The sequence below is a fragment of the Papaver somniferum genome, unplaced genomic scaffold (genome assembly GCF_003573695.1).
Source record: "Papaver somniferum cultivar HN1 unplaced genomic scaffold, ASM357369v1 unplaced-scaffold_133, whole genome shotgun sequence".
Taxonomy (NCBI): domain Eukaryota; kingdom Viridiplantae; phylum Streptophyta; class Magnoliopsida; order Ranunculales; family Papaveraceae; genus Papaver; species Papaver somniferum.
Genome location: NW_020622492.1, coordinates 8,834,574 through 8,906,662, shown reverse-complemented (window position 1 = coordinate 8,906,662; position 72,089 = coordinate 8,834,574).

Below are 72,089 nucleotides of genomic sequence, written 5' to 3'. Positions count from 1 at the left end.
TTGGATGAAGATTCTACAACATTTTTACTAAGAGGCTGAATTCTGGATTTTCTGGTGGCGTATTTCGGCGAAAATTTCTCATGTATTCATAAGGATTCTCATCCGTTCATTCACAAATCAAAAATTTCATACTTCTATGAAGATATTACAGGAATAACACTTACTTGAAGGGTTTCTAATCCATTCGAAGGATTGATGTTATCGAAACCACCATTAGTAGCATTATTATCTCCATTCAGTTCCGGGTATTGAAGGTTCTCCATCTCCTCATTCCCCAAGGAAGAATGTGCATCATCAAATATGTTGTTTATCCACGATAATCTCCTCCTGGATACATCAAAATAATAATTATTATTTCATTCAAGGAGTTTCCATGATCGCTTGCACGAAAGAGATACTTACATCGACTTCTTCATCGGTGTTGGATTCCTGAATTGTTTGCCCGGGAGCAAGTTGAAGACCGGCAATGATCGATGGAGCAAAATTATGAAATAAATTAACAAATATTTGTTTTGTGATCCTAATTACGCGGATAAGGAAAGCCGTGATAAAGGAAGCACAAACAACTCACCAAAGAAGCGGTTGGGGACTGCACACTCTTCAGTAACATCCTATAATTCTTACTTCTGGGTTCTCCGCCTCAGGGACTTTCTTCAATTTCTGTGAAGTCTATATCAATCTGAGGTCTCACTACACGACAATCCTGTGGTAAAATTAATGAAATAATTAAGAGGCGACTATTATGTGTCTATAAAATTCATAAGAAAAATACTTACTTGTGAACATCCTGGAAATACTTTTCGTATATCACCACTGGAAGGATACTTCAACCTTGGTCGCTCAGAAACCATCTCAACAGAAGAAGGTTCTTGTATTGGAGTTTGAGAAGCCATTATAAAATGATATAAACTATCAAGTTGCTGATTCCAGAAAGTTACATAACCTGGAGTTTCATAGGCGACCCGGTCAGAGCAAGGGTACAAACATTCACGCCCATTCAAATGTGTGCAATCTAAAGATTCTTTAAGTTGATCGACTGACGGTTTTTCTTTCCGAACATCTGGGACACACTGATCAAGACCCATTTGTCGAGCTGCTCTATCGATGTTATATTCCTCTACCAGAAATTTCCCATGTATTACTGATACTAAGCAACCAGGAGTACAACTCAGTATGAAGGATCTCTCACCATCACTCAGGTCTGCACCAGACTCCAAAATAACATTCTCTTCATTGTCATTAAAAGTGATCAATTGTGAGACAAAAGGATGAATCGACACCCAAGGATGAAAATTAAACTCAAACTCATTATATAAGACACTGGTGAGGCGTGTCTTGCGTCGAGGCTTCTTAGTAGACCAGCGCATAATCCTGGCATTATCCATCTCAGAAAGAACATAACGAGTATCAACATACGGTCCTTGCAAGATGGTACGAGGAATTGGTGCATAATTCTTGAAGCGCTCCCACAATAAGGCTTGGAGAAATATTGTATTAACATATGTTTCAACTTTGAGAAAACCATTGGAAACACTAGAGTCCACGACCAAGGAATCTAAATTGGAGAATAGTGAACCCATGAACAGACTACCAATGGGAAATTTCTCACCTTGATCTATCTTAATGGAAAAAGGAATCACGAATGCTTCAGCAAGTTTCCATTATCTTCAAATACATCTCTGCATAACCACATGCACAAGAAAGCAACAATGTTTAATATACCATCCACAGGTCTTCCAGGAGTTCCATCTCTCGGCCACCAGTGTTCAACCATTGACATAACAAGATTTACTGGATAATTTGTTAATATCATGCATCGTAGCTGTCAAGACATCAGATATTGCATTCTCGTCTGCCGAAAGTGTTGCAGGGAAATTACCCGTGACAGGAAGATGTAATAAAGTAACCACATCCTATACAGTGATGGTAAATTCTCCCCACCTACATATGAAAGTATGAGTAGGAACACACCAGCGAGAGAGCAAAGCTACTATACCTCTCACATCATGGTAAACCTACAAATCTCCAGCTGCTTGAATAGCTTGTGTCACCTATGCACATCCAACATGGTTCTCATATGACTATACCCCAACATATGTCTTGCCCATCCGGAGAAGTCTGTTAAAGTTTTTCGAGAAAGCTTGAAGTCTATGTGTGAACCAGCATAATGTCTTCCTTGTACACAAAATCGAATAATCGCTCGAGGAGACACCAATTTTCTCTGAACAATATCCATGAGATCTATAAGAAGACGAAACGAGGAACTTGGGAGACGTTTTTCAGGTCTATATTGAACCACAAAGAAATCGTCATCAGTTTTTGGAATATTCTTTGTTCCCAGTTGTTTCTTCTTCTTCTTTTTCATCAACAAAAGTCCTATCTACAGAGGTACCATTTCCTGAGGTTGCATCTGTGGAAGTATCATCTCTGGAAGCATCATATTTGGAAGTGCCATCATGAGAATCAGTCATCTCTTCGAAGTTGTTGTGACATCCAAACAACATTTCTACTTCAGCACGTCATTCAACAAAACAATGGATCGTGGAAATAAAGTGCGCATCTATAAAAACGGTAACAATTTAACTCTTACATGTTTACAGTTTTACTAGCTGTAGTGACTATAACATGAAAATTTCAAGAGTCTATTCACTTCTTTAAACCTACAAAGATGAACAAAAAATCTCATTATTCAAAATCATAACTTGATTTTCATGTGAGCAATTCACGAAATTTCCATCATGTGAGAAATTCACATAATTTTCACCGTGTGAGCAACTCCCACCGAGTGAACACTCATTGATTTTCGTGCATACATTATTAAATCACAAAATCCATACAAACAGTATTTTATCAAAAAATTGTTTACTTCTAGCGATTTCTAAAAATCAAAATTTGATTTTACAAAATTTTAAGACTTCGTGAATAACTCACGTATGTTTTTTTTTCAAAAAGAAAAAAAAAATTAACTTGAGTTAAAAACACACATAAATTTCAAAAAAAAATTTTAACGTGAGCAGGTCACGTATATAAAGAAAAAGTTCGCTCAAACGAGCGTTTGTCTATCAAACAGAGTCTTTTCTATTTTTTGCAAAGGTCCACATATTCCAAATAAATTTTGATTTTTCATGAAAGCTCATAAACAAAATTTTATCATTAGACGCAGTTCTATTTGAAAAAAGAAAAATCTCTCCTAAGTTAGGGATTGTTGCTTGTTTCTTAAACTAACGAACGAACGTCCGTTCCTAAAATAAGGGTTTCATATAAAAACTCACGTCTACATATGCATGTGTACCAATTTTATAGCATGATTAAATCATGAACAACTCACGGATTTCAAAAAAATGAAGAAGAAAAAATCGGACTTACCTGCTCGGCGCCGGCCAAAACTCGGCCGATGATGGTCGACGGTGGCTAAATTCCGGAGATTTTTTTTTCTCCTCCTCTGCCCGGACGCAAGTAGGTCAAAGAGAGAGTGGTCGGTTGGTGAAAGAATATTTTTAGGTCTTCTTCCCTTTTATATCAATTTTATTTCCAAAACCTAATAAAACAAGGATTTCCATTTTTGGGCCCAGGACCGTAAATGCTAAACCGACCAAAACAAGACGTCTGACCGTCCAAATCAGCAATGCCTCGCCTCTTCGAACTCACGAGATGACACTTTATCATACTGACATGACCCTTGTCTGGGCATTTGCTCGTACGTGACATCATTGGAGCAAATTGGGGATTCTGAAAATGCCTTTGTACGACTAAGTTCAACTACTTATCTCGTCTACTGGAAAATCACCATCTAGTGCTTACTGCGGAACATGACTGTCCCTTACTAAGAAGGGGACTTAATGTTGATGGAGGATTTTCGACAAGGGATAAAATCGTAAAATCATGATACTGCATGTTTCTGACTCGGCTTCAGGAATGTATATGATGATTCGTATTTTATGATCCGTGAACCGTTTCACAATCTCTGACAGAGAGAACATTCCTCTCAGAGCTATGATGAATATATTTCTCGAAAGGCCTCCCAATTGAGCGTTCGATGCTTTACACATTTCATCATCAGCTCTACATAGAATCAAAATGATTGGGAGGCTCCTAGACATAATGTTTGTTAGATAGCCTAACGCCTTCAGGACGTCACGCTGCTCGTTGTTCCCTGACTACGTAGAGAGACCGTGTATACAATCTCTTAATGATTGGGCGGTTCCTAGAAATAATGTTTGTTAGAGATCTTAACGCCTTCAGGATGTCACGCCGCTCGTTGTTCCCTGAATATACACCCCTCAGAACGAATATGATGCTTTAATTATCTCATATCTCGATTCTACAAATAGACTAATTCTAGCGTGTCATTCATCAACTGAATTCCTAGAAAATAATCTATTATATCTCATTACTCCGTTCCATGGATGATCCTCAGCTGGATTCCATGGATTAGTAATAGATAACCATTTTATCTCATTACTCTGTTCCCTGAATCCCCGGATGGATTCCATGGATTGGTATTAGATACTCAACTCATTTTATTACTCCGTTTCATGAATCATTATCAACTGAATTTCATGATTTAATAATAAATATTCAATAATCGGGCGTCTGGGCCATCACCAAGTAAGCCCCGAGAAAATGGTGTGAGTATACTTGACAATAATCTACGAACGAGCACCCGAACGCACGAACGAGCATTCAAAAATATGGACGAACGAGGACTTTATGAAGGAAAATAATATTAAATAAAATAAACAAGAGGCATGGGACCGGACCCATCGGACGGATGGTCATTCCGACGCGGCCGGTCCCCCTCTTCCGTTATTTTATTTTATTTTTATTTATTATTTCCCTCATCTCATGAAGACTCCTTTATTTGAGCAAACTCCCTCGTTTGAGTGAAACTCTTAGTTTCTCCATACTTTCATCAAACGAAAATAGGGAAAGGTGTCACGGGATTGGGCCACCTAACCGGACGTCCATGTCGTAGCCGTGGACGGTCCCACACCTTACAATCCCTTATTTTCTCATATTATTGTTTCCTTCATCTCATGGAACTCCAGAGCGAAAACCCTAGTTTTTCAATATTTTCTCAAATATTGCTTAAACTATGGAACATCCAAAAAGTCAAATGGTCACATGACCGACTAGGCTTCGCACGTCAAAATTAAAATATTATTATTTTAATATTCCCAAAATATCGGTCGCATGAGCAAAGTTCTGCTTGCTCACTCGAGCAAAATTGAGAGTTTCAGTCAAGATCAATCTCTCCTGAAAATCCAAAATATTGCTCAAACGCGCACCAGGAAATACCAAAACTTTCAAGACTGAGACACGGACAGTATGGTGACACAGGCATGCCACCTTGACCGACCAAGGTCGGCCCTTTAGGCTTGCAAGGATCCGGTCCCACACTCTTTCATAATTTTGACCTAATTATCTCTCAGTTGTTCATATTGGGTCCAAACTCTCTCCAACCAACTTAGGATTTGCTCAATTGACCATCACTGGTCCCACGACCACCAAGGGTCAGTCCCATGTCCCCTTGGTCGGTCCCTCATCTCTCCATAACTAGGTTTTAATACCTAACGCGCACGAGCACTATTTAATAAATGATTAAACCAGCATTTGATCATTCGTTCACCAACTAGTCAACGAAGGACTTTGGTGCATGCTCACTCGAACACTTGGGCACTACATGGTCGGCCACCATCCCATGTAGTCGGTCCTCCTTCACTCAGTGACTTATTTTCCAGTAAATCATCAATTGATCAAAAATTATGGTTTCGAACAAATGCTATGCAAATCATAATTCTGAGCAAGTTCAAACACCTATAATTTTATATTGATCCAACAATCAACATCTGGATTAATTATACAGTATTCATTCCAGCTACCAATATTTTAATTAATATTTTATTTGGTCATGCTACCAATAATTTATCGAATGAGAAATAGTTTCTTAGATGCTCGAGTAATTGATTCTATCAATATTCAGTAATTTATCGAATGAGCAATACTTGCTCAGATGCTCTAATATTGATTCAACTATCAATGTTCAGTAATTTATCGAATGAACAATACTTGTTCAGATGCTCGAATATTGATTCAACTATCAATATTCAGTAATTTATCGAAAGAGCAATACTTGCTCAGATGCTCGAATATTGATTCAACTATCAATATTCAATATTAATTGAACTAGCAATAGTTTCTCATATGATCGAATATTTATTCAACCATCAATATTCAGTAACTCGTCATACGAGAAATATTTTCTCAGACTATCAATATTCATTATGTTGATTCAACTATCAACATCATTCATTCGAGAACTATACGTCCCAGCAGACATGTTCAATTCGTGAATCCTAGAGCATTCAACAATCATGCTCGACTGGACAATACTTAGACTCATCATATAATCAAGTCAACGACTGACTAATCAAATACACATCTGCTTCGCAGACTCCACGTTCGTGAGACATCAATCACGTCACATGGGGGATATTAATTAGGGTTTTGGTCTGGCGGCCTATGACATGTGTGTTCATCCACAATGATAAATGTGATTAAGTCGTGCAAGCAGTTGTGGGAGTTAGCAAAGTAGTGGGTGGACAATCAACCAAGTCTCTACACGACCTGGAACTGGTTAAACCACGATTTTCCACTCTTTCACTCGAGCAACCGTCACACTTATTAGAGATCAATGTGTCTACATTCTAGCAATATAAATAAGTCTCTGAATCCACGATCGAACAATAGAAGAATTCTATCCGACCAATCACTCAAGAATTCAATCAATCGACCAGAACTTATTTGAAATCAACAGTTCACATAAAACTTGCAGAAACCTTAAACACATTCACAATCCTTGATCATCATTGATCTCACACATTTCTCAGCTTCCCTCCTACAGATCAACCCTCTTCCCTCTTTTTGGCCGAATTGACTCTGGAACGTCCATTATCTTGGTTTAGTTTGGAGTCCTACAGATTGATCTCTGGAACTCAAAGCACTCACGTGAAGTGCATCAGTTTCAGGTTAGGTAGTTTGCTCGGTTGAGGAGCCTCCGTCCACACGGTTCTGTCTCCATTCCCTAAAAAGCCAGCAAATCGTTTTTCCCTATCTATAGTGGAAAGCTTAAATTAAAGATCCAGTAGTGATTTCAAACAGTAAACAAGTTATCACAGTGGAAGTTGGTGGTCATTTAACAATTGGAATTCATGCTGATTCTTTGATTATAAATAGGAAAATTCTTTGGGAGGAGCTAACAAAAATTTCTTGTTTAAATAAACCTTCAATGCTTATTAGGGATTTCAATGCTGCTCTTAGTATGGAGGAGAGAAAAGGAGGTAGATTTCCACGTCAGCACTCCGGCGGTATCCGGAATGGACCAATTGGGGATTGCCACGTCAGCACCTCTTTGTCCAGTCAGGATAATGCCTTGGTAGTTCAAGAAAAAGAAGAAAAATATGTTCAGGAGGGAGGAATCGATCTCATGACATGTAGGTTGCACCTTCCATCCTTCAACCATCTGTGCTTCCAATTCTTTTGTACAACAAAACATGACTCACTCTAAGTCTGTTCAGCGCGCATATCATTCACATCTTAGTTCGCTAATAACTTTTTCGGTTAAAGTCCAAATTGAGTGATTTTTGGCTCGTTTGAATCGTCTTTCGGTTCATTACAGCATGGAAGTAAAAATTTCTGTGCTCGAGAAAATTTTATGTGTACTTGGGGAAACAACATGATCGATTTCGAGGATCGTGGATAACGACATAATCGATTTAGAGGTTCGTTATCAGCGACATGATCGACTGCGAGACGAGGATTGCCTAGACCCTTCAATATTTAGCCTTGCATTACATCGCAAGCACCTAAAGCCTCATATTGCACGTGAGCACGTAGTCTTGCTCTTATCGCAAGCATAAAATCTCGCCTTGCACGCAAGTATAAAAGACTTGCACCTTGGAAAGCATAAAGTCTCGTCTCAACCACGATCCCAATGCCCGATATTGGTACGAAGACTCGTACTCAACACAAGCAACAGCCATCCTGCCCGAGCAGTGAGCGCTTCAGCCTTGTTACGTCGCGAGCAAAAAACCCTTACCCCATAAAGCCCAACGAAGACGAATATGGACTTGGCAAGCTGTGTATTTAGGAAGGAAAATTTCAGGTACGTATCGCGTTTTTTAAGAATGGTAAACTAACATGAGCATATTTTGTAGGGAAAACCATGTCGGATATGTACAACAGTGTGTCATGATTAATTTGTGCAGTTATGTACATGTTGCTGTCGCATGTAGCCTTAATCTTCTTAACTTAAGACTCAAGCACGCACATTACATTTTACTCAAGACTCGACTAGCTCTCGGGCATCACAAGTCCACCATGTGGAAAAAAGTCTCGCCTAGCACGTGAGCAAATTTTTTGCAGGTGATTACAGTTGGGTGCATCTTTGTAATATCTCTACTCACGCTTGGGGGCGAGCTAAGTCATCAACGGTCGACGCAGAAGGATAAAGGAATTTCTTAACCCCAAACAAGTTGGAGGTTAAGAGGAGGCGATGTTTGTACCGTGTATAAAATACACAGAAGCCTCATTAATCAAGCCCGTAAAGAAGATTCTAGAAGTTTCCAAAAGTCTTGTTTCCCAAGTTGCTTGCATATCAAGTTAACATCAAATTAGGGTTACATAACACTATAAATATATGTATTCTAAACCCTAAGAGATATGGAATATGAGGTTAGCTAACCCAGGGAAAATTATTGTATCCTACCATCAATAAACTATTTCTATGTTCTCCGTGGATGTAGGCAACACTTTCCGAACCACGTTAAATTCTTGTGTCTCTTCATTTTTTTCCGATTTGTTTCATAACACTAATTTATTTAATCATAATCAAATCATCGTGTTTTGTGCCTAGAATTTATTTTGGATACAAACAGTACCAAAGACCTATATCCAAGGATCAATCAATGAGAATCAACAACCAAAGGTTGGATTACTCAAATTTTGTTAACGAGGAAACCGCAAATGCAGAAAAACCTCGGGACCTAGTCCATATTGAACACACACTGTATTAAGCCGCTACAGACACTAGCCTACTCCAATCTAACTTCGGACTGGACTGTAGTTGAACCCCAATCAATCTCCTACTGATCCAAGGTACAGTTATGCTCTGACGTCTCTGATCCCAGCAGGATACTAAGTACTTGATTCCCTTAGCTGATCTCACCCACAACTAAGAGTTGCTACGACCCAAAATCGCAGGCTTTGACAATAAACAAATCTGTCTCACACAGACAAGTCTATCAAAGGATCAATCTGTCTCTCACGGATAAACACTAAAGGTTTTGTTCCGTCTTTTGATAATAATCAAGGTGAACAGGAACCAATTGATAATACGGTCTTATATTCCCGAAGAATAGCCTAGAGTTATCAATCACCTCACAACAATCTTAATCGTATGGTAGCGAAACATGATGTTGCGGAATCACAAACAATAAGATGAATATGTTTGTGATTACTTTTTATATCTTGCCTATCGGAGATATCGATCTCAAGCCAATCAATCTGATTGTACTCGTACGATAGGAGATGCAAGATCATATCACACAACTACGATAAAAGTAGTATCGGTCTGGCTTCACAATCCCAACGAAGTCTTTAAGACGTTAACCTGGTTTCCGAAAAAAACCAAAGGTTAAAGGAGAATCGACTCTAGCACGCAGACTAGTATCACACGTAAGGTTTGGGGATTAGTTTTGCACAATACTAGATGTCTCCTTTATATAGTCTTTCAAATCAGGGTTTGCAATGTTAGCTTAGTAACAAAGCATTCAATATTCATCGTTACATAAAAACCTGATTTAGATTCAAGCTAATATTTCTCAACCGTTAGATCGAAAACTTAGCTTGTTACACACACTTGACAATGCACGCTTCTAGGTTTGTTAACCGTACCCAAACGTATGCACTTGTTGGTTCAACAATAGTTAACCAAAAGGTTATCCATATGAGCATTCCATATCAACCATGTTCTTCTCCACCATAACTAGTTCAAATGACTTCAAATGAATTAGTTAGAGAGTTGTTCAATTGCAAGAAAATCTTATGTACTACACAAGACACAATTGAAGCAAAGATTATTTGACTCACTTGAACCAGTTCATGAACTTTTATAGCCACGGTTTGCAAAATGCATTCCTTAGTCTTTTTAAGTTTAAGTTGATAAATCATCTTCAGATATATAACCTTCTGAAGTTTGCAGACTAGGTTCGCGGACTTAAGTTACCGGGCAGAGTTTACAAACTCCCGTAGAAATTCTCGGGAATGAGAACTTAGCCGGTTCGCAGACTGGGTTCGCGGAATGAGTTTGTGGACTTATCTTCACGCAAGTAGTTTGTCAACTCCAGCAGAAATTCTCGGGTTTGACAACTTCGGCAGTTCGCGGACTTGGCTCACGCCATTCTTCTGGTTCTCTTGATCAACAAAGTTCTCAAACTTTGGTTCAAAGAATAGGACTTATACATAAATGTGTTTCCACAACAATGCTTATGTCCACCATTGGTTATGTAATCTAAACTCTCATTTCTATTATTGAAACATTCTTAGAGGACGTTATATAGTTTTTACACCATTTCTCGTCAAAGAAACTTTCAATATGATTGAAAAATATCATGACTTTCATCACTAGGTAAAGATAAACTTGATCGAAGCGAAAAGCTTACCAACACATATTTCGAGATATAGATAGGCGAGGTATACTCGGATCGAAATATCAAATGTGTATAATCAAAGTCTATATATATAGCATACAACTTCTTTTCTCAAAGAGTAGGATATAGAGTAGATAGACTTTTGAGTGATATATAAGTTCAAGTCTTCACATACCTTTTTGCCGAGAAGTTCCACCGGTTCCTTTAGTAGTTCTTCTACTTGTATGATGAATCGCCATGAAGTCCTTGAGCTCAACTACACTTTCTATCCTATTCCGAGACTTAGCTATAATAGACTAAAACTCAAGACTTATAGTTTTGATCACTAACATTTACAAACATGCTTGAGATAGAAACGCATGCGAGTTCGACCGAGCAATGCTCTAACAATCACTCCAGGCGAAAAAATTTGAGATAGAGCGTCTTAATAATATTTTCGTCAGAACCATGTATCTAAAGGAATAAGAGATTGATACTCTCAAGTATGACCTGCAAAGGTTATCTGGAAGCTCAGATAAAATTGCAGCAATGTTATTTGGTCAGAGATCCTTTGGAAACACTAATGGTTTGGGGTTTAAAAGCAAAACTGTAACCTCAAACAACACTATTTCTCCAACTAATCAGGAAACAATGATTGTTAGTTGTTATGAAAAACAGAGAAAGGCTCATTAAGAAAAATCATCTCTAAATTGTTCGTTTTGTGGAAATACAAAGCATGATCAAAGTACACGTTGAAGATTCAGAAGGAACAACAAAAGAATCAACAAACTACAAGAGAATTTGCATAAGATGAACTTGACACTGGATAAACAAGGTTTTCCTAAAAAATCCAGATCTAAACGAGGTAAGAAATCTGTTCTTACAACAAATGTTGACAAGCCACTAAAAGGTAAAAAAATGTGAGCACTCGGTTCACTCTGTCACTAAGTAATACCAGTGACGTTTGCAACCTCATCTTTAACTTGGGAAAGATTAGGTTTGCACTAAATGTGGCTCAAGTCTTTGTTTTTGTAAATTGTCTCTTATATTTGTTAAGAAAATATTCTCCTAAGAAGATGGATGGTGAATAATAAGTCTTGAAAGACTCTTTCAAAGTCTTCATAGGGTTTGGTATTCATAAATCCTTTTAATCATTTGTCTCTTATTTTTCATCCAAAAAGAGATACTATCTCATGGCTCCTGTGACTAGAGGTACTACAAAAAGAGATGCAGTTGAAGCAGTTAATGTGTATCTTTGTAAAGGAATCACTTCTTCAAGGATGATTAGAAGTCGACAAAGAATGGAGAAGGTTCTTCCTCTAACTGTCTCTTATCTGTTTGTCATTTTGATAATAATTTTAGAGGCATGGTGAAAGATTTCATCAACAAGAGAAATGATTTAAAATATCAAATTGTTTCCTCTTTGGAAAAGATAACTCACTATGAACAAATGTTGTCTCTAACCAAGAACACCTTGCGTGATCTGAAAAGAGAACTCAGTGAGTTAACTGATATTTCCGAAGATTTAGAGGAATTGAGTGATCCCATAATCAATGGTTTCTTTAATAATGAGAAGGAATTCTCAGTAAATGCCTTGAGAAAGATCTATGATGCCTAGAAAACTTCTTAAGAGAATTTTTTTAATTTTTCTTGTTTTTGATTAAGAAGGATAATTAGGTTTTGGAATAGCCATTATTGTGAGTACACATAGCTATGTCCAACGTTTTCATCTTGCAATGTTTATAAATTTACTTATTTAAATTCTAAAGTGATTTGGAAGATGATGTTTGCAGTATTAATCTTTATGGTTTTTGAAAAAGCGGGGGTACAACAACCTCACCCAATATTTCGATTAGCAATCTGTATGGACTAACTCCAATATACTTTCTAGAGAATCAACTAGACAGTCAGACTCAATCTAGAGAAAAGTATATCGAGGAGTTAATATCTCAATCTCTTGATTTGATCTTTACTCAAGCAAATAGAAATCTGCGAGTCTTTATCAAATACAAGGATGAAAACTTGGATGGTATCAAAGACCAATATCCAAGGATAATTCAATTTCCAATCAACAACTAAAGGTTGGATTTCATAATTGATCGATACAATGCACAACCTGTGATATTTCAATTATATAACAAAATATAATGCAGAATAGAAACAACACAGACACCAGAAGTTTTGTTAACGAGGAAACCGCAAATGCAGAAAAACCCCAGGACCTAGTCCAGATTGAACACCACACTGTATTAAGCCGCTACAGACACTATCCTACTACAAACTAACTTCGGTCTGGACTGTAGTTGAACCCTAATCAATCTCACACTGATTCAAGGTACACTTGCGCTCCTTACGTCTCTGATCCCAGCAGGATACTACGCACTTGATTCCCTTAGATGATCTCACTCACAACTAAGAGTTACTACGACCCAGAGTCGAAGACCTGATAAACAAATCTGTCTCACACAAAAAAGTCTATAGAATTGAATAAATATGTCTCCCACAGAAATACCCAAGATTTTTTGTTCCGTATTTTGACAAATCTAGGTGAACAGGAACTAATTGATAAACCAGACTTATATTCCCGAAGAATAACCTAGTATTATCAATCACCTCACAATAATCTGAATCATATGGTAGCAAAACTAGATATTGTGGAATCACAAACGATGAGACGAAGATGTTTGTGATTTCTTTTTATCTTGCCCTATCGGAGATATAATCTCAAGACAATTATTCAATTAAACTCGTATGATAGAAAATGGCCAGATCAGATCGCTTAACTACAAGAAAAGTAGTTTCGTGTGGCTTCACAATCCCAATGAAGTCTTTCAGTCGTTAACCTACAGGGTCTTGAGAAGAAACCTAAGGTTAAAGGAGAATCGACTCTAGCAAACCAACTAGTATCACACAGGAGGTGTGGGGATTAGTTTTTCCATATGCTAGATGTCTCCTTTATATAGTTTTCAAATCAGGGTTTGCAATCTAAGTTACCTTGGTAACAAAGCATTCAATATTCACTGTTAGATGAAAAACCTGATTTAACCAAGCTAATATCTTTCAACCGTTAGATCTAAACTGAGCTTGTCACACACAAATGAAATGTATTTTATTTAGGCTTGAGTAACCGTACTTAAACGTGTACACTTAGTTGGTTCATAAATAGTTAACCAATGGTTATCCATATGGGAACTTTCATATTAACCGTATTCATCTTCTTCACAACTAGTTCAAATGACTTCAAAAGAACTAGTTGAAGAGTTGTTCAATTGCTTAGGTCTTTATGAATAGACACAATTGAAAAAAAATCGGTTTGATTCACTTGAATCAATTCATGAATAATATAGCCACGGTTTGCAAAGATTGCATTCCTTATTGATTTATTGTTTAAATTCATGAACTTCCGATTTGAGAAACATAACCATCTTGGGTACGCGTACGGGTATGTGTACCATAGCTACCGGATTTGAGTTTAGAAACTCAGCAGAAATTTTCGGTCGAAAACTTCCGTGGGTACGCATACCTAAGGTGACTGGTTGAACAGTTTGCAAACTTACAAACTCAGTAGAAATTTTCGGTTCGAAAACTTCCGCTGGTACGCTACCCAACCTGTCTCTTTCACCAATACCGTATGCACACATATGCACACACTTGGTTTCCGATAAATGGATTTATACACTAATGTGCGAACACACTATATATGCTTATATCCATAGTTGGTTACGTAATCTCAACTCTATATTTCAATCATCGAAACATTCTTCTATAATGTTATAACAGTCGTTATTCACAACTATCGTTATCAAAGCTATTTTTAAGATTGAAACGTCATCATGACTTTCGTCATGGGTTAAGATGAAAAGTGGTTAAAGCGAAAGCTTACCAATATATATTTTGAGAAAAAGATAGGCGAGTAAACTCGGCTCGAAATAGCAAATGTGTATGTATGAAAGCTATCATACTTATACGACTTTTCCTCAAGAATAGGAGATAGAGAGATAGACTTTTGAGTGATAGAAAAGTTCAAGTCTCCACATACCTTTTAGTCGGATGAAGTTCCACTGGTACCTTGAGTAGATCTTCGTCTTTGTAAGATGATCGCCATGGAGTCTGGCGCTCAACTACACTAAATTGTACTAAACCGAGACTTATCCATAAGTAGTCTAGGAATCAAGACATATAATTTTGACAACTAAACTTGACAAACATGCTTGATATAGCAACGCATGCGAGTTTGATCGAGCAATGCATTTTCAAGCATAAACAAACTAGGTGAAATCAAAGTTCAACAACCGTTAGTCAATCAAATCAATCGAAAACTAATAATAAACCTGTTTGTGGGTGAAAACGGTTTCTGCTGGTTTTGGTAAATTCGTGTGTGGATGAGAAACGAGTTTAAACCCTAAACAATGTACTGCACGGGACTACTTTTGATTCGAGAGATCAAACTGTACAAATCCGGTTTAAACCAAGAAATGGTTGTTCCGGACTTGCTTCGATCACAAAGTGAAGGATAAGGGTTGGTCTTAGGGAGGGAAGCGAAGTAAGTGGTGAGACCAGAATAGTTGATTCTGAAAACGTGGTTGTTTTACGACTTGTATCAGAAAGTGAAACTGGCTATCAGAATGGAAAGCTGCCAGGTGATTTCTGAATGTTGTGGTGTTCTCCTGACCAAAAACTTGTCGTTTGGTGAAAATAGGTGAGACCTATTTATACGAGTCGCAACAAAATCTACCATGGTCTCATAGGAAGTGGAAACGATTGAGTAGTGGAAGAAGGGAGTAACGTATAACGTTTGGAATTGATGTCTCCATAATGAAGGATACGTTTCATCATTACTTCTTTCCATTACTAACCGCCCCGCTTTATGACACTTTCTTGTAACAAGCGTATTGCACGCCGCATGCTGTAAACCGCCAGACCAATACCTTGATGAGTATCCCCCGGTTTGTGACACGTTTGATGTCTCGAGTGTTTTCTGTGGAAAACATGTAGCACTTTGATACGTGTGGCGAGCCAAAATCAAGAGACTTGCCGTAGGAAAATAGCATGTGATGCTATTAGGCTTGTCTTGAATGGTCGTCTGAAACTTGCCACAAGTCTGCCAGTTCGGTGGCGAACTTGGATGGCTGAGATTGCATCTCATCAGGAAGGGTAGCCGTTGATTATGGCTACCTTCTGTTGGCGCCTGATGATGGCATAGTGGCGCTTTGAGCATGCGCCAATGGGATTGCTGCATGGCAGGCATGACCAAATTCGGGATTTGGTGCCGTAGCCAGAATTTGGGTTTGGCACTGTGCCCAAAATTAGGGCTTTGGCAGTGTGGCCAAAATTAGGATTTTGGCACTTTGGCCGAAGTTAGGATTTTGGCATTGTGACCGAAATTAGGGTTTTGGCATTGTGACCGAAATTAGGGTTTTGGCACTGTGGCCGAAATTAGGATTTTGTCACTGTGGCCAAAAGTAGGGTTTTGGCACTGTGGCCAAAAGTAGGGTTTTGGCACTGTGACCGAAATTAGGATTTTGGCACTGTGGACGAAATTAGGATTTTGGCACGTTCGGCTTGCCGATTGGCATGTGTGCCTGGCATGCGCGTCTGGCATGTTTGGCATGCCGATTGGCATGTACGCCTGGCATGTTTGGCTTGCCGATTGGCATGTGCGCCTGGCATGTGCGCCTAGTATGCGCGTCTGACATGTTTGGCATGCCGATTGGCATGTGCGCATGGCATGCGCGCCTGGCATGTTTGGCATGCCAATTGGCATGTGCGCCTGGTATGCGTGTCCGGCAGGTTTGGCAAGCCGTTAGCATGTGGGCATGGTTTTGAGAGACCAACTTTAGTAGGGCAAGTTTTCTGGTTTTTCATCCGATAATCCGTAGCGGATTACTTGCTTGGTTGCTTTGAGCATAATTTAGACCAGCGGGGTCGAATTGTACTGCGTAGGGCGTAAAAACACTAATTTCTGCAAATTAGTCAGGTTCACGAGCCTTTTGTGAGTTATCACAATAATTGGCTCGATTTTGTATGCTACCATAAAAATCCTTGTTTACAGAATGCAACATGCTTTCCGTCTGAGCATTTTGTGCAACGGCCTTAGCTTTGGTAGTTGGGGGTTCATGCTACTCTGTTGTGAGCGAACATAAATCCGTCATGCCATACCGATGTTAAGGGTTCTGGTGTGGAACATAGCACAAGAAAAGTACTCACCAGGCTCCGGCATTTGTGAGTAATGCAGCTAGGAGCTTATACACTCATTAGGCTCTATACTAGTGAACAATTCATATAGGAGCTTGAGTCTTGTATTGACGAGGTGCCGAAATTTACAGGTCATCTGGGATGGTTGCAACATGTCCAGTATGGATAAATTTCATGTAAATATATTAAACTGGTTCAGTAGGTGTGCCAGTGAAGAGGTTGACACTCATGGCTTGGTTTCCTTACAGAGTGACGTCACATCAGATGTAAGGTTTTATAATTTTAACCCTAAGCTAAAAACCACCATCAATATTAAGTCCACTGATTATCTCGGAACAGTGGCATTTTTGCGGGGTAAGCATAAGATGGTGATGGACAAGGATAAAATCGAAACGACAATTCATGAAAAGATTGTCAAGAAGATTTTTCTAACCTTTGTCGGGAGGCCTGAGGAATCTGTGACCCTTGCATTGGTGGCTTTGCATAAATTCAGCTAGGCCATGTGTGTTGTCATCAGCATTGCAGCTTTGGCTTGCTAATCGACAAAGGTGGCACTGCATCCTGGTCCGCTGAACGGGCACTGGCTGGCTCAGAAGGGTAGATGGCGCTGGCTATGGAGCGGACTGCTGGCTAGGACGCGGACTGCTGGCACTGGACATAGAGCTGACTGATGGCTGGGACGCGGACTGCTGGCGGGATTGGCTTGGGACGCAGACTGTTGGCCCCGTCTTTGGGTTGGTCGAGATGGCGCTGCTTTGAACGGATAAGATGGCTCCGTTGGCTTGGTGAAGATGGCGTTGCTTTGAACGGATAAGATGGCGGCGTTGGCTTAGTCATGGAAGTGCAGAGATGGTACGGCTTTGAACGGCTAAGATGGCGTCGTTGGCTTGGTCACGGAAGTGCGGAGATGGTGCGTCTTTGAACGACTAAGATGGCGTTGTTGGCTTGGTCACGGAAGTGCGGAGATGGTGCGTCTTTGAACGGCTAAGATGGTGCTGCTTTGGCTGGTGAAGATGGCACTGCTTTGAACGGCTAAGATGGCGCCGTTAGCTTGGTTTGGTCGTGGCACTGCTGGCTTGGCATGGAGCCGTTGGCTCTTGGCTTGGTCGTGCGCTATCTTGGACTGGCCGTGGAGATATCTTGGCACGCTTGGGACGCGGAACTGTTGGCTCGGCTTGGGACGCGGAGTTGTTGGTTTGGATTGGCCGGGAGCGGGTCTGGTTGCCTCTTTCCATGCATGGCCCAAAAATAAGAAACATTCCCCAATTAGAACTCCAAAATGTGCCATGCCTATAAAAAGTGTCACCCCTCTTCTTTACCTCGTATTATTGGTTTTATTTCCACATCTTGGTGCTAGTGGCAGAGCGGTAGCAATAAAGCAGGCGAGCATATTCCAGGTATGTATCTCAACGTTTATTCTTTTGTTTGCTCTTCTGTGTTGGTGTAAACCCTAGCCATAGGCATATCCTCCATAAACCCGTAGAAATACTCTTGTATGAATGATTCTTCTCTGCTAGCAGTATACTAGTAATATTAGACGTCACCTTGACAGTAAGGAAGCCAATTAGTATGCAAAGTAGGCGTGCACGGATGGGTGGCCGCCATTAGTTCTTCTCCCATGAAAACCTAGCTTTAGGGTTTCCTTTTCCTTTTGTGGCCGTGTGCACAATTTCTGTGGTGGGACACATCTCACTTTGGTCGAGAGCATACTTCCTGCTACGTGTCACGGTTTTGGCTATGGGCACGTTTCCCGCGGCAAAACATGGCTCGTTGAAGCGAGTATCAGTCCCCACTCTTTTGGTTATGCGTGTTCCTTTTGGCTACGTGTGCTATGACTTGTGACCAAAATAAATTGTCTTGCGACCAAAATAGATTCTCCGCCGGTGATGAAGTAGTCTTCATGCACCTCTTTTTTTGTAGTAACTTTTCTTCGTTTTGCTCCGTTGTAGTTACTTTGAAAGTGAAAGCAGCATAAGAAAATTTTGTTAGTATGTCACCTGAGAGTAGTCCTGCCGCTATGTCGAAAAACGTTAGAAACTCCAAGCCCAACACGGATGAAGAATTCTTTACACAGTCTGCAACGGTTAAGATAAACCAACCCAAATATGTGGCTATCCTTTTGAGCGGTTCAGAAAATGAAGGAGACGCCCCATCAGTCCGGCCAGGGCGCGTGATACGATTTTGTCTTCAGAAAAATGAGTATATTGCTTCTCCGATTGACTTAAGAGCTTGTCAGAGACCATTGCGTTCTTTTGATGAATATATGCGGTTCATGATAAGTCAAGACTGCGTAAGAGACAGTCTGACCAGGGCGCAAATCATCAATACGATCATGGCTTCTGCAACACTTCAAATCAGGAAGGACATCGTGGGCTTGGTCACTTTTATCTCCAGATGGTGTCCGAATACTCATACGGCCATATGCAGGTGGGGTGAAATGACTATTTCTTTAGAGAGTGTAGCCGTCCTGCTAAATCTTCCAATAACAGGGAACCTTGACATTACTTTGTCTGCTGAGGAAGGGGAAATGCGTGCCACTCTCGTTGCCAAGTCGGCAGGGTTTGTTCGGAAAGATTACGAAACGAAGTGCTTCTACAGCTGGTGGATGTCTGAATGGTTCTCGAAAGACTCGGATCCGGATCAGATGAACGGTACGCTCCACATCGCTGCATTTTTGGCTATGTGGTTATCCAAAGATATTATTGATGATGGCTCTGGAAAGAAGGAGATAAGACAAGAGCTCATCAAACTGGCCATCAAATTGGTGAAAGGTGTTGTCCCCCCCCCCCCATCGACGGCTTGTTTCGTGGATCTTTGTACACCCATATGGATCACTTGACCGCGGACATGTATGCTTCTAATGGTCATATGAAAGTAGACTCGTATATCCACATCACTTTTCTTCAAACGTGGCTGTAGGAGCATTTCAAAAATTATGCCCCTAAGCCGCTGGCTTCATTTCCTGACTCCTACGACGGTTCCAGGATACTCCGCTGGTTGAACAAGCGTCCAAAATCCAGGTCGAAGCTCATCGATTTCCTCGACAATGCGTATGCAGTTAACTTTCGTCCTTGGTCTCCGGTCCTTGCGTCCATAGTTCAGCCGAACACTTTCGCTGCTGCCCCAAATATGACTTTGCTTTCTGCTGGAGAGTATATGAGCGTTGGAGAAATCATATTCATGCGAAGATGTACACCTGAACACGTGTCATCTTTCTTCAGGGGATCTTATGAGGCGGTTCCTTATAATATTGACAGGGATGCTCGGCATATGGGTTTTGACCAAGGAGTCTCATTTCTTCGTCAGTCGGCGGCTCCGAAAGAATTGTTGTCAGCTGCTCTTGATGCCAGTGTTCTTGCGCCGGGTAAAAACCTTCCTTTCCTGCTCTCAGAACGAAATCCATCGACGACCTCCAAATACAATATATTCTGGCAGGGTGAGTTTCTCGCCCTCCATGGGTTTGTGAATGACGTGATGAAAGATCCCCGTGGCAAGCCTTCCTCTACGGTTTTAGCGGAACATCCATTGTTGAGGGAGTTTCCTACGTCTAAGCGGAAATATCTCAGCCCGGATGCGGACAGTCCCCAGAAAAAGGAGAGAAGGTCTAAAACCGTGCGGGTGGTTTTCAGTCGGATTCGACTGCTCTTGTGACTTTTAGTTCTTCCAATATGCAAGTATGTATGATTTTCTTCCTGATTTGGTCGTCTTGCATAAATATTCTTTCCCACTGAACATCACTTCCCTTTTGATTCAAGGTCTCAACAAGATAAACGCCTTTACCAGACTTGCAATTGGCCAAAAGGTGATGCCTTCTGAAGAAAATTCCGGCGATACTGAGCCTCTCAGCAGTGAAGAGGAAGATGAAGAAGAAGAAAACTCAGAGTCTTACGGTGATGGGGAAAGTTCTTCAGAGCGGGGCAGCGAGTCCTCTTCCAATCCCAGTAGGCCCACAGATGAGTCGGTGAGTTTCCCACACTTTTTCCTCTTGGACTATTTATTTATAGCGAACAAATATTCAATTGGTGGTGTTTACAGGAGGAGGCCGCTTCTGAAAATAATTCTGAGATGGAGATTCACGGCAATGAAGATATAACTGTGTCTCCAATCATGGAAACCGTACCCGCTGGTAATCTGGAAATGGAGATTGATCGTCGTGAAGATGTTGCTGTGTCCATGATGATATGAAATTCTCAGATGGATGCAGGTGTGATTGTCTCCAAGGAACCCCTGCTGGTCGCGGAATCAACTTCAGGTGCCACTTTTGACCCTCCGTTTTTGACTCCTCATGAAGGTCGCGTGCTGATTGGAGGTTTCAGCGTACTAGTTAAGTATGAGGCATTGTATACCAAGATATGGGAAAGGCATGGACATATTGCCACATCCAAAAAGATCACTAGCCTATTTGCGCTGGTCAAGCGCGTGGAAGAAGATTTATCTTCGATTCATGACATGTGCAATGTGACTGGCCATACAGTTTCTGAAGATGTAATCTCAAGCTGGGAGTTTCACCGGAACGTGTGCGTGGGTTTTGAGTTCAACGTCTCCTAGTTCTGTGAAGGTCTTGCTGAGGTCCAAAGGTTGCAGGCTGAAGCGGCTGACGGCCCTTCCACAGATTTGATTAATCAACAAGAAGAAGAAGTCGAGAAGTTGTCCCAGGAGTTGAAGTTGAAACAGGCGGCTCTCCAAAACGCGGAGGAGGCTTTCTCTAAGAAGAGAAAGCCATTGCTGAATGATTTTCCTTGAATATCTTCTGTCTTCTAGACTTCTTTTTCCTTAGGTTTTTTTTTTGAAAGGCAAACGAAATGCCTAGTTTATGGTTTATTTTTATTTTTTTTTGATTTTTTGGATTGATAGATAATTGTTACCTATGAGGGTTTCGGATTATTCTTTGGAATGAATTTTAGAATAATGTCGTTTTGATCATGACTGCTAGTAGCACAAATATTCCAGGAGAGTCATGGAACCGTGAATGTTGTACAACGGTATAAAGTATGGGATGAAATTTTGGGGATGACATGGCTATCGGTTCCTATTATCAACGTGAAAACTTGAAGTAGCAGATTATGTACTTTGTCTAACAAGACTTCCTCGCTTTTAGGATCTCCCAACAAAATGGATCTTCCGGATGTAAGTTTTGTGGGCGACGCAGTTGTGACTGTGAGAAGTCCCTAGTCATTCCTCATCGTGTAATAACTGATAACTGAGCCGTTGAACCCTGCTTCGTTTGCTTCTACCATCTTGATATCCGGGTTGAAGAATAAAATTTGGAATTGGAAGTTGATATTGTAACCGAGAGATTAATCTCCCACTGTGGTCGCCAATTATTTGTGGGTGAAAACGATTTCTGCTGGTTCCGGTAAATTCGTGTGTGGATGAGAAACGAATCTAAACCCTAAAAAATGTACTGCACGGGAGTACTTTTGATTCGAGAGATCAATCTGTACAAATCCGGCCTAAACCAAGAAATGGTCGTTCCGGATTTGCTTCGGTCACAAAGTGAAGGAGAAAGGTTGGTCTTAGGGAGGGAAGCGAAGAAAGTGGTGAGACCAGAATAGTTGATTCTGAAGGTGTGGTTGTTTTACGACTTGTATCAGAAAGTGAAACCGGCTAGCAGAATGGAAAGCTACCAGGTGATTTCTGAATGTTGTGGTGTTCTCCTGACCAAAAACTTGTCGTTTAGTGGAAATAAGTGAGACCTATTTATACAAGTCGCAGCAAAACGTATCATGGTCTCGTAGGAAGTGGAAACGATTGAGTAGTGGAAGAAGGGAGTAACGGATAATGTTTGTAATTGATGTTCCCATAATGAAGGATACATTTCACCATTACTTCTTGCCATTACTAATCGCCCCGCTTTATGACACTTTCTTATAACGGGAGTATTGCACGCCGCACGTTGTAAACCTCCAGACCAATACCCTGATGAGTATCCCCCAGTTTGTGACATGTTTGATGACTCAAGTGTTTTCTGTGGAAAATATGTAGCACTTTGATACGTGTGGCGAGCCAAAATCAAGAGACTTGCCGTAGGAAAATAGCATGTGATGCTATTAGGCTTGTCTTTACTGGTCATTTGAAACTTGCCACAAGTCTGCCAGTTCGGTGGCAAACTTGGATGGCTGAGATTGCATATCATCAGGAAGGGTAGCCGTTGATTATGGATACCTTATGTTGGCGCCTGATGATGGCATAGCTTTGAGCGCGCGCCAGTGGAATTTCGGCATGGCTGGCATGACCAAAGTCGGGACTTGGTGCCGTGGCCAGAATTAGGGTTTGGCATTGTGGCCAGAATTAGGGTTTGGCATTGTGGCCAGAATTAGGGTTTTGGCACTGTGGCCAAAATTAGGTTTTGGCACTGTGGCCGAAATTAGGATTTTGACACTGTGACCGAAAGTAGGGTTTTGACATTGTGGCCGAAATTAGGATTTTGGCACTGTGACTGAAATTAGGGGTTTTGCAGTGTGGCCGAAATTAGGATTTTGGCACGTTCGGCACGCCGATTTTCATGTGCGCCTGGCATGCGCGTCTGGCATGTTTGGCATACCGATTTGCATGTACGCCTGGCATGCGCGCCTGACGTGTTCGGCATGTGCGCATGGCATGCGCGCATGTCATGTTTGGCATGCCGATTGGTATGTGCGCTTGGCATGCGCGTCTGGCATGTTTGGCATGCGCGTCTGGCATGTTTGGCATGCCAATTGGCATGTGCGCTTGGTATGCGAGTCTGGCAGGTTTGGAAAGCCGTTAGCATGTGGGCATGGTTTTGGGACACCAACTTTAGTAGGGCAAGTTTTCTGGTTTTGCACCCGATAATCCGTGGCGGATTACTTGCTTGGTTGCTTTGAGCATAATTTCGACCAGTGGGGTCGAATTGTATTGCGCAGGGGGAAAAAACCCTAATTTTGCAAATTAATCAGGTTCATGAGCCTTTTGTGAGTTATCACAATAACTGGCTGGATTTTGTGTGCTGCCACAAAAATCCTTGTTTAAAGAATGCAGCATGCTTTCTGTCTGAGCATTTTGTGCAATGGCCTTATCTTTGGTACTTGGAGGTTCATGCTACTCTGCTGCGAGCGAACATAAATCCGTCATGCCATACTGATGTTAAGGGTTCTGCTGGAGAACATAGCACAATAAAAGTACTCAGCAGGCTACGGAATTTCTGAGTAATGCAGCCAGGATCTTATACACTCATTAGTCTCTATACTAGTGAACAATTCATCTAGGAGCTTGAGTCTTATATTGGCGAGGTGCCGAAATTTACAGGTCATCTGGGATGGTTGCTACATGTCCAGTCTGGATAAATTTCATGTAAATATATTGAACCGGTTCAATAGGTGTGCCAGTGGAGAGGTTGACACTCATGGCTCCGTTTCCTTACAGAGTGACGTCACATCAGATATAAGGTTTTACAATTTTAACCTTAAGATAAAAACCACCATCAACAAAACCGCATTTATCTAATTTCCCACTAACGGTACTAATAGAGCTTCTCAATCCCAAAGAAGTCTTTAAACTGAGCGGTCGTAAGATATTTCTCCTAATTAGGTTACTTTCCTCTCCGAATAGGCGGCCCCACCAATACCAACACAACTAGGTAGTTTTTCTGGCTTTGAGGATTTGTTTTTTAGAAATGCAAAATTTTATATTTAAAGACCAAGGAAGTTTGGACACCAAGGAATTTCCAAAACCGAAAATATTCTCAAGATATGCAATATATTCCAGATTTGGTTTCCATAATTACTGGAAATGCTTTGTCCAAACATTGACCAAAAACCTCTTAGAAAATCTCCAATTAGTAAATGCACATTATCAATTTTAATTTTCCAAAAATAAAATTAAAAACCTTAATTAAAAGATTCTCAACTTATTTTTCGATCCGGGATTTTCCTTTAGCTATTAAGGAATATCTTTGAACAATAAAAGATAAGCGTCACTGCACATGTTCAAAGTATGTCGACATCTTTACTTTGTAAGTCCTCTTTCATACTTACAATCTTGAAACCGATTTTCCACACTTCCAAACGAGTTTAGAATTGGTTCATCTGACTTTCAAGAACTATGTGATTGATTAAGAACACTCTATCACAAATCATGGGTTTCACGCTTCTACCAAAACAAGTTTCGGTTCTACCTCCATGTGAGTATTGTGCATAGTCACACTAGTTTTCCAAAAATTCGGTTGACTAGGTACTAGGATCGGTTCCCCACATACTTATGGTAACTACTTGTATTTGTTGCACATGTGCATAGGATCGGTTCCCCTTTCACTAAAAACTTGTTGAACATGTTCATAGGATCGGTTCCCCTATCTACTAAAAACGTGTTGCACCTCTTACAAGGATCGATTCCCCTTTTGTGATTGGTTGCACCTCTTTATAGGATAGGTTCCCCTTTGCCTAGAGTTGGTCATACCAATAACACTAAATCGATCATACCATCTCAGGTGATTACTTAAGATCGGTTTCACTAATAAAAGTCATACCAATACAAAAGTCAGGCCTTGTGAATAGTTTTACCAAGAACATAAACAAGTCATGACACATATTGGTAGTTCAAAAGATATGCAATGAATAACAATACCAATAAGCCTAGCGATTTCCCTTTCGATTCACGAAACAAGTTCATGAATTTACTTCCTTTAAACTAATGTAAAACATTGTTTCCTTGGATGAAATCTTCACCTCATACCCATACATAATCACAATAGCTTTCAAACGATTATGTCGATGTCTTATATACGAAGTTCAAAAGATAAGCATTATACTTCGTATTGTATTCCTTAATACTATGTCTAACTAGAGTGTAATCATTCATGCTTCGCATTTATGTTTTCAATATGTAAACATACATAACAATAAGATAAAGCATTCAAGCACCGTCTATGTAAACATAAACTACCACAAGAAAAATTATAAACCAAATAATTTTATTCATAATAAATAGTTTTATTCATAAGTAGACCTATTAAAATTTTCCCTGGGAAGATGCAAACATTAATGGAGAAGAGGATGCGGAATTTGAGGTAACGTCTTCGTTAGTTAATTGTTTTCCTGTTTAAGAAAAGCCTGATTTTATTGCATATATTTATTGATTTTGCTTAACAAAACTTTGGTGGAATTGTTGTTTTATTCCATTCTTTGTGTATGGATGTGTGTGTGAATCAATTGTTTCCGGTTAAGAAAAACTATGATTATCTTGCTTTATTGTTTGGTATCAATTGTTTAGGCTTACAAAATTCCGGTGCAATTGCGGTACTTTAATGTCTATGTTGTTTCAATTGCTTCCGTTTGAGGTAAATAATTATGCAAGTTGATTTACTTGGTTTGTATGAATTATTTATGGATTAACAAAAGAGTTTCCGGGATGAATTGTTTAGTCAATTACTCCAATTTGATTCCTGATAAGAGAAACTAAGTTAATTCTGATCTTAGTTAGACTTATCAAAGTTAGAATGATCAATTCCCCACACATCAAATACTTCAACAGCGAGAATTGGTGTGAGTGGCATTTGATTTCGAGCACCTAGATTGCCCGTTCTTTGACATCTATCATAAGATTTGCAAAAAATATACAAATCCTCAAATAGGATAGGCCAATAAAATCCACTTTCTTTTTGACTTGGGAGCTGATTCTGCGCCTGGCCTAGATGGCTTCACAGGTTCTTTCTATAGACAGTGTTGGGACATTATTTCTAGAGATCTTTTTAATGCCATTGCAAACTGTTGGGCTATGCGTAAAATTCTCAATGGCATTAATTCTAGTTTTATTGTTCTTATTCCAAATAATAACAAATCTGATGCTATCAAGGATTATAGTCCAATTGGCTTGAGTAACTTTTTCTTCAAAATCATTACTAAGATTATGGCTACCAGGCTTGGTACTATGCTTAATAAGCTGATTTCTGAAGAGCAAGTGGCGTTTATGAAGGGTAGAAACATACATGAGAATATAACTTTGGTGTCTGAGTTGATCAATGAGATCAATACAGAAAAGAAGCATGGAAATGTTGGCCTCAAACTGGATATTTCTCAAGATTTTGATACGGTTAGTTGGGATTTCATAGCTGAAGTTTTCCGGCAATATGGCTTTTCCGAGTCTTGGTGCAAGTGGGTTCTTAATATCCTTAGTTCATCTCGGATTTCTGTCATGATTAATGGATGCCTTGAAGGTTTTTTCAGTATTACAAGAGGTTTGCGCCAAGGTGATCCTCTCTCCCCTTTGATATTTGTTCTTATTGAAGATGTCTTAAGTCGAAATATTTCTAAGATGTTTGCAAATCCAAGTATGAATGTTATGGTTAGTAAAAAAAGGTGTGGCGCCTACACACCTGCTTTTTGCGGATGCTATCCTTATTTTCTGCAGAGGTAATCTTCATAGTTTGCAAAATTTGAAGAATATGCTAGTTTTGTATCAACGTGCGTCTGCCCAGTGCGTAAATTATGCCAAGTGCAAATTTTACTATGGAGATGATAGAATTTCTCGTGATATTGCTATTGATAACTATTTGGGAATGGAGAAATCTCTGTTTCCGGATAAATATTTGGGAATTCAATTGAAGCCTGGCATTGTTTCCCATATTCATGTTCGCCAAGTGGTGGAGAAGATTATGGGCAAGCTGTCCGGCTGGAAAGGTAAGCTTTTATCTTTTCAGGATAGACTTGTGCTGATTAAGTCGGTGATTTCTATCTATGTTATTCATTATATGGTTGTTTACAAATGGCCATGCACGGTTATTAAGCAAGTAGAAATGGCCATTAGAAATTTTCTTTGGTCTGGCGATGCTGAGAAACGTAAATATTTTACGGTTCTATATGATGATCTGTATCTCTCAAGGCGTGAAGGTGGCCTTGGTGTTAAAAAATTGAATGATGTTAACAGGGCTATGCTAATGAAGTTGTGGGTTTCTATCCGGGATTCAAATAAGATTTGGGCCAGATTTTTGAGGCCAAAGTACTTCAAACTAAATGGCAATTTGATTGATTATAAGCCGGGTTCTTCAGTTTTTCCAGGAATCCGATTGGTTTACAATTTTGTGCAAAAACATACACGCTCGATTATAGATAATGGTGCAAATACTTCCTTATTTTTTGATAATTGGTGTGGTGATTTTTCGATTGCGCGGAGACTTGGAATCACTTCCAAAGGCCCTAATACGGCTAAGGTAAGTGATATTATTGTTGATGGTGCTTGGGTCATTCCTCAGAGAACAAGAGATTTGATGTTATGTTGCAATATTGATGGTCATAATTTACCTCTTATTGCTGGTTGTGAAGATTATAAAATTTTGGATTTAGATAGCAAAGGCGTGTTTTCAGTCAAGTCGGCTAAGGCTGCTCTTAAAGCGCAAGCGGAAGTTATGCCTAGTGCGGATCTTTTTACTAGGAAGGTTGTGCATCCTACTTTGAGTGTGCAATATTTGAAGATTTGGGCGAAGCAATGTTGTGCTAGTGAAGATTACATTATTAAGAAGATGGGCAGGAGCATGCCTACTATGTGCCGCTTGTGCAGGAAGAGTTTCGAAACTATTAGCCACATCACTTGGAATTGGAGAGTTGCTAGAAGGATTTGGGCTTGGGAGGATGGAATTTTCAACCTGCAACCCAATGAAGATCTGGTGGACTCGTACAAGGCTGCAAAGGGTCACAAAAGAATGATAAAGGATTTGTGGTTAGTTTCAAATCTTGCAATTGCCACTGAATTATGGAAGTTGCGCCAATAAGGTTTATTTTGAGGATATGACAGTTCAATGGCTTGGATTTAAAGGGAGAGTTTATCAGGTAATTCGTGATAATTCAATTAGAATGAAAGGCCATATGTATAATAATTTAGAGGAGTTGCACATTTGAATTATTTCAAGGTGCGGAATAGATCATGCAAGACGTCTACACCAACTGAGGTTAATTGGTATCCTCGTAATCAAGATGGAATCATGATCTGTTGTGATGGTGCATCTTTCGGAAATCCAGGCCAAGCTGGTTCTGGTGTTATTTTTCGTGATGCCAACTCAAAAGTGCTTGGCGTTCTTTGTGTTGGCCTTGGCTGGCAAACCAATTATTATGTGGAAGTTTGTGCAATTATTTATAGTGCGATGCTAGCCAAGAGATGGAATGTGTGGAATATCTGCATTCGTTCAGATTCGATGAGTTGCATCCAAGCTTTTCAAAAGGGTGAGCTTCCCTGGCAGCTGGTGTAGAAGTGGAGAATGGCGAAGTCTTTCTACAACAACATTCACTATATTCATAGCTATGTGGAAGTTAATTTTTCAGCTGATGCCTCGTCCAAGCAAACATGTTTGCTAGCTGAGGATATTTGTGAGTTTTATGAGGGTAGGCCAGGTTTATTTCGTTTGTGGAATGGCCTGAAAGGGTTTATTATCGCTTCAAATAGTTTTTCTTGTGAATGGCCTCACGTCTAGTCACTAAGAAGGCCTAGTCCTTATACAGTTTTCGCTTTTTTAATTTTAATTGACCGACTAAAAAAACAATAAAATCCACTTTCAAGTACTTTGAAAGCGGTACGTTTAGAACTAAAGTGACCTCCACATGCATAAGTATGAAAACAAAGTAAGAATAGATTGAAATTCAGAATTAGGTACGCACCTGCGGATGATTTGATCATAACCGTATTTCCACAAGTAGGCTCATACCACACATACTGCTTGGCTATTTTCTTAAGCTTAAGCTTTTGAAAATTAGACATTATACTAGGTACTTTTCTTGTACAAGTAGTTCACTATATCCGTGTACCAAGGTGTTGAATCTTCAATTGAGAAAAATTGTTCGTCTAGAAAACGATCTTGTAGAGGAAGTTCTTCTTCGGAAACAACAAGTCTACTAAGGTGATCATTAACAGTATTTTCAACACCTCTTTTATCCTTTATTTCATAATCAAATTCTTACAATAGTAGTATCCATCGTATAAGTCTTGCCTTAGCTTCTTTCTTCTTTAATAGGTACTTGAGGGCTGCATGATCAGAATACACAACCATTTTTGAACCCGCCAAATAGGATCTAAATTTTTCTAGTGCAAACACTATAGCCAAAAATTCTTTCTCGGTGGTAGAATAGTTGATTTGTGCATCGTTTAGGGTCCTAGATGCATAGTAAATCACATGATACAGCTTGTCTACTCTTTGACCCAAAACGCCTCCAATTGTATAGTCACTTGCATCACACATTAATTCAAATGGCAACCTCCAGTCCGGTGACTTGATAATTGGTGCAGTTGTCAACAATTCTTTCAGTTTATCAAAGGCATCCTTGCACTCCTTGTTGAAGTCAAAAATAACCTCATTTTGCAATAATTTGTACATCGGAATTGAGATTTTGGAGAAATCCTTGATAAACCGCGTGTAAAAACCTGCATGACCAAGAAAAGAACGAATTTCCCTCACCGAAGTGGGATACTGTAAGTTTCTTATTAAATCTATCTTTGCTTTATCAACTTCGAGCCCTCGAGAGGACACAATATGACCAAGCACTATGCTATGGTTTACCATAAAATGGCATTTCTCCCAATTAAGAACAAGGTTAGTGTTTATGCATCTTTTAAGCACAAGTTCAAGATTTTGTAAACAAATATCAAATGAATCACCATAAACACTAAAATCATCCATAAATACCTCAATGATACGTTCCATGTAGTCAGAAAATATACTGACCATACATCTCTGAAAAGTGGCAGGCGCATTACAAAGACCAAACGACATTTGTTTATAAGCAAACGTACCAAAAGGACAAGTGAAAATAGTTTTCTCTTGATCTTCTGGTGCAATAACAATATGATTGTAGCCCGAATAACCGCCCAAAAAGCAATAATGTGAGTTTCCCGCTAACCTCTCTAACATCTGATCAATGAAAGGCAAAGGAAAGTGATCCTTTCGGGTTGCAGCATTAAGCTTTCTATAGTGTATGCAAACTCTCCATATTGTTTGAACTCTTGTAGGAACAAGTTCATCATCTTGATTTCTAACAACAGTGACACCTGCTTTCTTAGGCACCACTTGAACTGGGTAACCCATTTGCTAACAGAAATTGGGTAAATCACCCTTATACTTAGTAATTTGAGGATCTCTTCTTCACGACCTCCATCATTGGGGGGTTAAGCCAACTTTGAGGATCACGTACTGGCTTAAAATCATCTTCCATAGGCATGCACTTGGATGGACCAATGCCTTTGATATCAGCAATTGTCCAACCAATAGCCGTTTTGTGCTCTTTCAGAACCCTAAGTAGACGTTCTTCTTGTATTGGGGTGAGGTTCCTTGCAATAATCACCGGAAGTTCTTCTTTATCACCCAAGTACGCGTACTTTTGCTGATCCGGAAGCGACTTCAATTCTAGTTTCCGTGCCTGCACAATACAAGGTAAAGGAACCTCATTAGTTACGGGTAAAGGAATATAAGACATATTACCCGGTTTAGCTTCTTGTAGTGTTGTTAATGAACCATACATCTCCACCAGTTCTTTGGTTATCTCAATGTCCAGGTTCGGCTGTCCATGAACGTCCAAATCAATGTTATTCTGTAGCACAACTCCAAGTTCATCTTCACTATTTAAATCAAACATTTGTTGTTCTAACGAACCAATAACATCAATAGATAAAGTAGAGTGAATATCACTAGGATGGCGCATGGTTACAAAAATATTGAACCGTATGATCTCCTTATCAAATTCCATAGTGAGTGCACCACTATCAACATCAATCTTCATATTTGCAGTCTTCATGAACGGTCTCCCAAGAAGTAACTAAGTAGATGAACAATTATCTCCATTGTGCATATCCACGGTGTAAAAATCAACCGGAAAGATTAACTAATTCACTTGAACTAACACATCCTCCATGACTCCCTTAGGATATATATTGGACTTGTTAGTCAATTTAATAGTAATCCTTGCCTCTTTTAACGGTCCAAGATTCAAAGAATCATAAACATCGGCTGACATAACACTTATGGAAGCTCCAAAATCAAGCAAAGCACGCTCAACTCGTTGGTTACCAATGGTAACAGGTACCGTGAAACCGACGAGATATTCACACTTTGTAGACATCTTCTTAAGTAACATAGTTGTAGCACTTTCACCTACCTGGGTAATCTTATTAGCAATCAACCTATCCTTCCTTGTACACAAATCCTTCAAAACCTTGGCATACCTAGGTACGGTTTTGATGGCCTCAATAAATGGAATGTTGATGTGTATCTTGCTGAAAATATCCATGATCTCCGTATCTTGAGCTTGCTTCTTGGATTTGGAAAAACGACTAGGGAAAGGAGGTGGTATGGTAAAAGTGGGAACCGTATCCTTAGGTTGGACGTTTGAAGTTGGATTTTCCTTTGGGATGGTTTCCTCTTCTACTTCCTTTTCGATGTCGTTACTAACCTCTTTTTATTGATGTGGCTCTTCAGTTTGTCTCCCACTTCTTAGAGTGACTGCATTAACATGGTCTCTTGGATTCACAAAAGGTTGTGATGGGAGTGTTGTAGATGCATGAAATTTCATAAGATTCATATCCGTTTCCAATTTCCCAATCTGAGCATGCAAATCTTTAATGGCAGCATCGTTCTTTTGTTGATTTTTTAGTATTGTTTCCTTAAGACCCTCTGTAGAAGAAGCAAAACTCTGCATAGTTTGCAAGATGTTATTGAGCTTATCGCCTACAAATGAATCTTTATTCTGTGCTTGATGTTTTTGTGGTTGCTGAAACTATTGTTGAAAACTACCCTGTCTTGCATATGGATTAGAAGTTGCAGCTTGTTTGTTAGCATAACTGAAATTAGGATGATCTTTCCAACCAGGATTATAAGTATTAGAATATGGATCATACCTGGGCCTCTGATTAGGAAATATATCATTTACCTCAGCTTCATCTTCATATGAAGGAATGATCACTGCTGCCATCCTTTGTACTACCTTCTTTATGTTGTTCATCCGTTGCTCTGATTGTGAAGTTTCTTCCATATTGCTAACTCTTCTGACATTTGAGTTATTTCTGGTATAAAATTGTTGAGCATTCGAAGCCATACTCTCAATCAAACCGGTTGCCTGCGATATTGTCTTCCCAGTAAGTAAACCACCAGCAGCTGCATCAATCAAATTTCGTTGCTCTGGAAGTAATCCTTCATAGAAATATTGAACGATGAGTGTTGGAGATATGTTGTGGTCAGGGAAACTCGCCACCAAATTTTTGTACCTATCCCAATATTCATAAAGAGTTTCCCAAGTAATTTGAAGAATACCACTAATATCTTTACGAACGGCTGCTGCCTTAGAAGCAGGAAAATACTTCTCTAAAAATAGCTTTTTCATCTCCTCCCATGTTGTAATACTCCCCAGAGGAAGGGAATACAACCATTCTTCCGCCGAATCTATTAAAGAGAATTAGAAGGCTTGCAGCATTGCCGTATCACTGTCTTCGGTACTTTGCCTAAGACTTGTCATCATTTGTTGAAATTGTCGAAGATGACGATTCGGATCTTCACCTGGAAGTCTCTTGAAATTTGGTAGATGATGAAAGTAGATTCAACTTCAGCTCCACTGGGTTAGTGATTGTAATACACAGTGGTTGTGAATCTAAGCATGGAGATGTCAAATCTCGCAGCTTCTTCTCCTCAGGCGGAGGAAGTGGTGGAGGATTTTCACCGCCGTTCACCATTGTTGATGTAGAAGGTTCTTCTTGCTGCGTTTGATAACGTGCTTGAAGTACCGTTCCTTCACAGGTTTGAATTCCGTACCTATGGTATTCCCAGTCTTTCGGTGCCAGAGATTTAAGTACCTGAAAACAAAAATCTAGAAAACGAAATTAAAAACTAAAAAGAAATTCTAAAAACAAGATTAAAACTAATAAAAATAACAATTAATGCAACCGACTGCTCCCCGGCAGCGGCGCCAAAATTGATGGGTGTCGCAGGCTCAACAAATTAATAATCTTATTTCCACACATTAACTGATAATATAATGGAAGTAAGGATCGTTCCCACGAAGAGCAGTGAGTTTTAGTTGTCAAAGTGTCACAAAGGGGGGTTTTGTTTTAGATTGTGAACAAAATAAATAATCAAAGCAAATAAACTTGTATTGTAATCAATAGAGAGAGATATGATTGAGGGATCCTTCTTCATTAATAAACTGTCAATGAGTTAGTATATTCATTTATTCGTCATTAATCATAGATTATCACCAACCATAGAATAACAGGTACACTTAGCTATTCCCAAAATTCCTTATAAAACTAGATAACAGGTACGCTTAGTTACCAGATTTTATTCAACTGAGCCTCCCTGAGGTACGCTTACAAGGTGTAACTCAACCGAATGCTTTAGGGTTTGTGAACTTAGGTTTAATCCTAGTAGTTAGACTCAGTACGCTCGGTCTACTTGCTAGGGTTGTGTCTACACACGGTTTCTTTACAGAATCCCTCTGCAAGGTCTCGCGTTCTATGCTCGTGTAAGGAATTATTCAACAATTACGGATATCCTAACCCTTACTAGCAATAGATTAGACTAACAAATATATTTAGTTGGCCACCTAAACAGTCAATCAATCAATCATAAATATTTTAATAGTAATCACAAACGATAATCATATGAAGTAATTAAAATAGATTCATATATTAAATCAAATCAAGTTTACAACTTAGAATTCATCCTCAATCAATAGGTGTTTAGATACTCATGGATGTAGAAACATCCATGATATACATATGAGAAAAGTAAAGAGATAACGTTACGATTGATAACGCTCCGTGTGTTGTTTCTCCTCTCCAAGACTTACAATTTTGTGACCTAATGTTGTGATATGATTTCACATAACCTAATACCTTTTTATAGGTTTACATTGCTCGGTATTCACGTATTGGGTTCGGTTCAAGAACCCGACCCAAAATAACGAAATAACGTTCCCAAAAGTGTCATTAGGCCTTCCAAGGAGTTTATACACGTTTTCCTACTTGCTAGGTATGCGTACCCGTACGCGTACCTCAAATTCCAGCAGAAATTTTCGGAACTAGGGTACGCGTACCCTAGTGTCTTCGGTATTCAATAAAAATTTGTTTTGGCCACAAATTCTTCGTCCGAACTCGGAATGACCTCATTATTTTTTATTTCTTTTTATCTTTCAATTATCTTCAAGATGGTGATGAGAAATCCTTAATTTGAATGAGTTAAGATCCGTCTTTGGCCCTTCTCTTGATTTTGAGCGTTTTGCTCCTTTTCGTCGCACTTCTTCCACTTATCTTGGACTTGGGCACTTGGATACTTGGAATACTTCTCTTATTGGCTCTTTTCAGAACTTTGTAGCTCCTTTTTGGATAATTCACCTAATTGAGACAAATAAGAGAAAACCAAAGTAATAATATGAAAATGTGAAAGAATAATAGCTAAAACAAGTATGGAATGGACACTAAAATCATATGAATTATGCACTTATCAATGACTTGCTTATGTTCTTGGTAAAACTATTCACAAGTCCTGACTTTTGTATTGGTATGAATTTTATTAGTGAAACCGATCTTAAGTAATCACCTGAGTGGTATGATCGATTTGTTGTAATTGGTATGACCAACTCTAGGCAAAGGGGAACCAATCCTAGTAAAAGGTGAAACTGATCACAAAAGGGGAATCGATCCTTGTAAGAGGTACAAGTTTCTAGTTATTGGAAACCGATCTTATGAACATGTGCAAGACGTTTTTAGACATTGGGAACCGATCCTATGGACATGTGCACCAAATACAAGTTAGATACCATATATATGTGGGAACCGATACTAGTACCTAGTCAACCAAGTTTTGGTAACTAGCGTGATTAAGTCTAGTACCCATATGGAGGTAGAACCGAAACTTGTTTTGGTAGAACCGTGAAACCCATGTTTGGTTATTTGATAGGATAATCAATCACATAGTTCTTGGAAGTCAGATGAACCAATTCTAAACTTGTTTGGAAGTGTGGAAAATCGGTATGAAAAAGGACTTACAAAATAAAGATGTCGACATACTTTGAACATATGCAGTAATGCTTATCTTTTATTGTTCAAAGATATTCCTGAATAGCTAAAGGAGAATCCCGGATCGAAAATAAATTGAGAATCTTTTAATTAAGGTTTTTAATTTTATATTTGGAAAATAAATATTAGTAATGTGCATTTAGTAGTTGGAGATTTTCTAAGAGATTTCGGTCAATATTTGGACCTTGCATTTTCAGGAATTATGGAAACCGAATTTGGTAATATATTGCATATCTTGAGAATATTTTCGGTTTTGAAAATTCTTTGGTGTCCAAACTTCCTTGGTCTATAAATATTGAAGTTTGAATTTCGAGGAAACTAATCCTCAGAGCCAGCAAAACTACCTAGTTGTGTTGTTACTGGTTGAGTCGCCTATTCGGAGAGGAAAGTAACCTAACAAGGCGAAATCTCTTACGACCGCTCGGTTTAAAGACTTCTTTGGGATTGAGAAACTCTATTAGTACCGCTGGTAAAAAACTAGATAATTGGAGTTTATTATTAGTTTTCGATTGATTTGATTGACTAACGGTTGTTGAACTTTGATTGCACCTAGTTTGTTTATGCTTGAGAATATTCTCTTCTGATATAAGATTCACTCAAACTAGATCGAAGTTTCGACGGGGATCTTTAGACTGTTTGTAGATCTAAAGACGTCTTATGACAATCAATTATTAACAGACTCCGTTCTGTGTGTGATTGATCACAAGAGATTCAAGTTGATTGTGTGCATGTGTTTATTGAAGACGAAGAAGATTTCTGATTTGGGTTCATAATCTTTGGTGTGCACAATACTTGTTTCGGGTAAAGAGGATCCAACAATAATCGGTTTATCTTTGTGATAGATTGGATTGATTAGTTGAGTAGATCGGCATCAATACAATTCTTTGTGATTAAAAGTATTGATTGCAAAATCTTGACAATTACTTTGGTAGTTGTTATTGGATAGATCTAAGGACCTGAAAAGGAGTTTATTAGGATAAACGGAAGAGCCTTTTGTCGAACTCATATCACTTGGTTGAAAAGAGTTGTGAACGAACAGATTTGTTGTTTATTTACTGTTTGCAATACGAACCAAAGGAATTGTTCCAAGTGCGTGACTTATTGCAAGTTGGAGCCGCAGGGATACAGACGGAACTAGGTGAACTATAGGTTTAGTTGCTTAGTCTCAACTATACGAAGTTGGTTTGATTTTGTATAGCGGCTTAATTCTGAGAGTATTCAATTATGAAAAGGTCCCGGGGTTTTTCTGCATTTGCGGTTTCCTCGTTAACAAAATCTTGCTGCGTCATTTACTTTTATTTTCCGCAATTATAATTGTTGTTATTATAATTTAAAGTAAATTACACAAACGTTAATTCCTTTTTACTTGATAGCAATCCTATTATGTTTGGTTAAGTCTGAACCTTTTATCAAGCAAACATACTTCGTTGTTGTATTGTCTCGATCTCGTATCCATAGACGATCACACGAAGTGTGAACCGATTAGTTGTATTGTCTCGACTCGGTCCATAGACAATCACTTTAGGAGAAAGGACTAATAGGTGGAAAAGTTTGAGATTGAGGTATATTTTTGGTACCCTCGTCTTTTCAATTGGTATCAGAGAAGGAAAACACAAAAAGATCTAACAATCTGTGTTTGGTGCGATCCAACCTATAAGAAATTAAATCTATGTCTGATTCAGTTAACGTTATGCAAGAGTATGAATACTCGAAAGTTGAAGATGTTACTAATTCGTTGACCCATGATCCTGGTGTTACGAATTTTAAGTGTACATCTAAGTCATTCTCTGATGGAAAAGAAGATGTTGATAAAGAGATGGTAAAACTTCTAAAGCCTATCAAATCTCTGTCTTCAAAGGTGCTAATATTAAAGACAGAGTCAAATATTCTTAAGAATGAGATCAGAGATAAAGACGTTCAACTGAATATCCTAGCCGAAGAGAATATGGATCTTACTGTCAAAATAGAAGCTCTTAAATCTCTTACTCAAGATAAAGAGACACATCCCACGACTCTGACTAATGATTCTGTTATAATTTCTTCTGATGAGGAAACTAAAGTTCCTTGCTCGACTTTGATAGATTGTGATAACAAAACTTGTTTAATAACATCTAAAACATATCATGGTGATGGTAGTTTGATTAACTACATCAATTCAGAAGAGGAGGAGAAATCAGCTTCTACATCTACTGATGAACAGACGAAATCTTGTCCAAAGGAAATTTTGAACCGATTCCGTGAACGCGATACTAAGGAATACAACTTTCAGTCTCTTGACAGGAAACTTATTCTTCTTCAATATACGGTGGTAAAAATATTGAAAGAAGTTTCTTGTCTTAAAAAACTGAAAGACCATTCCTCAGTAGAAAGACAGATTATACCAATACCCGTTAAGATCAACTCAAAAGAATCTGAGGAAAGAGTTGATAATCACTTTTGTAAAAAGGTTCCTCCTCACCCATATCGAAACCATTCGTGTTTTGATGAAGAACAACTCCAGAAGAAAGGGAAAAAGAGAATCTCTGCCAAAGGAAACAATCAAGAATTTCCGATAAATGTCTCAGACAAACTTACTGATGTGCATCATAAGTAATTCCTTAGAATGAGAAAATATTATGAAAATATCATCGATGGAATTAAGAGAGATTTAACTATCCCTTAAAATTCTCACATCAGTACATTTTCTCCACATGATCATATCTCGAGAATTAGAAAAGATCATTATTCTGGGAGAAAATATTTTGGGCAGAAATTCCCAAGGAGAAACATGAACTATGGTTCTGATACTCGCTGTAAGCTAGAAAAAGCTTACTCCGATACAAATTAGTTGTATCGAAATTGTGCACTCTCATCCTCCTCCGTGCTCTTAATTATGGATGAGAAAATCACAATAAAATAAAGAGCATATTTCTATGTGATCGTGCATCAGAAAAACTTGTGACATTTTATGGATGACTGCGAATCCATGTCTGTCTAAGAAAATTGTTCATGTTTATCATGATCTTCCAAAAATAGGTTAATTTTAGAATTTTCAAATTTTAATAAACCTTCCAGCATGAGAGGACAAAGGAAATAGAATATATTCTTGTAGTATTTTCGGAATTTCCTGATATTTTCGGTCCAAAAGTTGTCACTTCTTAAAGAAAAACTATCACTTGCTTGTATTTTGAACCCTGATCAATCCCTATTCAAATAACTGAGCATGCGTCCAGTAACTCGCAATGTCTCAAAGGCTAATAAGGAGGAAGCTTAAAAGGTTAAGGATTGTCAAGGAATCAATACAGAAAGAAAGAAGAAAATCATATCAAAAATCATGTCTGATTATGATTCTGATAGCTATGTTGGATCACAAGATGAGTCATGTTTGTTGGCTTACAATTTACAAGATCCAACCAAAACCAAGTGAATTCGTTCTGATAGTATGATTGACTATATCCAAGGTTTTGAAGAACTTAGAACCAATCTCGTAATGATGGTTCGAAATCAAGGTTGGGTCAAAGATAAAATTAAGGAGATAAAAGATGATCTTGCTGATATGAAGGTTCAGGTTGAAAGACTTGAAAAACAGGAAGTGGTTGCAGAAAAGTCTCTTGAGACATGCTTTAAAAGTTTGAGCACTGAAGAAACCTCAGTGAACAACAAGAGCACCACTATAGATTCAGTTATTTGCTGTAATACTTAATCAAAGATAATAGACATCAGTTTTTTGATTTCTTTCAATAATTGTATAAGGTCTATTATGAATAAAACTATCTTATTATGAATAAAATTATTAGTTTATAATTTTTCTTGTGATAGTTTTCGATTACATAGACTGTGCTTGAATGCTTTATATTATTGCTATGTATGTTTATGGGATGTTTGATTTCGGTTTTCATAACCTTAAAATTCGATCTCATATTGTGTGAACCCTTATGGTTTGGGTGACTTTTTGATTTAGCAGGATTAAGTTCTATCCCATGTTGGTAGGCTTTATCAAAGGATCATGAGGGGTTCTGATTGAAACAATATGTGAAAAAGTCACAATATGTTGAATTGTTTGGTTTAGCATAAAAGCATATGTGTTTCGGGGTTTCAACTTTTGCTATGCATAAGTTAAAACCGGTTTTCAACCTTTCTCTGGCAGAGGTTGGTTGTTGTTGTTCTTTTGTCTTGCAAGAGGATGACAACATAGTGATATTTTGGTATCAATTCTCCCTGGGAAGATGCAAACATTAATGGAGAAGAGGATGCGGAATTTCAGGTAATGACTTTGTTAGTTAATCGTTTTCCTGTTTAAGAAAAGCCTGATTTATTGCATATATTTATTTCTTTTTCTTAAAAAAATTTCCGTGCAATTGATGTTTTATTCCATTATTTGTGTATGGATGTGTGTGTGATTCAATTGTTTCCGATTAAGAAAAACTATTGTTATCTTGCTTTATTGTTTGGTATCAATTGTTTAGGCTTACAAAATTTTGGTACAATTGCGGTACTGTAATGTCTATGTTGTTTCAATTGCTTCCGGTTGAGGAAAATAATTATGCAAGTTGATTTACTTGGTTTGTATGAATTGTTTATGGCTTAACGAAAGAGTTTTCGGGATGAATTGTTTAGTCCAATTCGATTTCGGATAAGAGAAACTAAGTTAATTCTGATCTTAGTTAGACTTATCAAAGTGGAGGTTTTGGTTATTCAAGTCTAATCGAATGCCTTAACAATAAATGCTAGTTAACTAACCTATTACTTGTCTTGTTTAAAATTTAAAGGTATAGGTTATTGATGAGAATAACTAGAGCCTGATGAGAAAAATAGAGTTAATTGTGATCTTTATTTTGGCCTTATCGAACAAGCGGTTGTATTTGTACAATGGGTTTAGCGAAGGAACTAAGATGCTTAGTCGATTATTGGTTTCCTAAACTATTAGGGAAAATTGTTTCGGGCAATTGTTTCCTTGGTAACATATCAAAACAAAATTACTTTGTAGTTTCGATTTTTATATTGGTTATCAAAAATGGTGTGTGGAACTATCGTGATTAACTCTTATAGGTTTTGCAAGTCTTGTGACATTTGTAAAATCCTTTCAGTTTGCTTTTTATTTGCTCGTACCTTTGTCATTTTGTGACAAAAAGGGGGAGAAATATATGGAGTAAACAAGTGATACTTACATTGATTTGTATTGATTTAGTATCACTAAGGGAAAGGGAAATGGTGCTTAAACGTTATTTTTAGAGCACTTATCGGTCGAACTCGCATGCGTTGCTATCTCAAGCATGTTTGTCAATGTTAGTGATCAAAACTATAAGTCTTGATTTCTAGTCTACTAATAGCTAAGTCTCGGACTAGGATAGAAAGTGTAGTTGAGATCAAGACTCCATGGCGATCATCATACAAAGGCGAAGAACTACTCAAGGAACTTGTGGAACTTCATAGACTAAAAGGTATGTGGAGACTTGAACTTATCTATCACTCAAAAGTCTATCTACTCTATCTCATATCTTTAGACAAAAGTCGTATTGCTATATAGACTTTGATTATACACATTTGCTATTTCGAGCATGAAAAAGCGGGGGTCTAACAACACCACCCAATATTTCGCTTAGCAATCTGTATGGACAAACTCGAATATACTTTTAAGAGAATCAACAAGACTCAATAAATTAAAAGTATATCAACGAGTTTATATCTCTCTTCTTGATTTGATTTGCACAAGCAAGAACTGCAATTTCTAATCAAATACAAGGAATAACTTGGATGGTATCAAAGACCAATATCCAAGGATCAATCAATATAAATCAACAACCAAAGGTCGCATTTCCAATTGATTGATTCAAACACATAAACTGTATTATTTCAATTATATAAACAAATATAATGCGGAAATATAAATAATACAGACACCAGAAATTTTGTTAACGAGGAAACCGCAAATGCATAAAAACCCCGGGACCTAGTCCAGATTGAACACACACTGTATTAAGCCGCTACAGACTCTAGCCTACTCCAAGCTAACTTCGGACTGGACTGTAGTTGAACCCCAATCAATCTCCCACTGATCCAAGGTACAGTTATGATCCTACGCCTCTGATCCCAGCAGGATACTCCGCACTTGATTCCCTTAGCTGATCTCACCCACAACTAAGAGTTGCTACGACCCGAAATCGCAGGATTTGGAAATAAACAAATCTGTCTCAAACAGACAAGTCAATCAGAGGATCAATCTGTCTCCCACAGATAAACCCTAAAGGTTTTTATCCTTCTTTTGATAATAATCAAGGTGAACAGGAACCAATTAATAATCCGGTCTTATATTCCCGAAGAACAGCCTAGAGTTATCAATCACCTCACAATAATCTTAATTGTATGGTAGCGAAACAAGATGTTGCGGAATCACAAACAATGAGATGAAGATGTTTGTGATTACTTTTTAAATCTTGCCTATCGGAGATATAAATATCAATCCAATCAATCTGATTGTACTCGTACGATAGAAGATGCAAGATCAGATCACACAACTACGATAAAAGTAGTATCGGTCTGGCTTCACAATCCCAATGAGGTCTTTAAGTCGTTAACCTGGTTTTAGAAGAATAAAACCAAAGGTTAAAGGAGAATCGACTCTAGCACGCAAACTAGTATCATATGTAAGGTGTGGGGATTAATTTTGCACAATACTAGATGTCTCCATTATATAGTCTTTCAAATCAGGGTTTGCAATCAATGTTAGCTTAGTAACAAAGCATTCAATATTCACTGTTAGATGAAAACCTGATTTAGATTCAAGCTAATATTTCTCAACCGTTAGATCAAAAACTTAGCTTGTTACACACACTTGACAATGCACGCTTCTAGGTTTGTTAACCGTACCCAAACTATGCACTTGTTGGTTCAACAATAGTTAACCAAAACGTTATCCATATGAGCATTTCATATCAACCATGTTCTTCTTCACCATAACTAGTTCAAATGACTTCAAATGAACTAGTTAGAGAGTTGTTCAATTGCAAGAAAATCTTATCTTCTACACAAGACACAATTGAAGCAAAGATGATTTGATTCACTTGAATCGGTTCATGAACTTTTATAGCCACGGTTTGCAAACTGCATTCCTTAGTCTTTTTAAGTTTAAGTTCAGAAATCATCTTCAGATATATAACCTTTTCAAGTTCGCAGACTAGGCTCGCGAACTTAAGTTACCGGTCAGAGTTTACAAACTCCAGCAGAAATTCTCGGGTATGAGAACTTCGCCGGTTCGCGGACTGCGTACGCGGACTTAGCTTCATGCAATTGTCAACTCCAGCAGAAATTCTCGATTTTGAGAACTTCGGCATTTCGCGGACTCGGCTCACGCCATTCTTCCGGTTCTCTTGATCAACAAAGTTCGCAAACTTTGGTTCAAGGAATAGGACTTATACATAAATGTGTTTCCACAACAATGCTTATTTCCACCATTGGTTATGTAATCTAAACTCTCATTTCAATCATTGAAACATTCTTAGAGGACGTTATATAGTTGTTACACCATTTATCGTCAAAGCAATTTTCAAGATGATTGAAACATATCATGACTTTCGTCACATGGTAAAGATAAACTTGATTGAAGCGAAAATCTTACCAACACATATTTTGAGATATAGATAGGCGAGGTATACTCGGCTCAAAATACCAAATGTGTATAATCAAAGTCTATATATATAGCATACGACTTCTTGTCTCAAAGAGTAGGAGATAAAGTATATAGACTTTTGAGTGATAGATAACTTCAAGTCTTCACATACCTTTTTGTCGAGAAGTTCCACCGGTTCCTTGAGTAGTTCTTCTACTTGTATGATGAATCATCGTGAAGTCCCGGAGCTAAACTACACTTTCTATCCTAGTCCGAGACTTAGCTATAATAGACTAGAAATCAAGACTTATAGTTTTGATCACTAACATTGACAAACATGCTTGAGATAGCAACGCATGCGAGTTCGACCGAGCAATGCTCTAACAGAGCCAAGTTTATCTCGTGTGTCTATTTCTCGAAATATGTGTTGGTAAGCTTTCGCTTTGGCCAAGTTGATCTTCACTAATGACGAAGGTCATATTAAGTTTAAATTACTTGAAATTGGCTTTGACGAAAAATGGTTTGTGAATAAAAATCATATAACGTCCTCTAAGAATGTTTCAATGATTGAAATGATAGTTTAGAATATATAACCTTGAAGGATATAAACATTGTGTGGTAACGCATATGTGTGTAAGTCCTTATTCCTTGAACCAATGTATGCGTACTTTGCTTCTCAGGAAAATCGGAACTAAAGTCCGCGTACCAGTACGCGCACCATCGGAATTTCACGTCCCGTGAAAATCTGCTGGAGTTTGTGAACTGAAAACAAACTCATTCCGGGTACTTAAGTCCGCGTACTTAGGTTGGTTATTTTTTAAAAATGATTATTCGTGAACTTAAACTTATATAAACTAAGGAATGCATAATTGCAAAACATGAATATAAAGTTCATGAATTGATTCGAGTGAATCAAATCGTTTTTGCTTCAATTGTCTCTTGTATACTTCTATAAGATCTAAGCAATTGAAAAACTCTCTAACTAGTTCATTTGAGTCATTTGAACTAGTTGTGGTAAGCTAACCATTTGGTTAACTACTGTTGAACCAACTAAGTGTACATGTTTGGGTACGTTTACACAAACCTAAATAAACGTGAATTTCATTTATGTGTAACAATCTAAGTTCGATCTAACGGTTGGAACATCTTAGCTTGAATCTAATCAGGTTTTCATCTAACGGTGAATATTGAAGGCTTTTTTACTAAGCTAACATTGATTGCAAACACTGATTTGAAAGTCTATATAAAGGAGAACTCTAGCAACTGGGAAAACTAATCCCCACACCTTCTGTGTGATACTAGTTGTATTATCTAGAGTCGATTCTCTTTTAACCTTAGGTTTCTTCTCGAGACCTTGTAGGTTAACGACTTGAAGACTTCATTGGGATTGCGAATCCAGACCCAACTATTTTCTCTGTAGTTGCTGATCCGATCATGATGTTTCTATTGTATTTGAGTACAATCGTAAAATTGGCTTGAGATTGATTTCTCCGATAGGAAAGTTATAAAAGAAGTCGCAAACACCTTCGTCTCAACGTTTGTGATTCCGCAATATCTTCTTTCGCTAGTCGATTAAGATTATTGTGAGGTTATTGATAATTCTAGGTTTTTCTTTGGGAATATAAGTTCGGGTTATCAATTGGTTCATGTTCACCTTGATTTATCAAAAGACGCAACAAAAACTCGTAGGTATTTCTTTGGAAGACAGATTTATCTATTACCGTAGACTTTTCTGTGGGAGACAGATTTGTTTATTAAAATCTTCGACTTTGGGTCGTAACAACTCTTAGTTATGGGTGAGATTAGCTAAGGGAATCAAGTGCGTAGTATCATGTTGGGATCAGAGACGTAAGGAGCGCAACTGTACCTTGGATCAGTGTGAGATTGATTGGGGTTCAACTACAGTCCATACCGAAGTTAGTTTGTATTAGGCTGGTGTCTGTAGCGTCTTAATACAATCTGTGTTCAATCTGGACTAGGTCCCGGGGTTTTTCTTCATTTGGGGTTTCCTCGTTAACAAAACTTCAGGTGTCCGTGTTATTTATTTTCTGCATTATATTTTGTTATATAATTGAAATATCACAGGTTGTGCATTTGAAAAGATCAATTGGGAAATCCAACCTTTGGTTGTTGATTGAAATTGATTGATCCTTGAACATTGGTCTTTGGTACCGTTCAAGTGTTTTCTCTTGTATTCAATTAGACTCGCAGATTTCTATTTTCTTAAGTAAGTATTGAATCGAAAAAGAGAGATATAACTCTTTGATATACCTTATTAAGATTGAGTCTGACTGTCTAGTTGATTCTCTTCAAAGTATATTGGAGTTAGTCCATACAGATTGCTAAGCGAAATATTGGGTGTTGTTGTTGTACCCACGCTTTTTCAATTGGTATCAGAGCAGGCAAACACGTTTAAAGACCTTATAAGTCTGTGTTTGTAGCGATCTGACTCTATGGACAGGAATTCTATCTCCATAAACGTACCACCAGTCTTCGATGGCTCAAACTACTTATGGTGGAAAATTTCTATGCGTGCTTTTCTTCAAGCTCGTGATTTTCAAACATGGGTACGTGTTGTTAATAGCTATGATCCTATGGTTAATACAGAAGGCGATGTATCTATACCTAAGGATATTGGTAGATATAGTCCAGAAGAAATCCTTGCTGCAAAGAAAAATTCTGATAGCTTATATGCTATCATACATGCCATTACCCCAGATCTTCAGCATCATGTGACTACGTGCACAAAGTCTATAGAAGCCTGGGATATCTTAGAAACCGTATTTGAAAAAAATACTAGTGAGAAAGAATCTAGGCTTCAAAACCTAATTATGATTGGAAAAACCTTCGTATGGCATATGAAGAATCATTTGATGAGTTTAATCACAAAGTGTCTGAAATTGTTAATGCATCTTGTGCATTGGGTAAGACTATTCCTGAAAAGGATATCGTGATGAAAATTCTCAGATCCCTTCCATCTAGATATGATTCTAAGAAGCATGCCATCATTGAAGGGAATAATCTCGCAACACTATCCAGAAATACACTGGTTGGGAAGCTAAAAATCTTTGATCATGAGCATACGTCCAAGTCTAGTAAGGATGTTGCTTTCAAAGCACTAAAGAACACTAAATTTCTTGATAAAAGTAAAAATGTGTACATATCCGAAGATGATCTTTTTGAGGATGATTCATCAGATGAAAATCTTGACAAGTCGGTTTCGGTGATCACAAGACAGTTTAGGGATCTTCTTTTGAAGAGAAGTAAGCGGTTCTCCAGAGATAAATCCAAGTTATCAGATAAACCTCATAATCGTGTTCCTCATAAAAATAGGGATAATGATGAAACTGATGATGAGGATATGCCTCAGTGCTTTAAGTGTAAACGTTTTGGTCATTTTACAAATGAGTGTCCAAATCGAAAGAAATACACTGGGAACAAAGGTCTTGCTGCAACTCTTGATGAAATGTCCGATAACTATGACTCTAATGAAGACGAAAAATCAAGTGTTGCACTTCTTTGTGAAAATATTGATTTTCATAATTGCAGCAATATATACATCAATCTCGATATTCTTTCAGAAGAAAACTCAACTAATCTGGAAGATAAAATTGACCTTTCTATTGGAAACTCTGTTATGACGTTTCAGGTACCACTATGTGTCTAGCAGCCTGCACATCTCAGATGCCTGAATTATATCCAAGATTGACGTGCTCATATTGTTCACTCAAAGGTCATGAATTGTCAAAGTGTTACAAGTACAAACACAAATTGAGACATGTCAACAAACTTCAACGAAGAGAAAATTGATTAGCAAGCAAGCTTAAACTTGTTCAAAAGAGCGCTGAGGTATGTAAGATTTTATCTTCATCTAAGAAGTTAGTTTCCAAGGATAAAATAAGACCATTAGAGAAGAAAGTATGGTCCAATTGTTTTGATAGACAGAGGTCTATGGATTCCTCTCAAAAGGAACATGGTGGACAGATTGTTGTTCACCGTGAGACAACTTGATTGTGTTGATTTTGTTGGATATTTTCAAGGTTTTCCGCTATGCAGAGTTTAAGGTGATCGACCTAGAAGTTTCCATTCAAACTGAACAGACACGTCTCTTCCCATAAGCCACCATTGATGGCTTTTGGAAGCGTATGTTGGTGATGAAACGATACTACCAACAGGCATGAATATCCCTATAAGTAGCGAAGATGTTCGCCCATTCTCATCAATTAATTCAACCCGTTTTTCGTCTCTTTCTAAAGCATCATCAGAAACCTCTCTCGTGTATTCTTGGTTGGGTCAAGGGGTACAAACCTTGAATCCAATTTTTTGTTGTAGGGCTTTCATTGTATCCTGAAGGCATTATTTAGCATACCTGTTGTAATCGCCAATTGATATTGGGATGGTAGAAATAATCGTCTAAAAGAAATATATTCGAGCCTTGAAAGTCAAGAGTACAACAATTTCTTTTGTGTTTATTTCATCCTCAGTTTGAACCCATTTTCCAACAGTTTTAGACGATTAGTTTCTGACAATGGAGGGTGAATCTTCAAATTCAAATGTTACTGCTCAATCTCTGCAAGTGATGAACCAAACCCTAACTCGATTGGAACGTTTTGATGGTGATAATTTTACTCGTTGGCAAGAGAGTGTGAAGTTTTTCCTGATCACCATCAAGTTGTGGTACATACTTGAAGACGGTTTGGATGAAATTCCTGCACCATCAGACAAAGACACTGATGAATTGAAGGCCAGAAGGAAGAAGCGTCAGGAATATGATTTTATGTGTCGTGGTCATATTTTGAATGCCTTGGGGACTAGTGCCTATAATTCCCATCGAAGTATTGCGACTGCAAAGGAATTATGGACTACGCTTGAGAACAAATACAAGATTTCTGAAGCAAGCAACAAGAAATTCCTGACTTGCAACTTCATGGACTTCAAAATGGTTGACAGTAAGTCAATATTTTCCCTGGTCAGTGAGCATTTACTCCTTGTTTATCATCTTAAGGATGCTGGAATTGAACTTGTGCCTGTTTATTGTCGGAGTCATTATTTCTCATCTTCCCCCTTCTTGGAATAGTTATAAGAAGAAACTTAAGCATGCCTAAACTGACTATGATTTAGAAGGTTTACAACGTCATGTTCATATTGAAGAAGACTCTCGTAAACGAGAAATTAAGGATAGTCAGCAAACTGAGGATCATTATAAGGTTAACAGTGTAGAGTTTTCTAAGACACCAAATGCTTTGAAACCTAATAATGATACTCAGTTTAAGAAGCAACATCCCAACAAGAAGAGTAAGAAGAAGGGCAATCGCTACTTCTGTGATAAACCCGGCCATCTTGCTCGTGACTGTCGTCTCAAAAAGAAACAACAAAGGAAGCAAATATGGTCGATGACAAACTGGTTATTGTAGTGCAAGCCGCCAATGCCGATTCAAATAATGAGGGTGGATGGTGGTACGACAATGGTTCAAATGTTCACATCTGTAAGGATAAACATCTTTACAATACGTATGAACCGGTCATTGGCGAAGGAAACGAAGTTGTCTCTGCAAACAACTTACAAAGCAAAATGATTGGAAAAGTCATTGTTGAACTCTCATTTACTTCGGGAAAGACGCTTATTATGTAAGGGGGAGTGGTTTCCATGTGAGATGGAGTATTGAATAAGGGGGAGTGATACATATCACCATAGTATTATTGTCGAAGTTGTGATACAATTGAATTCTGATGATGTGTAATGATACTATGACACTGTTAACAATGATTGAGAATTTTTGTTTTCTCATTGTTATAGCTACGGATTTTCAACAACGATGATATTAAACTTACAACCTTTGGAATCATTGGAGTACTTGGAAGTGACGAAGATTTCGAGTAATGTTGAAGAACCAAGGAGATCAGACATGTGTAAGAGAAGCTACAAAGTTTATTAATTTATTTTGTATTCCATATGTATTGATAGTTTTGTCATTAAAATTGACAAAGGGGGAGATTTTTAGAGCATTGCTCGGTCGAAATCGCATGCGTTGCTATCTCAAGCATGTTTGTCAATGTTAGTGATCAAAACTATAAGTCTTGATTTCTAGTCTACTTATAGCTAAGTCTCGGACTAGGATAGAAAGTGTAGTTGAGCTCAAGACTCGATGGAGATCATCATACAAAGACGAAGAACTACTCAAGGAACTTGTGGAACTTCATAGACTAAAAGGTATGTGCATACTTTAACTTATCTATCACTCAAAAGTCTATCAACTTGTTTGAGGGTGAAAAGGATTTCTACTGATTTTGGTAATTTCGGGTGTGTGGCTGAGAAACGAGTTTAAACCCTAAAAAATGTACTGCAAGGGAGTACTTCAGATTCGAGAGATCAATCTGTACAAATCCGGCCTAAACCAAGAAATGGTCGTTCCAGACTTGCTTCGGTCATAAAGTGAAGGAGAAGGGTTGGTTTTGGGGAGGGAAGCGAGGAGAGTGTTGAGACCAAAATAGTTGATTCTGGAAGAGTAGTTGTTTCACGACTTGTATCAGAAAGTGGGAAGCTAACAGATGGAAAGGTAGCAAATATTTTATGAGTGTTGTATCCTCCTGACCTGAACTTGTTGTTCGGTGGAAATAGGTAGGACCTATTTATACAAGTCGAAGTGAAACGTACTCTGGTTGAAATGGAAAACGGATGAGTAAATGGGAGGAGGTGGTAACCGGTAACGCCTGGAATTGATGTTCCATAAAAGAAAGCGTTTCACCATTACTCGTTGTATTTACTAACCGCCTCATCCTTATGACACTGTCTTATAACGGGCTTAGTGTACGCCGCATGTTGTAAACCACCAAACCAATACCCAATGAGCATCCCCTAGTTTGTGACATGTGTTGATGTCTCGAATGTTTTCGTGAAAAACATGTATCATGTTGTTGTTCGGCAAGTTGAGCTTGGGAGACTTGTCGGCTCGAGGTGGCCTTCAACGGTCGAAATTTTGCATCTTGAGAGGAAGGGTAGCCGTTGATTATTACAACCCTTCGTTTGGTAGCTAGTGGCATGAAAGCATGGCCGGTACGGCTTTAATATGGCCTAGTTTAGGCGCAGCCAAAAGTTAGGGTTTTGGCTTTGTTTGGGAGCGACCAAACTAGGGCTTGGCGTCGGGCCAAAGGTTGTCATGCGTTAGCTGGTGACCTTGGACGGCTAAGATTTGCACCTTAGATGGAAAAGTGGCCGTTGATATTCGCAAGCCTTTGTTTTGGTAGCCGCATAGGGAAGGCCGGCATGGTATGGCGCAGCAAGGTGGTTGGCATGCCTTGGCGCGGTTTGGGAGTGGCCAAAACAAAGGTTTTGGCGTTGGTCCAAAGGTTACCATGCGTTGGTTGGCGACCTTGGACGGCTAAGATTTGCATCTTAGATGGAAGGATGGTCGTTGATCGTCGCCAGCCTTTGTTTTGGTAACCGCATAGGGAAGGCCGGCATGGTATGGCGCGACAAGGTGGCTGGCATGCCATTAGCACATGTGGCATGGCCGGCATGCCTTGGCTCGGTTTGGGCGTGACCAAAACTAGGGTTTTGGCGTTGGGCCAAAGGTTACCATGTGTTGGTTGGTGACCTTGGACGGTTGAGATTTGCATCTAAGATGGAAGGGTGGCCGTTGATTGTCGCACGCCTTTGTTTTAGTAACCGTATAGGTATGGCCGGCATGGTATGGCGCGGCAAGGTGGCTGGCATGCCATTGGAACATGTGTCATGGCCGGTATGCCTTGGCGCGGTTTGGGCGTAACCAAAACTAGGGTTTTGGCGTTGGGCCAAAGGTTACCATGTGTTGGTTGGTAACCTTGAACGGCTGAGATTTGCATCTAAGATGGAATGTTGGTCGTTGATTGTCGCACGTCTTCGTTTTGGCAGCCGTGAAGGGAAGGTCGGCATGGCATGGCTTTAGCGCGGCAAGGTGGATGGCGCGGAATGCCATTGGCACATGTGGCATGGTCGGCATGCCTTTGCGTGGTTTAGGCGCGGCTAAACTAGGGTTTTGGCGTTGGCCCAAAGGTTACCATGCTTTAGTTTAGTTGGTGACCTTGGACGGCTGAGATTTGCATCTAAGATGGAAGGGTGGTCGTTGATTGTCGCACGCCTTCGTTCTGGCAGCCATGAAGGGAAGGCCGGCATGGCATGGCTTAGGCGCGGCAAGGTGGATGGCGCGGCATACCGTTGGCACATGTGGCATGGTCGGCATGCCTTGGCATGGTTTAGGTGCGGTAAAACTAGGGTTTTGGCGTTGGGCCAAAGGTTACCATCCGTTTTTTGATGACCTTGGAAGGCTAATATTTGCATCTAAGATGGAAGGGTTGCCGTTGATCATCGCACGCCTTCGTTTTGGTAGCCGCATAGGGAAGGATGGCATGGTATAGCGCGGCAAGGTGGTTCGCATGCCATTGGCACATGTGCATGGCATACCTTGGCGCGGTTTGGCGTGGCCAAAACTAGGGTTTGGGACAAAGGTTAGCATGCATTGTTTGGCGACCTTGGACGGCTAAGATTTGCATCTAAGATGGAAGGGTGGCCGATGATCATCGCACGCCTTCGTTTTGGTAGACGTATAAGGAAGGCCGACATGGTATGGCGCAGCAAGGTGGTTGGAATGCCATTGGCACATGTGGTGCGGCTGGCATGCCTTGGCGCGGAGGTGCGGCTGGCATGGCATGTCATTGGCGCAGTGGTGCGGCTGGCATGGTTGGCATGCCTTGGCACGGAGGTGCGGCTGGCATGGTTGGCATGCCTTGGCGCGGAGGTGCGGCTGGCATGGAATGCCATTGGCGCAGTGGTGCGGCTGGCATGGTTGGCATGCCTTGGCGCGGAGGTGCGGCTGGCATGGTTGGCATGCCTTGGCGCGGAGATGTAGCTGGCATGGTATGCCATTGGCACAGTGGTGTGGCTGGCATGGTTGGCATGCATTGGCGCGGTGACGTGGCTAGCATGGTCTGCCATTGGTACAGTGGTGCGGCTGGCATGGTTGGCATGCCTTGGCGCGGTAGCATGAGAATTAGGGTTTGGCATAGATGATGTCAGTCAGTGTTAAGGGTTCTGCCGTGAAACATGACCCATGTAAAAAAAAAAAAGGGTACCCCGGTAATCCTTACGTAGGCATGCTGATTGATTCAATAAATGTGCTAATGGTCATAGTGACGTCATGTCAGATGTACAGTTTTATGATTTTGACCCTAAGCTAAAAACCACCATCAACATTAAGTCCCTTACTTAGCTCGGAACAGGAGCATTGTTGCGAGGTAAGCATAAGATGGTGACAGGCGAGGACAAAATCGAAATGACAAGTCGTGAAAAGATGGTCAAGAAGACCCGACTAACCTTTTTCGAGAGGTAATGAGAGTTCGTGATTCTCGTGTTGGTGGCCTTGCATAGATTCTGCTTGTGGTGTTGCTGGCTAGACCGTGAAGTGGTAAGATGTAGATTATCGGCTTGGAATGGGAGCCGCAGGCGTTGGTCGGCTTGGAATGGGAGAAACTGGCTTCGGTCAGCGGAATGGTGGAATTTGTCTTCAGTCCGCAGAATGGTGTAAACTGGTTTCAGAACTTCGGCTACCAAACGATGGTGATGATGCTGGAACTTCGGTTATCAAATGGTAGTGATGGCGCCTGGCAACTTTGTCGAAATCAGGGTTTGGGATGCTGAAACCCTAATTAGCGCTCCTTACTAAAATCGTTGTACAATTCTCATACGAACTCAGATTTTGACGGTCCGCCTCTCCATCTGTCCGGAAAAGAATTTCCTATCTCCAGTGAAGATTACCCTTTGTTCCCTTCGTGCGCATCGGGTTGGGTGGTTTTGGGGGAGAGGTAATCCCCACCGTTTAGACCGTGAGTGCTGCAGACATTTGATGTCCCTCCGGCGTGGCTAGACCGCCTCAGCGCCCTTGTTTCCAAGGGGAACAATCTTCGCTCAACCAACTATACCGACATTTATGCTTTCCATTTCGCTTCAGATCTCCGCACTAATCCGCTTCCCAATGCATCCCGACCATGTACATCCCGCCCGACCGATGATGTCCGATCCGGAACAGCTGCCCAGGATAAATCCATCGAGCCGCTGTTCTAACCCGGCCACCATCGGTATCCGGCCAGTCGTTTTCTTTTTTGGGGACTAAATGACCGGCCAACAAGGGATTTACCTCCCTTGCTTGCATAGATCTATCCCCGATAAGAATTTCCTATCTCCTTACGCGGGAATATTTAGGTTTTGAGCTCGTTTAGGAGGTGAAAACGGCCCGAGTGAAACTCATGAAGAATTCAGGAGGGATGTTGCGGGTCCGGGGTAGCATAGTCACGCCGAGTCATATGTTCCCGTTTATGGATCAAGATGGGAACTTTATTCTATGCAAAACTCTAGAAACTCGGTCCGTATGAAAAGAGGTATTGACCTCTTCTGTTTTCTGTTGCTCATTTTTATCCGCGCTTTCGTCTGCAGTGTCTCTCCAGTGGATTCCAAAGTTTACCAAACTCCATTACATTCTTGGGATGGATGGATGGAATATATGCTCGGCAACGATCATGTCAGGGTTAATCTTGGAGATTGTGGTTGCGGTGTCGGTCCATCCTCGCCTTTAGGTTTTTCAGTGCTTGCACCTTCTGATCGTGATGATGATGTGTTGTGAATGCTTGTATGGTCGAAAACTTCTGGCACCCCGGGATGAAATAAGGAGACGTTCCGTTTCCGATGCGCTGCTATCAAGTCTTCCAGGACTTTGTTCCAAGCGATATCCTTCGAACCATCTTCTGAATCTTGGACTATCGTATGGAATAAGATGTGGTAAGAAGTCCCCAGTTAAACTTCGGTTTGATCTGATGGCATGGATGAATATGTGAATGTATCTTTGTGGCATGCTCTTGAAGTCTTCGGTGTACATGTACGGCTTCGTGTTGAGAAATTCCTGTGGCTCATGAAACTTCGACAGTGATGATGTTGAAATCAGAAATAACCTGGTTGAGGGGAGTGAAAGCGTCTCGTGCTATTAGTCCCCATGTGTATCTTATTTTCATTGCATCGCCTTGAATCCACGTCTGCGTGATTTGAACAAGCTTATCGTACTCTTCTGGATGTGACGCTGGGATGCTCAGGATATCGCATGGACAAAATATTCTGGATAGCGAAGATGTAGGAATGAGAGAGTTATGTTGTTTATCATGGCTCTCTCTGTTTTTTCAAAAAAATGTTTCAGACGCGTCTTTGGAGTTATCTCATGATTATTTGATGGTCGTCGATGGACTGGGAAGAGAAGTCCCCAGTCGCATTTTTCTTCAGTTTCTGAAGTTGTTTTCCTCTGAGCAGGTTTGGGATCCTCCGCGTCCTCGTAAAGTGTTGAAGGCGTCTTCTAGACAGAGAGGTGATGATATTCTTGCGTTGCACCCTTGAAGAGTAGATGACCTTGTTGCGGCTATGGCCTTTTGGTTGACTGTGTATTCTGAGCTTTGACAGTGAAGGGATTCCGTGTATATCCTCAGTCCTCAAGTATGGTTTACATGTTTCCATCTTTGTAGTGATTGATGATGTGGTGAAGCTCTGGCTGGTATCAACAAATGAGCGGCAATAATTCTTGGTAGCAGATGTAATTAGAAGAGACTACATTGTCGTGGTAACAAAGTAGGTTGGCTGGAATTGTATGGGCATCCGTGGAAGTAAAAGTATTGGCTGGAGTTGTACGGGCATCCGTGGAAGTAAAAGGATTGGTTGGATGCGTAAGCGAGCAAACATTCCATGACTACAAAGATTGGTTGGTTGTGATCATGATCCTTGACATGGGGAGCATGGTGGTACGACCCTTTGCAGGAAGAAGCGTCGTTGAAGCAGCTTCGGCTCTTGGAGAAGATGTTGAAACTTTTAAGAAGCCGAATGCTGAAGCCTCGTATTCGGATCCTGGAGAAGCTTATAGAGAAAACGCTGAAACGGAGCGGCTGCTGGAGCGAGCGTTGAAGCAGAGCGGGTGTCGGAGTGATCGTTGAAGCGGAGTCGCTGCCGGAGGATGTTGAAGCGGAGATGCTGCGGTAATCAGTGTGTTGTCAAACTGGACACCCTTCAATCGAATAATGGTTAGGAGTCCCCAGTTTCATCTATCAATCGTTTTTCCAGGAGAGGTTGGGGTTTGGGAACGTCTTATCTGGTTGGAAACAGCTGCTTCCCTGATGCAGTGCGGTTGAGGGCTGCAAATATGCCTTGACATTGCTCCTTGGGGAAATATATAATCTCACATAAATGTTTCATCATAGACTGCACGATTTTGCGGGCGAAGTCCCCAGAAATCATGCATCTCCTGACAGGAAAAAGAGTCTTTGTGAACTCAGGGGGGTTGCTGATTTTTCTTTGCTTCGATTTTGGAGAAGTATTTCCTGATCTTTTCGTGTAATGAAATTAGATTGATGATTCCCTTCTACTAGGCGTTCAAGAGCAACGCTAGAAGGATGCAATCTGCTGGCGCAGGGAAGATGCAGCTGTTGTAAAGATGCAAGCTGTTAGCGCTGGAAAGGATGAAAGTTGCTGGCGCTGGAAAGATGCAAGATGTTGTAAAGATGCAAGTTGTTAGCGCTTGAAGGATGCAAGATGCTGGAGCTGGAAAGATGCAAGTTGTTAGCGCTGTTACGGCTTGGAATGGGCGCTGGCTTGGCGTGGACTCTGGCTTGGCATGGACACTGGCTTGGATTTGGTATGGCGCAGACAGTCGGCTGGGAATGGCGCGGACTGTTGGCTTGGCACGGCGCGGACTTGTTCTTGCGGGCCTAGTTGCCTCTTTCCATACGTAGCTCAAATAGGAAATCATTTCCTTATTCAAATTCCAAAAGTGTTATGCGTATGAAAGGGGTTGGCTCTCCTTTTTATCTCGTATCTTTGTTCTCACGTCTTGGTGTTAGTGGTAGCGCGGTAGCAATAAAGTGGGCAAGCATATTCCAGTTATGTACTCCAGTGTTTCTATTTCAATTTGTTTTCTTGTGTTGGTGCAAACCCTAGACATAGGTATGCGTTCCATAAATCTGTAGAAATATTGTTCTTCTGAACTGGTGTAAACCCTAGCCGTGGGTATGCCTTTCATAAACTTGTAGAAACACTTCGTCATAAACAATTCCTCTTCGAATACCACCGTAGTAACGTCGGCTACCTCATGAATAGTGACGGGTAATCATTATTATGCAAAGTAGGCACGTACGGGTAGGTGACTGTTTTTTTGTTTTTTTGAAAGGCAAACAAAGCGCTTGGTTTATGGTTTTGATTTTCTGGATTTTTGGGTTGATAGACAAGTATTACCCCTGAAGGTTTTGGATTATTATCTGGAATGAACTGTTTTAGAATATTGATGTTTTTGGTTATGAATATAAGTGGCATGAGTACCCCAGGGAAGTCATGGAATTGTGAATGTTGTGCGATAGTAGAAAGCATGAAACACGGGAAAAATATGGGTATCGGTTTTTTATCTCCCCTGTGAAGATTTGAAGTAGTAGACCATGTATTTTGTCTAGCAAGACTTACTCGTTTTTTCGGATCTCCTGATGAAAAGGAATCTCCCGGGTGTAAGACCGAGTTTTGTGGGAAACACCGCCGTGACTGTGGAAAGTCCCCAGTCATCCCTTGTCGTGTCATGACTGGTAACCGGGACGTCTGGTAATTGAGTCGTCGATCCCTGGGCGGGTCGTTTGGATTCTACCGTCCTGACGTCTGGGTTGAAATATGAGATCGAGGATTGAAAGTTGACATTGTAACCGAAAGATCAATCTCCCACTGTGGTCGCCAATTGTTTGAGGGTGAAAACGATTTCTGCTGATTTTGCTAATTTCGGGTGTGTGGGTGAGAAACGAGTTTAAACCCTAAACAATGTACTGCAAGGGAGTACTTTAGATTTGAGATATCAATCTGTACAAATCCGGCCTAAACCAATAAATGGTTGTTCCAGACTTGCTTCGGTCACGAAGTGAAGGAGAAGGGTTGGTTTTGGGGAGGGAAGCGAAGAGAGTGTTGAGACCAGAATAGTTGATTATGGAAGAGTAGTTGTTTCACGACTTGTATCAGAAAGTGGGAAGCTAACAAATGGAAAGATAGCAAATATTTTCTGAGTGTTGTATCCTCCTGACCTGAACTTTTTGTTCGGTGGAAATAGGTAAGACCTATTTATACAAGTCGAAGTGAAACGTACTCTGGTCTCGTAAGAAATGGAAAACGGATGAGTAAATGGGAGGAGGTGGTAACTAGTAACGCCTGGAATTGATGTTCCATAAAAGAAAGCGTTTCACCATTACTCCCTGTATTTACTAACCGCCTCATCCTTATGACACTGTCTTATAATTTGTGTAGTGTACGCCGCACGTTGTAAACCGCCAAACCAATACCCAATGAGCATCCCCCAGTTTGTGACATGTGTTGTTGTCTCGAGTGTTTTCGGGTAAAACATGTAGCATGTTGTTGTTCGGCAAATTGAGCTTGGGATACTTGCCGGCTCGGTGGTGACCTTCGACGGTCGATATTTTGCATCTTGAGAGGAAGGGTAGTCGTTGATTATTGCAACCCTTTTTTGGTAGCCGGTGGAATGAAAGCATGGCCAGTACGGCTTTAATATGGCCAAGTTTAGGCGCGGCCAAAAGTTAGGGTTTTGGCTTTGTTAGGGCGCGACCAAACTAGGGCTTAGCGTCGGGCCAAAAGTTGCCATGTGTTAGCTGGTAACCTTGGACGGCTAAGATATGCATCTTAGATGGAAAAGTGGTCGTTGATCTTCGCAAGCCTTTGCTTTGGTAGCCGCATAGGGAAGTCCGACATGGTATGGCTCGGCAAGGTGGTTGGCATGTCATTGGCACATGTGGCATGAAGGCATGCCTTGGCGCGGTTTGGGCGTGGCCAAAACAAAGGTTTTGGCGTTGGGCCAAAGGTTACCATGCGTTGGTGGCGACCTTGGACGGCTAAGATTTGCATCTTAGATGGAAGGATGGCCATTGATCGTCGCCAGACTTCGTTTTGGTAACCGCATAGGGAAGGCCGACATGGTATGGCGCGGCAAGGTAGCTGGCATGCCATTGGCACCAGTGGCATGGCCGGCATGCCTTGGAGCGGTTTGGGCGTGACCAAAACTAGGTTGGCGTTGGGTTAAAGCTTACCATGTGTTGGTTGGTGACCTTGGACGGCTGAGATTTGCATCTAAGATGGAAGGGTGGTCGTTGATTGTCGCTTGCCTTTGTTTTGGTAACCGCATAGGGAAGGCCGGCATGGTATGGCGCGACAAAGTGGCTGGCATGCCATTGGCATATGTGGCATGGGCGGTATGCCTTGGCGCGGTTTGGGCGTGACCAAAACTAGGGTTTTGGCGTTGGTCCAAAGGTTACCATGTGTTGGTTGGTGACCTTGGACGGCTGAGATTTGCATCTAAGATGGAAGGGTGGTCGTTGATTGTCGCACGCCTTCGTTTTGGCAGCCGTGAAGGGAAGGCCGGCATGGCATGGCTTAGGCGCGGCAAGGTGGATGGTGTGGCATGCCTTGGCGTGGTTTAGGCGCGGCCAAACTAGGATTTTGGCGTTGGGACAAAGGTTACCATGCGTTGTTTGGTGACCTTGGACGACTAAGATTTGCATCTAAGATGGAATGGTGGTCGTTGATTATCGCAGACCTTCGTTTTGGCAGCCGTGAAGGGAAGGCCGGTATGGCATGGCTTAGGCGCGGCAAGGTGGATGGCGCGGCATGCCATTGGCACATGCGACATGGTCGGCATGCTTGGCGTGGTTTAGGAGCAGCCAAACTAGGGTTTTGGCGTTGGGCCAAAGGTTACCATGCGTTGTTTGGCGACCTTGGACAGCTAAGATTTGCATCTAAGATGGAAGGATGGCCTTTGATCATCGCACGCCTTCGTTTTGGTAGTCGCATAAGGAAGGCCGGCATGGTATGGCGCGGCAAGGTGGTTGGCATGCCATTGGAACATGTGGTATGGCATGCCTTTGCGTGGTTTGGCGTGGCCAAAACTAGGGTTTGGGACAAAGGTTACCATGCGTTGTTTGGTGACCTTGGACGGCTAAGATTTGCATCTAAAATGGAAGGGTGGCCGTTGATCATCGCACGCCTTCGTTTTGGTAGCCGCATAGGGAAGGCCGGCATGGTATGGCGCAGCAAGGTGGTTGGCATGCCATTGGCACATGTGGTGCGGCTGGCATGGCATGCCATTGGCGCAGTGGTGTGGCTGGCATGGTTGGCATGCCTTGGAGCAGAGGTGCGGCTGACATGGCATGCCATTGGCGCAGTGGTGCGGCTGACATGGCATGCCATTGGCGCAGTTGTGCGGCTGGCATGGTTGGCATGCTTTGGCGCGGAGGTGAGATTGGCATGGCATGCCATTGGCGCAGTGCTACGGCTGGAATGGTTGGCATGCCTTGGCGTGGAGGTGCGGCTGGCATGGCATGCCATTGGCGCAGTGGTGCGGCTGGCATGGTTGGCATGCCTTGGCGCGGAGATGTGGATGGCATGGTATGCCATTGGCACAGTGGTGTGGCTGGCATGGTTGGCATGCCTTGGCGCGGTGACGTGGCTTGCATGGTCTCCCATTGGCACAATGGTGCGGCTGGCATGGTTGGCATGCCTTGGCGCGGTAGCATGAGAATTATAGTTTGGCATAGATGATGTCAGTCAGTGTTAAGGGTTCTGTCGTGGAACATGACCCATAAAAAAAAAGGGTACCTAGGTAATTCTTACGTAGGCATGCTGATTGATTCAATAAATGTGCTAATGGTGATAGTGACGTTATGTCAGATGTACAGTTTTACGATTTTGACCATGAGCTAAAAACCACCATCAACACTACTCTATCTCCTATCTTGAGAAAAAGTCGTATTGTTATATAGACTTTGATTATACACATTTGCTACTTCGAGACGAGTTTATCTCGCGTATCTATTTATCTAAATATGTGTTGGTAATCTTTCGCTTTGGAAAAGTTCATCTTTACTAATGACGAAAGTCATATTAAGTTTCAATTACTTGAAAATGGTTTTGACGAAAAATGGTTTGTGAATAACAATCATATAACATCCTCTAAGAATGTTTCAATGATTGAAATGAGAGTTTAGAATATACAACCTTGAAGGATATAAACATTGTGTGGTAATCCATATGTGTGTAAGTCCTTATTCCTTGAACCAAAGTATGCGTACTTTGCTGCTCAGGAAAACCGGAACTAAAGTCCGCGTACCAGTACATGCACCATCGGAAGTTCACGTCCCGTGAAAATCAGCTGGAGTATGAACTGAAAACAAACTCATTCCGGGTACTTAAGTCCGCGTACTTAGGTTGATGATTTTCTGAAAAAGCGGGGGTCTAACAACACCACCAAATATTTCGCTTAGCAATCTGTATGGACAAACTCGAATATACTTTTAATAGAATCAACAAGACTCAATCAATTAAAAGTACATCAACGAGTTTATATATCTCTCTCTTGATTTGATTTCCTTAAACAGAAACTGCGAGTACTAATCAAATACAAGGAATAACTTGGATGGTACCAAAGACCAATATCCAAGGATCAATCAATGACAATCAACAACCAAAGGTTGGATTACTCTAATTGATGATCTAACGCACAACCTGTATTATTTCAATTATAAAGATAAAACAATATAATGCGGAAACTGATATAACACAGACACCAGAAATTTTGTTAACGAGGAAACCGCAAATGCAGAAAAACCCCGGGACCTAGTCCAGATTGAACACACATTGTATTAAGCTGCTACATACACTAGCCTACTCCAAGCTAACTTCGGACCGGACTATAGGTTAACCCCAATCAATCTACCACTGATCCAAGGTACAGTTATGCTCCTACGCCTCTGATCCCAGCAGGATACTACGCACTTGATTCTCTTAGTTGATCTCACCCACAACTAAGAGTTTCTACGACCCAAAATCGCAGGCTTTGACAATGAACAAATATGTCTCACACAGACAAGTCAATCTGTCTCCCATAGATAAACCCTAAAGTTTTTGTTCCATCTTTTGATAATAATCAAGGTGAACAGGAACCAATTGATAATCCGGTCTTATATTCCCGAAGAACAGCCTAGATGAATCAATCACCTCACAACAATCTTAATCGTATGGTAGCGAAACAAGATGTTGCGGAATCACAAACAATGATATGAAGATTTTTGTGACTACTTTTTTTATCTTGCCTATCGGAGATATTAATCTCAAGCCAATCAATCTGATTGTACTCGTACGATAGAAGATGCAGGATCAAATCACACAACTACGATAAAAGTAGTATCGGTCTGGCTTCACAATCCCAATGAAGTATTTAAGTCGTTAACCTGGTTTTAGAAGAAGAAAATCAAAGGTTAAAGGAGAATCGACTCCAGCACGCAAACTAGTATCACACGTGAAGTGTGGGGATTAGTTTTGCACAATACTAGATGTCTCCTTTATATAGTCTTTCAAATCAGGGTTTCTCCTTGGTCACAAAGCAAACAATATCCACCGTTAGATAAAAACCTGATTTAGATTCAGGATAATATTTCTCAACCGTTAGATCGAAAACTTATCTTGTTATACACAAATGAAATGCACGCTTCTAGGTTTGTTAACCGTATCCAAACGTGTACATTTGTTGGTTCAACAATAGTTAGCCAAAAGGTTAGCCATATGAGCATTTCATACCAACCATATTCTTCTTCACCATATTCAAATGACTTCAAATGAACTAGTTAAAGAATTGTTCAATTGCAAGGAAATCTTATGTACTACACAAGACACAATTGAAGCAAAGATGATTTGATTCACTTGAATCAGTTCATGAACTTTATAGCCACGGTTTGGAAATTGCATTCCTTAGTCTTTATAAGTTTAAGTTCAGAAATCATCTTCAGAGATATAACATTCTTAAGTTCGCACACTAGGTTCGCGGACTTAAGCAACCGGCCAGATTTTACAAACTCTAGCAGAAAATCTCGGCAAAGACTTTCCACCGGTTCGCGGACTGGTACTCACGCAACAAGTTTGTCAACTCCGACCGAATTTCTCGGGATGAGAAGTTCGGCAGTTCGCGGACTTGGAAACAAGCGATTCTTATGGTTTCTCTTGATCAACAAAGTTCGCAAACTTTGGTCCAAGGGATAGGAATTATGCACATATGTGTTTCCACAACCATACTTATATCCAGCATTGTTTATGTAATCTAAACTCTAATACCAACCATTGAAACATTCTTAGAGGACGTTATATAGTTGTTATACCATTTCTCGTCAAAGCAATTTTCAAAGTGATTGAAACATATCATGACTTTCGTCACTAGGTAAAGATAAACATGGTCGAAACGAAACGCTTACCAACACATATTTCGAGATATAGATAGGCGAGTTATACTCGGCTCGAAATACCAAATGTGTATAATCTAAGTCTATATATAGCATACGACTTTTTGTCTCAAGAATTAGGAGATAAAGTAGATAGACTTTTGAGTGATAGATAAGTTCAAGTCTTCACATACCTTTTTGTCGAGAAGTTCCACCGGTTCCTTGAGTAGTTCTTCTTCTTGTATGATGAATCGCCATGAAGTCCTTGAGATCAACTACACTTTCTATCTTAGTCCGAGACTTAGCGATAGTAGACTAGAAATCAAGACTTATAGTTTTGATCACTAACACTGACAAACATGCTTGAGATAGCAACGCATGCGAGTTCGACCGAGCAATGCTCTAAAAATCTCCCCCTTTGTCAATTTTAGTGACAAAACTATCAATACATATGGATTACAAAAAAGATAAAGAAACTTTAGTAGCTCATATTCCACATGTTTAATCTTCAACATTCTTGAAATCTTCGTCACTTCCAAGTACTCCAATGATACCAAAGGTTCTAAGTTTAGCATCACCATTGTTGAAGATCCGTAGCTATAACAATGAGAAAGCATCGGTGTCGATCATTGTTATACAGTGTCATAGTATTATTACACAGTGTCAAAGTCCAATTGTATCACAACTTCAACAATAATACTATGGTGATATGTATCACTCCCCCATATTCAATACTCCATCTCACATGGAAACCACTCCCCCGTACACAATGATCCCAAAACCATATGTATTTGTAGTGTGAACTACATATTACTTCTCCCCCTTTTTGTCAATAAAATTGGCAAAGGTACAAAAACGGATCATAATGAAATTTCCGTAAGAGACATTTCATGACTAAAAAAAAATACATACCATCTAATTTAGATGCAATCATATTTTCGAAGCTAATAGCATTCATCAAGGAGTTTAAAGATACAAGATAACCCCTTTAAAATTCCACAGACGCACACCCCTCAGGATATGACCATTAATCCCAAGGTCAAAAGAACTCTCCCCCATTTGATGTCATTCCCAAGGGAACAACAAGAGCGACCTTAATTTCAAAAGAAAATAAGGATTTTGAAACAAAAATGACACTAACAAGACAAAAACAACTCTACAGAAACTGAACTGGAGTAAACCTACTGGAGTTTCAAACTCAATTGCCCAAAATATAGAGATGAGCATAGGGGAAAGAGTTATAGAAACGTTTTAATGAACCAAAACAACACCAATAGACTGCCGCAAGTGTTGAAACGTAGCAGTGTCTAATGGTTTGGTAAGAATATCAGCCAATTGTTATTCGGAAGGCAAAAATTCCATACTTATGATACCATTTTCATAGAGATCATGAATAAAATGGTACCTTATGTCAATGTTCTTTGTTCTTGAGTGCTCAACGGGATTCTCAGTGATTCGAATCGTACTAGAGTTATCACAAAAGATCTTTATTATTCCAGTATCAACTCCAAAATCAGCTAGAATTTGTTTCATCCATAGGAGTTTAGTACAGCATGATCCAGCAACAATATATTCTGCCTCACATGTAGACAGGGATTGAGAATTTTTCTTCTTGCTATGCCAAGCTAAAAGATCCAGTCCTACATAGTAGAAACCCCCTGATGTACTTTTTATGTCTTCTACACATCCTTCCCAATCAGTATCTGAATAAGCAGATATATCAGTGTTAGTATCAAAAGTGTAAGATAAACCATACCCGGCAGTGTGATTAATATATAGAATGATCCTTTTTGTAGCTGCAAGATGAGATTCCTTTGGATTTGCCTGAAACCTGGCACAACAACCAACACTGAAAGAAATATCAGGTCTAGTAGCTGTAAGATACAAAAGGCTACCAATAATAGATCGATACAACTTTTGATCCACTTTTGCTCCTTTCTCATCTCTATGTAGTTTACCAGTAGTGGGCATAGGTGTTAATTTTGGGGAAGACTTATCCAGACCGAACCTTGTCACAAGGTCTCGAGCATATTTCTCTTGGGATAAGTAAATTCCATCCTTATGTTGTTGAATTTGTAATCCTAAGAAGAACTTTAATTCACCAACATTGCTCATTTCAAATTCTTTAGCAAGAGAGACTTGGAAGTCCTTTGCAAATTTTTTAGAAGTTGATCCATAGATAATATCATCTACATAGATTTGAGCAATAACCACATCTTTCCCACTCCATTTGGTAAACAAATTTCTATCAGCTCCGCCTCTTGAAAAACCTTTTCTAATGAGAGAAGTGGTAAGTTTTTCAAACCAGGCTCTAGGTGCTTGTTTCAACCCATATAATGCCTTTTTGAGCTTTAGCACATGAACTGGGAAATCAGGATTTTCAAACCCCTTAGGTTGAGCGACACGCACAGAATGGAGCCTGTTAACAATGGATTATCACAAGACGTTTTTAGATCTACAAACAGTCTAAAGATCCCCGTCAAAACTTCGATCTAGTTTGAGTGAATCTTATATCAGAAGAGAAGATTCTCAAGCATAAACAAACTAGGTGCAATCAAAGTTCAACAACCGTTAGTCAATCAAATCAATCAAAAACTAATAATAAACTTCAATTATCTAGGTTCCCACCAACGGTACTAATAGAGCTTCTCAATCCCAAAGAAGTCTTTAAACCGAGCGGCCGTAAGAGATTTCGCGTAATTAGGTTACTTTCCTCTCCGAATAGGCGGCCCCATCAGTAACAACACAACTAGGTAGTTTTGCTGGCTCTGAGGATTAGTTTGCTCGAAATTCAAACTTCAATATTTATAGACCAATGAAGTTTGGACACCAAGGAATTTTCAAAACCAAAAATATTCTCAAGATATGCAATATATTACCAAATTCGGTTTCCATAATTCCTGGAAATGCACTGTCCAAATATTGACCGAAATCTCTTAGAAAATCTCCAACTACTAAATGCACATTACTAATTTTTATTTTCCAAATATAAAATTAAAAACCTTAGTTAAAAGATTCTCAATTTATTTTTGATCCGGGATTCTCCTTTAGCTATTAAGGAATATCTTTGAACAATAAAAGATAAGCGTTACTGGACATGTTCAAAGTATGTCGACATCTTTACTTTGTAAGTCCTTTTTCATACTTACAATCTTGGAACCGATTTGCCACACTTCCAAACATGTTTAGAATTGGTTCATATGACTTCCAAGAACTATGTGATCGATTATCCTATCAAATCACCAAACATGGGTTTCACGGTTCTACCAAAACAATTTTAGGTTCTACCTCCATGTGGGTACTAGAATTAGATACGCTAGTTACCAAAACTTGGTTGAATAGGTACTAGGATCGGTTCCCACATATATATGTTATCTAACATGTATTTTGCACATGTCCATAGGATGGGTTCTCATGCACATGTTCATTGGATCGGTTCCCAATAACTAGCAACTTGTTGCACCTCTTACAAGGATCGATTCCCCTTTTTGATCAGTTGCACCTCTTACTATGATCAGTTTACCTTTGCCTAGAGTTGGTCATACCAATTACAACAAATCGATCATACGATCTCAGGTGATTACTAAAGATCGATTTCACTAATAAAAGTCATACCAATATAAAAGTCAGGCCTTGTGAATAGTTTTACCAAGAACATAAGCAAGTCATGAGCGGTTATACTAAACACACATATTGGTAATTCAATAGATTTGCAATGAATAACAACACGAATAAGCCTAGCGATTTCCCTTTCGATTCACAACACAAGTTTATGAATTGTACTTCCTTTACACGAATGTAACCACATGTTTTCCAAGGAATAAATCTTCACCCATACCCATACATAATCACAATAGCATTCATACGATTATGTCGATGTCTTATATACGAAGTCCAAAAGATAAGCTATATACTTCTTATTGTATTCCTTAATACTATGTCTAACTAGAGTATAATCATTCATAGATTCACAGTTATGTTTTCAATATGCACGACTTGAAAGATACGTTAGGGAATGAAACAGTTCAATTCAAATATTACTAACCTCAAGCGGAAGGATGATGTCGTCGTTGTATCTCCTTACTTCTTCACATACTTCAAGTCTTCACGTAATACTTTTAATGTCTCATATCCTAATACTTTCAAGCTAACCTATACGAAGTTGACTCTAGTAAATAATCAAGCGACTCTTTAAATGAGTTTTGATTCACTAAAATATGACAACCAAACTTGACATACCAATGCTTGGTGGGTTCAACCGAGCTATGCTCTAACAATCTCTCCCTTTGTTAATTTTAGTGACAAAATTCTTACATCATATAAATAAACAAATTAAAAGAACTCATTACACATACGCTTGATTCCCAAATTCAACAACACAATAATCTGTATATATTCAATCCATAAATGCCGCCGTTGACATTATAATAACAAAGCTAATACTCCCCCTAAAGGTAAGATAAGTAGATTTTCAATCCGTGCGTCTTTGTTATTCTCATCATATGATATGCTACTCCTCCTTAGTCTATGATTTATTCTTTCGTTAGATATAACTGAAAAAGCGGGGGTACAACAACCACACCTAATATTTCGCTTAGCAATATGTATGGATTAAATCCAATATACTTTTAAGAGAATAACTTAGACAGTCAGACTCAATCTTAATAAAGGTATATCAAAGAGTTATATCTCTCTTTCTCGATTCAATACTTACTCAAGCAAATAGAAATCTGCGAGTCTAATTGAATACAAGAGAAAACACTTGAGCGGTACCAAAGACTAATGTTCAAGGATCAATCAATTTCAATGAACAACCAGAGGTTGGATTTCCCAATTGATCGATTCAAATGCACAACCTGTGATATTTCAATTATATAACAAAATATAATGCAGAAAAGAGACAACACGGACACCATAAGTTTTGTTAACGAGGAAACTGCAAATGCAGAAAAACCCCGGGACCTAGTCCAGATTGAACACACATTGTATTAAGACGCTACAAACACTATCCTACTACAAACTAACTTCGGTCTGGATTGTAGTTGAACCCCAATCAATCTCACACTGATCCAAGGTACAATTGCGTTCCTTACGTCTCTGATCCTAGCAGGATACTATGCACTTGATTCCCTTAGCTGATCTCACCCACAACTAAGAGTTGATATGACCCAAAGTCAAAGACTTTAATAAACAAATCTGTATCACACAGAAAAGTCTACGGTAATAGATAAATCTGTCTCCCACAGAAATACCTACGAATTTTTGTTGCGTCTTTTGATAAATCAAGGTGAACATGAACCAATTGATAACCCGGACTTATATTCCCGAAGAACAACCTAGAATTATCAATCACCTAACAATAATCTTAATCGAATAGCGAAAGAAGATATTGCAGAATCACAAACGATGAGACGAAGGTGTTTGTGACTTATTTTATATCTTGCCTATCGGATAAATCAATCTCAAGCCAATCTTACGATAGTACTCAAATACGATAGAAACAGCAAGATCAGATCACACAACTACAGAAAAAATAGTTGGGTCTGGCTTCACAATCCCAATGAAGTCTTCAAGTCGTTAACCTACAAGGTCTCGAGAAGAAACCTAAGGTTAAAGGAGAATCGACTCTAGCTAATACAACTAGTATCACACAGAAGGTGTGGGTATTAGTTTTCCCAGTTGCTAGAGTTCTCCTTTATATAGACTTTCAAATCAGTGTTTGCAATCAATGTTAGCTTAGTAAAAAAGCATTCAATATTCACCGTTAGATGAAAACCTGATTAGATTCAAGCTAAGATCTTCCAACCGTTAGATCGAACTTAGGTTGTTACACATAAATGAAATGCACGTTTATTTAGGTTTGTGTAAACGTACCCAAACATGTACACTTAGTTGGTTCAACAGTAGTTAACTAAATGGTTAGCTTACCACAACTAGTTCAAATGACTCAAATGAACTAGTTAGAGAGTTTTTCAATTGCTTAGATCTTATAGAAGTATATAAGACACAATCGAAGCAAAAACGATTTGATTCACTCGAATCAATTCATGAATTTATAGTCATGGTTTGCAATTATGTATTCCTTAGTTTATATAAGTTTAAGTTCACGAATAATCATTTTTAGAAAATTTTAGAGCATTGCTCGGTCGAACTCGCATGCGTTGATATCTCAAGCATGTTTGTCAATGTTAGTGATCAAAACTATAAGTCTTGATTTCTAGTATACTATAACTAAGTCTCGGACTAGGATAGAAATTTTAGTTGAGCTCAAGGACTTCATGGAGATTCATCATACAAGAAGAAGAAATACTCAAGGAACCGGTGGAACTTCTCGACAAAAAGGTGTGTGAAGACTTGAACTTATCTGTCACTCAAAAGTCTATCTACTCTATATCCTACTTCTTGAGACAAAAAGTCGTATGCTATATATAGACTTAGATTATACACATTTGGTATTTCGATCCGAGTATACCTCGCCTATCTATATCTCGAAATATATGTTGATAAGCGTTTCGCTTCGACCATGTTTATCTCTACCTAGTGACGAAAGTCATGATATGTTTCAATCACTTTGAAAATTGCTTTGACTAGAAATGGTGTAATAACTGAATAACATCCTCTAAGAATGTTTCAATGGTTGGAATGGGAGTTTAGATTACATAACCAAAGATGGACATAAGTATTGTTGTGGAAACACATATGTGCATAAGTCTTATCCCTTGAACCAAAGTTTGCGAACTTTGTTGATCAAGAGAAACTGGAAGAGTGGCTTGTTGCCAATTCCGCGAACTCAGTCCGCGAACTGCCGAACTTCTCATCCTGAGAAATTCTGCTGGAGTTGAAAAACTTGTTGCGGCGGAAAGTCTTTGCCGAGATTTTCTGCTGGAGTTTGTAAACTCTGCCTGGTTGCTTAAGTACGCGAACCTAGTGTGCGAACTTAAGAAGGTTATATATCTGAAGATTATTTCTAACTTAAACTTATAAAGACTAAGTATAGAAATTTGCAAACCGTGGCTATAAAGTTCATGAACCGATTCAAGTGAATCAAATCATTTTTGCTCCAATTGTGTCTTGTGTAGTACATAAGATTTCCTTTCAATTGAACAACTCTCTAACTTGTTCATTTGAAGTCATTTGAACTAGTTATGGTGAATAAGAATATGGTTGGTATGAAATTCTCATATGGCTAACCTTTTGGTTAACTATTGTTGAACCAAAAAATGTACACGTTTGGGTACGGTTAACAAACCTAGAAGCGTGCATTTCATTTGTGGATAACAACCTAAGTTTTTGATCTAACGGTTGAGAAATATTAGCTTGAATCTAAATCAGGCTTTCATCTAATGGTGGATATTGTTTGCTTTGTGACCAAGGCAAAACCCTGATTTGAAAGACTATATAAAAGAGACATCTAGTATTGTGCAAAATAATCCCCACACTTCACGTGTGATACTAGTTTGCGTGCTAGAGTCGATTCTCCTTTAACCTTTGGTTTTCTTCTTCTAAAACCAGGTTAACGACTTAAAGAATTCATTGGGATTGTGAAGCCAGACCGATACTACTTTTATCGTAGTTGTATGATCTGATCTTGCATCTTCTATCGTACGAGTACAATCATATTGATTGGATTGAGATTAATATCTTCGATAGGCAAGATATAAAAAGTAGTCACAAACATCTTCGTCTCATTGTTTGTGATTCCGTAACATCTTGTTTCGCTACCATACGATTAAGATTGTTGTGAGGTGATTGATTTATCTAGGTTGTTCTTGGGGAATATAAGACCGGATTATCAATTGGTTCCTGTTCACCTTGATTATTATCAAAAGACGGAACAAAAACTTTAGGTTTTTTTTTGTGGGAGACAGAATGATTCTTTGATAGACTTGTATGTGTGAGAGAGATTTGTTTATTGTCAAAGCCTGTGATTTTGGGTTGTAGCAACTCTTAGTTGTGGGTGAGATCAGCTAAGGGAATCAAGTGCGCAGTATCCTGCTGGAATCAGAGGCATAGGAAGTACAACTGTACCTTGGATCAGTAGGAGACTGATTGGGGATCAACTACAGTCCAGTCCGAAGTTAGCTTGGAGTAGGCTAGTGTCCATAGCGGCTTAATACAGTGTGTGTTCAATCTGGACTAGGTCCCGGGGTTTTTCTGCATTTGCGGTTTCCTCGTTAACAAAATTTCTAGTGTATGTGTTATTTCAGTTTCCGCATTATATTGTTTTATCTTTATAATTGAAATAATACAGGTTGCGCGTTAGATCATCAATTAGAGTAATCCAACCTTTGGTTGTTGATTGTCATTGATTGATCCTTGGATATTGGTCTTTGGTATCATCCAAGTTATTCCTTGTATTTGATTAGTACTCGCAGTTATGTTTGAGGAATTCAAATCAAGAGAGAGATATAAACTCGTTGATTTACTTTTAATTGATTGAGTCTTGTTGATTCTCTTAAAAGTATATTCGAGTTTGTCCATACAGATTGCTAAGCGAAATATTGGGTGGTGTTGTTAGACCCCCGCTTTTTCAATTGGTATCAGCGCAAGCAAACATGTTCAAGACCTCAAAAGTCTGTGTTTGTAGCGATATGACTGTATGGACCATAAAGTCTCAATTGACGCTTCACCAGGTTTAAAAATCAACCTTAGAAAAAGTCTGATAAACTGGTTACTCTTCAAAAAGGGTTGGATGAAAAAATCCGGATCAACTCTGGTCTTGTTGCAGAAATTGCAATTCTTAAGGATTTGATATCTGGTAATAGTCCCTTGGTGAATCTGAGAAACTCCAGTTGTTCCTCTTTAAAGAATAGTCGTAAATCAGATGGTAATCAACGACCGGTTGTTGTGAAAACTGATATGACTAGGAACCACTCAGACAAACTTCAAGGTTTTGGCCCGTATTGTTATTGTGATTCTTCCAATCACCTTCAACAGGCTTGTATGTCGTTTCAAAAGAGTCTGAATGTTGCAAATAATCTTTGTAAGAAAACCAAACAACTTTTTGATACTCTGAAAGGACATACAAAACTATCAGGGAACTCTAAACAGAGAAGTACTAATAGTATGGGTGCCTTTGCTTTAAGATCTATGTCTCCTTTTCAATGGTTTCTTGATAGCGGTTGTAGTAGACATATGACAGGTGATCTCACATGGTTTGTTTCGTCTATTGACTATGAAGGAGGTCCTGTAACGTTTGGAGATGGGAGTTGTTTCTACATCACCAAGAAGGGAACGATCAAGTTGCTCGGTGTTCCAGAAATCCATGATGTAGTATACGTAAAAGGTATGACTGCTAATCTTTTTTCTATTAATCAAAT